Source organism: Brachyhypopomus gauderio, chromosome 20, assembly GCF_052324685.1.
Source record: "Brachyhypopomus gauderio isolate BG-103 chromosome 20, BGAUD_0.2, whole genome shotgun sequence".
Classification (NCBI taxonomy): domain Eukaryota; kingdom Metazoa; phylum Chordata; class Actinopteri; order Gymnotiformes; family Hypopomidae; genus Brachyhypopomus; species Brachyhypopomus gauderio.
In genome coordinates, this window is record NC_135230.1 from 12421751 (window position 1) to 12492687 (window position 70937).

The following is a 70937-nucleotide window of genomic DNA, read 5'->3' on the forward strand; positions in this document are numbered from 1 at the left end:
GGAACTGGCTGTATCTGTATGAATGTACAGAGTTCACTTTCCATTAAAGCAGATCAAACGGTCATTCTGCCTCAAGCCCATACCCAAGCCGCCTGAGAGCATGTTGTTGGAAGTCTAGTTCATTACAAATCACCCAGCCCAAACCTACAACACTACAATGCAAAAAAAAAGGAGAGGGCTTAGAATGGGAGAACAGTGGAAGGTGAGATTTGACCCTCGGTGGCATAAGTGAAGGGGAGAGGGGGAATAATTGGCCCCGTCATCAAAGCAACACACCTCAGTGTGACGTACACTCTCCACAAGAAGAAAACACAAGCCCATTAGAGGAAGGCACACCTGTTGCTAACAAACTCACAGGCTGTCTCCCTCCCCCTCTCTCCCTTTCGCTTTCTCTCTCCTTCCTTTCTCTCTCTTTTCACCCTTTTCTCTCTCCCTCTTTCTTTCTCTCTCTCTCTCTCTCTCCATATATTTCAGTTATTCAGGTTCATGGCACTAAGGAGAGAGGCCACAGGCCGCTCAACTCACGATGCTTCTCTGGATTTCGGCCTGTATAACACTCAGGTAGTGTAACGTCAAATAACCGGGTTGATTGTGAACCAGAGCGACAGAGCAGGACGTGATAGATTTGGACTAGAAGAACTAAATAACAAAGAATCAAAAGGAAACAGAGGACAGAACACATGCCGCTGGGGCCTCAGTTTGGTTTGAGAAGACGAGCTCTTCTCAATAACATTTATGCATCTGTGCTAATTTGCCAACCCAAGTCAGAGCGGTTTTCCCTCAGCGCCCAGCAGACGTCCTGCGTCTGGAGAGCATGGAGCAGGATATGGCGTATCATCTGAATTTCAGAAATACGCGCCAGTGTATTTTTGGAAACAATGATTAATATTTGATCAGGTCAAATATCACAGCCAAGAACACAGAGCAGCACCATGAGACACTGTGTTTGCGTTATGCATAATTTATTTACTTTTTATCATTTTTAGCAGTACTTATTTATGAAGGGGAGAGGAGAAAATGCAAACAGAAGTATGAATTAAAGGACAAATAAAACTGCTGTAAACACATCCTGGGCTATCTCACTGGTCTGTTAAGGTTTTCCTTCTAAACGTGTGGCGTGGTGTTGCTATATGCAGATTACGCAGGTGCCAGTTTAATATTCTGTTGTAATCTCTATTCTAATCATTCTGGTTATTAATAATTTGCCAGACATGGTGTGATTTGCATGTAATTCAGATGTGCCAATGAAGACGTAAAGGGTTAGAAGTCAATCCAATCTAATCATCTTGAGCTCCAATAATGTTCCCCTAATGTTCATTTTGAAAACTGGCTTCTCAGTCGTCTTTCTCGCTCTATCTATGTCTCCCACCCCTCCCCCCACACACACACACACACACTTTCACACACACAAAGCCATTTGAGGGCAGTTGCACAGATAACCCAGGTCGGTTCAGAGCACCTCACTGATTGTATACACCTCTCCGCAGCCCTGAAATGATATTAGAGGGGTGGAAAGAAGACCCACAACATCCTTTTCCAGCACAAGCCAAACACACAGGTGACAGAACCACTAACCCCACCGCACCCTCTGGTCCAGGGGTCAAGGGTCACAAGGGGAGAGGAATAGGCCCTTACTGGAGACAAGCACACAGTGAAGACGAGTGAAAGAAGACTTTCCAAGGCTTTGGCTTCTATGTTACACTGTGTGTGTGTGTGTGTGTGTGTGTGTGTGTGCTGGTTTTTAGAGACAGAGATGGGTTTTCTGAGGCTTAGTGGTACTGGTATATAAAACTGTTCTTCCATGGGCTTCCAAGAACTCATTTCATTTTCACAACCATATCTATCCATGACTCCCATTACACAAAAGCAGTGCCGTGAATGAATAAGAGTGTATGTCTAAATGAGCCACTCTCATGAATACACATGAGTACATACATACATACCGTTCTGATGCACAGTAACAAAAGACATGAATGCAAGACAGTGATTCACATTCTCCTATAGACTCCCTCTGATCATGGGAAAGATCCCGGACAAAAGCTTATATTAATGCCTGACTACCTCATTTATGGCTTACACAACAGGCAAGGTTTTCTTTTTAATTTCAGTGAATTTTCTAATGTGGAAAGTTTTTGTTTCAATCAAACCTAAAAACGTAAAACTCTCCCTCTCTCCCCCTCATTCATCCTCCTCTCATTTTGGGGGCGGAGTCTCCTTTTCCCTCCTTTAATAGCTTGCCCTTGATCTGTTGTGGAGGACACAGAGGCGTGTGACACTTTTTTTCCTTGGAGCACTTCTGTATCTGCCAGAAATTTTTAGCACATTTTATTCATTCCTTTTGTTACACTCTATGTTTGACACATGCGGTGTTCTTGTCTTGTCTGTTTGGAACTTGGGAACTTGTCTGTTTGGTCTTTTTCCAGACCAGCCAATGAGGAAGGAGGGTCATGAGTTCCTTAACGTCATGTCACACAACATCCAAAATACAGAATCGTTTACATATATATACAGTTGTGATCAAATTTATTCAACCCCCAATGCTGCGAAGGGTTTTATGGAATTCAGTGCACATTTGTAATTGTGTTCATAATGAAATCTTACAAGGACTTGTTAAAGAACTAAATGCAACTAAGATAGCATCAATTTTTTTTGTCATAAAGTATTAAATGGCCTTTTTGTGATTTCTTCATTGACACAATTATTCAACCCCTTTACGACTACCACTCCTAAGAACAGAGGTTCATTCCAGTGTTTTCCATCAGGTATTGAAAACATCTGTGGATGTCAACGAGCAGCAATCAAGCATGATAAGCACCAATTAGGCAGATTTAAAAGGACTGTGATACTCAGCTCCTTCTAGACATCTACTGGTGTGTTTCCAAGCATGGTGAAGGCAAGAGAATGGTCCCAGAAGACAAGAGAAGAGGTTATTGCTCTTCACAAGAATGGCAATGGATATAAAAAGATTGCGAAGTTGTTAAATATTCCAAGAGACACTATCGGAAGTATCATTCGCAAGTTCAAGTTAAAGGGCACAGTGGAAACGTTACCTGGTCGTGGCAGAAAGAAGATCCTGACCGCGAATTCTGTGCGCTACCTGAAGCGTAATGTGGAGAAAAATCCCCGCGTGACTGCTAAGGAACTGAAAAAAGACCTGTCAGATGTGGGCACTGAAGTTTCAGCTCAGACAATAAGGCGCGCACTGCATAACGAAGACCTCCATGCCAGAACGCCCAGACGCACCCCCTTGCTGACTCCAAAGAACAAGAAAAGTCGACTGCAGTATGCCAAAAGTCATGTGGACAAGCCACAAAGGTTTTGGAACAGTGTACTGTGGTCAGATGAAACTAAATTAGAACTGTTTGGGACAATGGACCAGCGCTATGTTTGGAGAAGGAAGAACCAGGCTTATGAACAAAAGAACACCTTGCCTACTGTGAAGCATGGCGGGGGGTCAATTATGCTTTGGGGCTGTTTTGCTTCTAATGGTACAGGAAAGCTTCAACGTGTGCAGGGTACCATGAATTCCCTTCAGTACCAGGAGATCTTGGAGGAAAATGTGATGGAGTCAGTCACAAACCTGCGGCTTGGGAGACGTTGGACCTTCCAACAGGACAATGATCCGAAGCACACATCCAAGTCCACTAGAGCATGGTTGAACATGAAAGGCTGGAACATTCTAGAGTGGCCATCGCAATCACCAGACTTAAATCCAATTGAGAACCTCTGGTGGGACCTAAAGAAGGCAGTTGCAGTGCGCAAGCCTAAGAATGTGACTGAACTGGAGGCTTTTGCCCATGAAGAATGGGCTAAGATACCCATAGGTCGCTGCAAGATACTTGTGTCAAGCTATGCTTCACGCTTGAAAGCTGTCATAACTGGAAAAGGATGTTGTACTAAGTACTAAAAAATAATGTCACTAGGGGGTTGAATAAAACTGATAATGATGTGAGCACAGTAAAGACATTTGTGGTTATTCCATCATAAATATTATGTTATGTTTGTCTAATTTATAAGTGCCTCTTTGATATAATTGTAAATAAGATGACTGAAATGATCAAAATCAATGTCAAACTGGCCAAAACACTTTATTTCAGTGGGGGTTGAATAAATTTGATCACAACTGTATATATATATATATATATATATATAGATCAACCAATATATTACTAGTGGTCTATATGACTCCAATTTTGCATCATTAGTTGCATCTTTACATGTAAATCTCATTTTTAAATGACCAGATATGAACACAAAAGCTCTTTTGTAAAAAATAAAAAAACAAAAAACATGACAAAATTGCAAATTCTCATGTTCACACCAGAAAACAGGAGAAAGAGAATTTTATATATTTTGTACACAGCCTTTCCTGCTCTTGAAGGTGTATGGATCCCCACCAACGGTACAGACCTCTTCACATATATTTGAGTCTGAAACATGTTACCCATTCTCCCTCTCATCTAGCCCTGCTCACACCATTACCCCCTCAAGACAGACTCTCTCTTTCAAATACTCTCTCTCTCTCACACACACACACACACACACACACACACACACACACACACACACACACACACACACACACACACACACACCCATCTCTTTGATTTTGCCCCCTTTCATTCCCTTTGGTGTGCACCGTGTTATGCCACTCCTTCTAAGACACTTATTTGATCTTTGGCGTCCATTTGCAGCATCTTGAGAAGGTCACCTTGCCCTGCCTTGCCCCGGGAACACCGCGCATGTAGACACAAGCACCCACGAACTTTCTCCATCTCTTAACTGCACTGAGCATGAATTAATCCTGCTAGGTGCCAGCTCTGATGAAGCTTAATTAGCTGTGATTAAGCGTAGCACAGAGCACGCAGAAGTATCTATTCACTCTGCGGGAAGGCACAGGCAGAAATGTCACCAATTCCCTCCGACTGTATTGCTCTGAGAGGCATTGCTGGTTTTCCCTATGCCTTTGTCCATATGGACTCATTACATTATCATGAAATCTTGACTTTATTATAACATCGTCCTGCAGCAAAGTCCAAACATAAAACCGAATCACATCGGAAGCACTAGAGGGAAAAAAATGCTATTTGATGTTGGTCAAATCTACATGCTGGCCTACCTGCACAGAACTCTTGAGTATTACATCTGCTATTTATGTATACATATACATATACATACAGAAAAATGGCAGATAAAGCTTACTCTTTTACCATATCTTAACAGTACCATAACATGTATGCATTTATCCTTCACGCATGTCTAGGTTTACGAAAAGAGTACAAAATAACCATCCATCCAAAATGTGTGTCACCAAATGATGACAGAATCCGTCAGGTCCGTTTTTATTAAGTACGCCTAGTGCTTTAGTACAGAAGTGTGGTTGTCAACATGTTTTTATCTGCCTTAAATTCAAAGCACATAAACAGCTATTTCTCAACAGGGACTGTGAAGTTATAGTCAAAGGAAAGCTTTAAAGCACGCCTGAAATCTTGTCAGTCAGTATTCCATCTCCTGACGCCTGAACCCAACTTCCACGGCAAAAGGAAAGAAACATACCACAATACAAGACTGTTATTAACCACACGTCCACTCTCCATCAACCTAAACCTATTCTTTCATCTCCATTATTTAAATAACCACAGTGAGAGAGAGAAAGACGTTTGTATTTTCCTCTTAAAGCCATTAACTGCTCAGCCACATCCCACATAACTACGAGAGCGGGCGCAGAAGCGGCTAATCTGTGGTGACACTCCAGGGACTGGAAGAGGAGCATGGTGGGAAAATACAGGCGCCGACTGCGCCGCTAGATGTTGTGGAAGGAGGGTTGGTGTGTGAAGCCAGTCTGAAGGTAAGGTCGTCAAGCAAAGACAAAATGACAATGTAAGATGTTTGCTGTGCAGGGGTTTATCCGGGGAAACATTGCAGCAATGTTTGAACCCTGAGGGTAAACAGAGCTGCAACGAGTCAATTAATTGTGGTGTATTAATTAAGATTTAGAGCCAGATGTACCAACACACGATACATGATGCATGAAAAATCTCTGACAATCATTCTGCTTCGTGACTTTAATAATTAGCTTTTATCAGTCCTGTTTGGAAGATGTAGATGTTCAGAGTGTCTTGCTAACAGTCTGGGATGTGTAACCTAATTCAGTGTTGTCTAGCACATGGAGGGTGCTTGGTCTCACTTACTAGATGAATCACACCAGACATATTAGGGCAGGACAAACATCAGGGCTGTACCACAGGCCACAGTGGTTCTCCTTGACTGTGAGTAAAGTCGGCTGATCACAGGCATACACAAACATTAATCTAGCTCACCACGTTCTCCAGGGTCTTGCCTTATACATTGCTGAGATATGAAGCATCAGTGAAAGTAAGAACAATTAGGGCCAAACCACAGAGGACCGATGGATCTTTACCTGACCTACGCCGCCGAACAAGGGCTGTTCCGTGGATGTCTGAGGGGGTTTCCAGAGCATCACAGTAATATGGCTGTTTATTTTTTAGACAAGAGGAGTAAAGGGATTTTTTTAGAGATGTTCAGACAAATTTTGAGGTAAGACTATTCCGTTTAGATGGAAATCTCCCAAGACTGAAATTTAGGCACACTTTTCTTATATGGATCCTATTTAAACCGACCACACACAGAGTCAGATCTGGTGTTGGCATTCGCATGTCTTCACATGCCTTTTTATATTTTGCAGCACCTCGAATGCCAATCATGAGAGAAAGTATTAAATGTGGTGCTTCAAGTCTTGGCCATGTAACTATTGTGACACACCCTAAGCCGAATTGCACACATTTCGAATGAGACTACTTTTATTTTGAAATATGTTCATACCCGGAAGTATGTTAATGTTACCGTGTTTAAATTTCTGGTCCTTAAAATGCTTATTGCTGGATGGAGGGTTAACTAGTTGTGTAACCTACCTTAGTTGATTTTGTGACGGTGAGTCATTATTATCCATATTATCTGTATTGTTTGAATTGCATTAAGTTAGTAAGTAAGTAAACTTTATTTATATAGCACCTTTCACAGACAGAATCACAAAGTGCTGAACAAACATAACTAAGAACAAATCCCGGATAATACAATAACTAATTACTCTGTCTTGACAATTAGGTATAGGTAGTTAATTTAGGTGGGCGACAACAAAGTGTTAAAAGTTGCTGGGAAAGGTCCATCTAGTCTAACTGCTTCTTTAAGTGGGATAGTTTAAATAACCATTCTGCTCTTTTGCCCGATCACATAGCAGTGTCACATTTACAGAAAATCATTCAGATCTTCGAAAGACCAAACTTATCCGATAAAACAGTGGGTTTGTGGTTTTACGGAATTCCTGCTATCATCACTCATTCCCCAGACGTACACTGACGATATACTTTAATCTGTCATCGCACAGCACGGCCGTGGGAGCTGCGGTGATGACCCGGGTGAACTTGTCGTTCGCGGCCTGTGGTTTTCTGGGTGTCTATCAGCTTGGCGTCGTGAGCGCGCTGCTCAGACACGGAGACAGCTTGATGGCCTCCCTACGCGCATGCGCGGGGGCGTCGGCCGGAGCTTTGGTCGCCGCCGTGGTCGTCACAGCCCCTGACAAGCTGGAGGTAAAGTTTGCTGAGTTTGTCAAAGGCCACGATTGGGAGGGATGAATGACAAGTGGAAGTATAGTGTGTGACATTTGTATGTGTGTGGTATAAATTATGGTAATGTCAGAACTGGCACAAGTAAACAGTGCTTAACATCTGTTGCCAAGGATGGATATTAGAAATATCTCTACAGTGTCATACTCTGAAGGGAATACTGTTAGCCAAAATATGGTGCTGTTATCTGACAAGATGGAGGAGCTGGTGTGTGCAGGGACTCTGCAATCTCTGTCTGTCACAGGTCTGTCCACGGGTTATACCGAAAAATGAAGGGCACCCCCACCCCCCACCAATCCTTCTCATGCTCTTCTGCATTGAAGATCTCTTCACACACAAACACACACCCCCACACTGGCAAAATGGAGCAATGTATGTTCAGGTAGCACCGCTGATAACTGCGGCAGACGTAAAACTGATAGACAGTCCTGATGGAGATAGTAGAATCGTAGATTGCACTGACAGCTGTTTTGAAATCAAACCGAGGACCAGCATACCGATAAGTCCCCCATTCCTGTTTTAATCAGTTGTAGAAGAACGCAGGGTTTTCAAAACATGGACCATGTGTAACTCTACCGTTCCAGTGTTTGAGTGTGATGAATACTGATAAAATAAATCCCCTAATCTGTTCTGTCCAAGTAAACATTCTTGGAGCCAAGTGTGCAGATTAAATGAGCTGTCCTCAATACCAGATGTCTTACTAAAGGTCAGCCTTAAATAATTATTTAATTGCATATACTTGAGTCTACTCTTTTGAATCCTGACTAAATGAATGTAGCAGTGCAACAGTGTTAATCCAGTCAGCTCCACCAAACTTTAAACTTTAAAATCCTCACAAATGAGTGGGAGAATTGGCCACACAGTGGGGGCATTTCAGGATTCTCTCCAGTGTTTGTAGGTAACCTAAAGAATTAAACTCCTCTGTAAGGGACACCGCAAACTATCATATCAATTTTATTGATGATTTTACACATTTGCTGTCTTATCTCCACTGATTTTCATTGCGTTGACATTGTTAGTGACTTCAGTGTACACACCGACAACCCCAAAGAACTGCCATGTTGGACTATCTCGGTCTTTGGGTCAAGCTTCAGTTTAAGTCCAGAGGAAAGAACGTAGGAAATGAGTGTGGATTAAAACCAGAGGAAATAACGCAGGAAATGAATGGGGATTAAAACCCAAAGGAAAGAAAATAGAAAATGAATGTGGATTAAAACCATTTGGATTCTCTGAAGTTCATCTGCTTTGTTTACAGTTCAATAATATGCAAAGCGGGACAATCATGCTTAACATCAACCAGATTGTTTGCCACTTTGAAGTCTGAAATCTAAATAATCCCCCACACACAAATGAGTTTTCTTTTCAACACTAAAATCCATATCAGACATAAGTAATTCTGTGTCCTGCAGTTTAGTATCACCCAGTAGATATAATATGGTCAAAATGTCCCAGTTCAGTGATATGAATTAAACTGTAAAAACATCGACACACTTCAAATCATCTTCCTGCAGTCTTGACATGCTGCCAGTTCCACCCATTTGAAATGAAACATTTAACTATCTAGTAACAGAGATATTGCACACAATAAATGTTTCCTCATGTCAGGCTTCTTTCCAAGTGCTTTAAAAACTGCATCCTGAAACCCCTCCTAAAAACAAAAAAAAAACTGAAGAAAAAAACTTGTGATCCGACTGTCGTAAATAAATACTCATTTATATATATATATATATATATATATTGTCGTAAAGTGTAAATCAGAACATACGTACAAACTACATAAATAACATACTGTAAGCACTTAACACCTATCTTAGCACAGTAATTATCAAAAAACACATAAAATACATTTAATAATTAAATGAAACAGGAGTAATAAACAGTAATAAAATGTTTGCTTTACGACACAAAACCACTCTCAAAAAGTCTTTATACAGTAAATTGGAGATGTGTCGTAACTGCGAAACATCATAACTCGGGACTGGCAATCCACAACACTGCAGACAAATCCTATAAAGGCTTTTAATTATATCTGTTTAAATTCAGATTCTGCAATAAACAAATGTGAAACAGACCAATATGTGTCCAAGCAGATGCCAATAACCTGTGACGTCCCCCAGGGTTCTATTCACAGGCCACTTTTATTCAGTTTATTTGTGCTTCTCCTTGGCTAAATCCTCCAAGATTATGGACTGGTTGTCTTACCTCAGTTATACAGACGATACTCTCTCACGAAACAACTAAAGTCCCAACAACACACCACATCAGCTCATTGAAGACAATACAAACTGAATGTGCAAAAATGTTGCGCAGCTGAACAAAGGTCAAGTTTATTTAAGTTACTGTCATGTAATAGTTGCCATTATAAGAGTTATCATGTCGCAACCTAGACATTTGGATGGACTCTCTTTTAGCAATCGTGTTAAAGCAATTACTTAATCAGCATTCTGTCATCTTTAAATATTAACTAAATTTAAGATTTCTTGGCTAAACAAGATCCTGAGACTCAGTCGTGTTTGTTTTTCCAGCAGGGTCGATTATTCTAAAGATCTTGGTGCTTTTCTTGCAAAAAAAAAAAAAACTAAAAAAAAAATAAAAAAAAAAAAACATAAAATAATAAATCAAATCAAAAATGCCTGGATGAGCCAAAAGCAGAGAACACTTTACCTGTGCTCTTCTTTAAATGATGCTTCTGTTTCAGTTTTAATTATTATTAATAATTTTTATGTATTTTTCCTCTTTTAATGAATTTTTAATGTTTCATTATTTAATTTCTATTTAAAGCAACTGTATTTAAATAAATTTTATGTAGATTTTTTTTGCCTCTTTTTGGCATAAATTGTCTTGAGATGATACATCTCAGGATGTAATTTTTATTGCTGAAATGAAATTCTAAGTCTGTGTAAAGTTGCCACAGTGTATGAAACTTGCAGCACAAATGAACTCTTGCCTCATCAGTAGAGACACTGTTGTGACACATTGCCTGTGTGTTTTATCTGTTCTTTCCTATTTTCTACTCTTGCCAAGCGCTGTAAAGAATTCACCTACAGGTTTGCCAGCAACGTCAGGAAACAGAAACTCGGTGCGCTGACACCAGGATATGACTTCATGCTCGAACTGAGGTAAGGTTGGGGTCATTTGGCCACAGAGGACATAAGCGATGGCATTGCCTTGTAACATGAAATGTAACCTTGATGCACCAAAACAAAATGTGCAGTGTGGAGCAGGGATGGCTTTTCAAATAGAAGGAGTCTACCCTGTAGTATAGAAAAGAGGAAAAAGGCTCAGAAAAGCAGAAAGCACATTGAAACCCACTCAGATATGGCAGTGAATGATTGCTGAAAAGATCGATTTGATCAATGTACCTGCTTTACATTACGCACACGTCACCTTTGCCCTAGCATTGATCAGTTCTTCCCAACGTCGTGCATTCAGAGCATTCTTGTTCTGATCTACCGTCTGAGGCTACACATCACCCAGGAGGATGCTACAAGAGCTCGTGCCGTCTTTCGGTGGCCGTCCCGTGTGAACTCCGCGACGCTCTGTGCACACCTGAGTTCGTGGTCGACCCACGACGAGCACTGTGCACCTGGCCGCCCTCCGCACTTGCGGCTCCTCCGGGTTTAATAGCTAAAGAGGCAGTCGGCTTCCATTTACTGCACTGCCATTATTATGCTCCATTTCCTCCTGCAGGCAAAGCCCGGCTCATAAAAATAGATGACCGCCCCAGCGAAACTCATATTCGGACTTCCAGGAGTTCCAAATCCCACCCCCACTCCACCCAACCACCCCCACACCTTCCTTTTTTTGTTTGGCGTCTCTTTACCCAACATTTGGCACACGACTTTTCCTAGAACTGTAGAGCAGCAGGGTGGATAAATGTCGAGCAGGTGTGGGAGGCCGTGCTTTGCTGAAGAGCGAACGGTGTTATTACAGTGGGAGCAAATGTATGTGGGACAGCGGGTCCTGCTGTCTGAGTTACTGGATAATGGTGAGTTTGTTTCAGGTGCTGGGGCCACGCCTCCTTGGCCACGCCTCCATGGCTACGATTGTGAAGAAAAAGCTCTGCCCCAGTGGACCCTGAGTGTGTTGAGGATGCTCGAATGTGTCATAGCCAGAGCAGTAATAGGCGGTCGGATGAAAACGCAGATAGCACGGGCTTGATATTAAACACCTGCCACTTGTCCAGGAGGAAACATCATACATGGGCTGATGCAGAGGCATCATGGGGGACCTCGGATCCTCTTAAAGCCACACTTGCAAGGGCCTGGACCCTGCAGCCATCTGGCCAAGCACTGCCTCGTGCGTTTGTACCCAAGCAGCTTGGCCAAAACAGATTGTGCAATTACAAGAGAGCATTTGAGAGAATTCACGTCTGCCGAGCTTGTTAATTATGCAGATATGACAAATGAGCATCTGTCTCGTGGTTGGACCCCAGGGAGGGAATAGAAGAGATCCTACCTCCCCATGCACACCTGTTAGCCAGCCAGCGGCTTCACATCTCCATAACCAACTCCAGGACGGGCAAGAACAGCATGGTGTCCAGTTTCCCCTCAAGAGAAGACCTCATTAAGGTATTCAGTCTTATACTGTAATACATAATAATAATATCCCATTAATAATTATTAGTTAGTTAATAGTTGATTTTGTGGGGTCATCCCCCCCCCCCCCCCCCCCCCCGTTTCTTTTCCTGTTTGTTCCCCTGCTCACTTTGATTATTCTCTCTTTTCATTCTTTCCCATGTTTCTTGACCTGTTCATTGTCCTCCTGTCTCACACTCTCCCTCCTAAAGCCCTCTCTACTCCTGTCTCACACTCTCCCTCCTAAAGCCCTCTCTCCTCCTGTCTCACACTCTCCCTCCTAAAGCCCTCTCTCCTCCTGTCTCACACTCTCCCTCCTAAATCCCCCTCTCCTCCTGTCTCACACTCTCCCTCCTAAAGCCCTCTCTCCTCCTGTCTCACACTCTCCCTCCTAAATCCCTCTCTCCTCCTGTCTCACACTCACCCTCCTAAATCCCTCTCCTCCTGTCTCACACTCACCCTCCTAAATCCCTCTCCTCCTGTCTCACACTCTCCCTCCTAAATCCCTCTCTCCTCCTGTCTCACACTCTCCCTCCTAAATCCCCCTCTCCTCCTGTCTCACACTCTCCCTCCTAAAGCCCTCTCTCCTCCTGTCTCACACTCTCCCTCCTAAAGCCCTCTCTCCTCCTGTCTCACACTCTCCCTCCTAAATCCCCCTCTCCTCCTGTCTCACTCTCCCTCCTAAATCCCTCTCTCCTCCTGTCTCACACTCTCCCTCCTAAATCCCTCTCTCCTCCTGTCTCACACTCACCCTCCTAAATCCCTCTCTCCTCCTGTCTCTCACACTCCCTCCTAAAGCCCTCTCTTCTCCTGTCTCACACTCTCCCTCCTAAATCCCTCTCTCCTCCTGTCTCACACTCTCCCTCCTAAATCCCTCTCTCCTCCTGTCTCACACTCTCCCTCCTAAATCCCTCTACTCCTGTCTCACACTCTCCCTCCTAAATCCCTCTACTCCTGTCTCACACTCTCCCTCCTAAAGCCCCCTCTCCTCCTGTCTCACACTCTCCCTCCTAAATCCCTCTCTCCTCCTGTCTCACACTCACCCTCCTAAATCCCTCTCTCCTCCTGTCTCACACTCTCCCTCCTAAATCCCTATCCTCCTGTCTCACACTCACCCTCCTAAATCCCTCTCTACTCCTATCTCACACACTCCCTCCTAAATCCCTCTCTCCTCCTGTCTCACACTCTCCCTCCTAAATCCCTCTCTCCTCCTGTCTCACACTCACCCTCCTAAATCCCTCTCTCCTCCTGTCTCACACTCTCCCTCCTAAATCCCTCTCTTCTCCTGTCTCACACTCTCCCTCCTAAATCCCTCTCTCCTCCTGTCTCACTCTCCCTCCTAAATCCCTCTCTCCTCCTGTCTCACTCTCCCTCCTAAATCCCTCTCTTCTCCTGTCTCACACTCTCCCTCCTAAATCCCTCTCTCCTCCTGTCTCACACTCTCCCTCCTAAATCCCTCTCTTCTCCTGTCTCACACTCTCCCTCCTAAATCCCTCTCTTCTCCTGTCTCACACTCTCCCTCCTAAATCCCTCTCTTCTCCTGTCTCACACTCTCCCTCCTAAATCCCCCTCTCCTCCTGTCTCACACTCACCCTCCTAAATCCCTCTCCTCCTGTCTCACACTCCCCTCCTAAATCCCCCTCTCCTCCTGTCTCACACTCACCCTCCTAAATCCCTCTCCTCCTGTCTCACTCTCCCTCCTAAATCCCTCTCTCCTCCTGTCTCACACTCTCCCTCCTAAATCCCCCTCTCCTCCTGTCTCACTCTCCCTCCTAAATCCCCCTCTCCTCCTGTCTCACACTCTCCCTCCTAAATCCCCCTCTCCTCCTGTCTCTCACTCTCCCTCCTAAATCCCTCTCTCCTCCTGTCTCACTCTCCCTCCTAAATCCCTCTCTCCTCCTGTCTCTCACTCTCCCTCCTAAATCCCCCTCTCCCTGTCGTCTGCTGTTTACTCCACCTGTCCTCTGGCTGCATTGCCTGATGCATGTTTCATATTGGTATTGCTCCTCCAGGTCCTATTGGCCAGCAGCTTTGTGCCTGTCTATGCTGGTGTGAAGCCAGTGGAATTCCAAGGCCAGGTAATGGACTCTGGTGTGCCAGAGTCTCTCAGCTCTAAATATTGGTGTGTGTGTGTGTGTGTGTGTGTGTGTGTGTGTGTGTGTGTGTGTGTGTGTGTGTGTGTGTGTGTGTGTGTGTGTGTGTGTGTGTGTGTGTGTGTGTGTGTGTGTGTGTGATTCATAGCATATGGCTCTGAAACAGCCTATTCCAGGTCATTTTTCAGATGTATGGGCAGTGAATATGGGCAGTGCACTTGAGGAGTTCAACTCGTTCCTTTGTGTGACAGAGTACGGCTATTAAAATGACACCAGGAGAGCCGTGGGAGATCTCCGGTATAACTGATGCTGGGTGCTGTTTAAGTATTGAGTCAGTATGGGGCCCATTGGCTTAAGAAACCAGTGGCACATTCTTTCAAACCAAAGGATTCTTTTCAAGGAGAAAACCAATATAAATCTCCACCCACACAAATATTGTTGTGGCATGTGCCGCGGTGGCCTTAAAACATGCTTCCGTCTTCGAACTCCAGTAGAAATGGATAGATGGCGGGTTCACAGATGGGCTTCCTGTTCTTTCTGAAGGACGTACCGTCACCGTGTCGCCATTCAGCGGCCCACAAGACATCTGCCCACGTGACCGTACAGGCAATGCACGACCACATGTCAGGCTGGCTAACATGACGCTTACAGTAAGTCCGCCCATTCTTCCGCAGCCGGTCCTCCGTTCACGACTGCTGAACACGAGCGCAACGATCGTTAAGATCGGAAAGCGTATACGTTTGGCGCACATTACAGTTGTGAAATTATTGGTCAATTTGTTTTTTGTCACCCCAGTTGTCTTGGGATAACCTCAAACGCCTGAATCACGCCCTGTTCCCTCCGCCCCTGCCAAGAATGCAAGTGCTACACAAGGAAGGTGCTGAGGACGCCGTGTGCTTTCTGAGGGCAGGGGGCTGGATGCAGTAGACTTGGGCCCTGGTTTTAAATTTGACATGTTTAACCACAGACACAATGTCATCATTTGGTTAACATGAACCTTTTGCACAAATATTTGCTGAAGCACGTTTTTACTCTTCACTTACTGTAACACAAGATATAATTTAACATTGTCATCGTTATAAAATTAGATTGCTGCTGTAAACTGTCTATTTTTCTAAATGTTGTTTTTGAAATAAAGCATGTCTCCCCAAAGACAATATATTACAAGAAAGCATTACAAAGTTTACTCATCTTCCCCATAAATATGAAGCGCAGCAAAATCTATTTGTTGGAACAGTGCCTTTATAACATTCCCATCCCTCATATTTCTCTATATGTGCCGTAGCTAAAGCTCACAGTAGGATACCAAGCATACATTTCAGAGCAGCGTACGCGACTCCTCTAGGGCGACTTTGGAGAACAGGCGTTTTGAACTATAACCACGAGAGATGTGTGAACTTGAAAGTTGCCCAACCTCTCAGAACAACCGTTTTGCTCCTTCTTGATTCAGTGAGAGCCGTGCGCCGTGTTATGAAGGTGTTATGAAGGTGAAAACGGCTTTCCCCGGGGGCAGGGTGAAAGATTACGGGCCGTGTGTATGTGTGATCCTGCCGCGGAGAAAGAGATGAGGAGACGAAAATCTTCTTTCGGTTCGGTTTCAATCAGCCTGCTGTAAAACGCTGTATTCCGTAGAAATCAATTGCGCACATCGAAAAAAATGAGTCTTTTGTGTTTGTCTAGTAAATATACAGTGTATCCTGAGATCAATATTTTAACACTCAACATGCAAAGGCCTAGCCTTTACAACCCAAGTTTCATCAATTCATGCTGCTCGGATGCCTGTCTGGTTCGTCAAAGGCCAAATCACAAGATGATGATGAAACACGATGGCACTGACACGGCATCAACTCAAATTAGTCTTCATTAGACGTGCGCGCCATGTTATTTACTGAGCACCATTAACCTAATGTTGACTGATGGATTCGTCCTGCGGATCACTCACATGATATAATCATTCGTCTTAAAACGTACATAGTCAAGTCAAGTCTAAGCGTTAGCTGGGCTCTTTGGAGCATGTGCTGTGGGTAATTGTGAAACACGGACCATATTTGGCCACATTCATCATTTGATGATGAGGTTGTTCCAGTTATTTTGTTCGCCTTATCTCGTAAAGAACCGCAGTGGTAAAATAAGTTGGAAACAGCTTCCACGACCGAGTTTCCTGCGAGGTGTTACCCTCGCAGAATTGAATGTACACTCACACGACAGAAACTTTGACGTTTTCGTTTCTGTATTCTTAACGAGGGCTCCAGCGGTTTTCTTTTTACCACAGGCAGTTTAGCCAGCTCGTAATCTAGGCCTGCACACCAGGAGCCACAGATTCCCTGGCTGACTCCTTCGGTATCCGTGTTTTCTTTTTCACGCAAGGGAAAGCGTCTTAACTGATACAACACACCAGTGTTCGTCCTGTTCTGCAGTCTCCTCAACACGTGTCCAGTCTCCACGCTATAACTCCACGGAACCGCAGGATATCTCACGTGAGGGCACGCGCGCATGGACCTAAACTGACCCTTGGACACAGATTATACATTTCCACACCACCTTCTGTAGCCTGAAGCCAAAATACTCTCGACACTTAACCACGCATTCAGGGTTGTTGGAGAACATACATTTAGTATAATTGCACTTCATATTAAAAACTATATTAATATTGGGGGGCAAATTATTTTACGTTTAGTTAATGAATCGAATTCGTGCACAGACACCGCCAATAAGCCACCTTTAAAAAAAAATAAAAAGTGGATGTGTATTTACATTTAAACAGCATCAAGATGAGCGAGTGAGGGGACTGCATATCTGCACACACAGCCGATAACAAGGCGACGTTGATGCGGGCCAGATAGTCCCGGGTTACTAACAGATACTAACAGCGGGTGTTGACGCCTTCCAAACTTGTACATAAGGGACCGTCAACTAACGCAAGTGTTGCATAATTAACAACGATTCAGAGTGACTTCTTCAAAATTAAATATAAATGCGATATTTGATGTTAGATGCTTTATATATATTATATATCACTAGTATAAAGCAAGCTGTAAGCTTTTGCCAGTAGACCTGCTGGCGATTAACGAAGACAACGTAAACAAAAGACATCTCTCACTGCACAACAAAAAGTGAACGAGGCTCGTGATTGTCGTAACCATTTCTACCCGCCAAATTTACTCAGGTTAATCACTTTGACATCGGCTTCCGGCTGCAGGTACTACAAATTGAGTCAATCAAACAGACAGGACCACAACCAACACCCAATTGTTAATTAATAAAGCGACCCGTTTACAAAAACAAGAGTTTAATTCAATTACATGGTGACTGGCAAATTGAGCCATTTAGAGAAAAACAAATCTTAAAACAGGTGAATAACAAAAACAAAACCTACATCATTCTCTTCAGCTGTCGTCCAAAAGCATGTTTGTGTTTGTTTGGTTTTTAATTAGCTGCTACCAGAAAAAAAAAAAAAACTCAAGGCAGTAGAACAGCTTAAAGACAAGGACATGGGAATACAACACAAACAGCAGTCAGCCTGGGCCCCGAGTCAGAGTGAGAGAAAGCGTGATGCCTGTGGAGTGGTTGTGACGCCAGTGACTTCTCCTTTAACAAACCTCCTGTTCCACTAGCCGGGGGTTCTCTGGCTCCCCGTCCACTCCCTTATTACCTCTTTGCTAAGCACACGTCCGTGCTGAGACCTGCCGTCCCAGCCAGTTCATTACTGCTCATTCACAAGATTTCACAATGAGTGTGCACACCCAGGCCAGAGGTTCACACCAATGCCCTGACTACAACCCCTGAGGCTTCGAGCTCTCCAGGTGCCCTTGAACAGAAATAATCAGGTGCTCCTGCCACACCTGAGAGTTTTATAACCCTTTACGAGTGCCAGCCAGAGTGACTAAAGTCTCTCTTTATGGCTCACATCAAGCGTGGCCCCTGTCGCACTGCTCTAGCGACAAAGAGCACTGGTCTTCCTCTGACTCGGCCATGCGTATCCCTCCATAAATACACGAGAGCGGCCGGAGCAGACACCAAACACGGATGCTCAAAGGGCCCTTCGCCCCACGTACAAACAAGTACAGACGCGCCACCGAGCCCAGCACAGCTGCGTTAATGGCTCAGCAAGAATGAGGCGGAGGAGTACCTCAGGGAGGAATGTGGGAGGGAGGCCTGGGTATTGTGGGGAATTGTGGGGCTGACACACCTCAACGAGGTCCCCGAAGGGAGCGGGGAGTGGGTACAAGTTCATGAAAGCCTTTCAGAAATCAGATCAACGCGAAAGAGAGGCGGCGAACACCGAGAGTCCCGCCCACTCTTCTTTCTGTGCCCGAGACGGAAGGCACCAGTTCGGTGGTAAAAGTAGGGCGACGTTTGAGGGCTTGTGAGAGCGCTGATGAATATGTTAGTGTGATCAAAATCCAGCTTCAAGAGTTCGCAAGTTTCACCAACCAGAACTGGCCGTCAGGACATTTATAACTGCTCTTCAAACTCGTGATCGCGTATCACACGGACATATTGCAGGAGAGAATTTTTAAGTTAATCGATTATTTCCAAGTTTTTATAATCAAGGCAGGATTTACTAGCTTTTTTTCGATTGCAGTGCACATAACAGATTCAGTGTACGTTACTCCGTGGTGAATTCCAAATCCGTGCAGGCTGGGCCAATGGGGTGCCTTTACCCCTCCACCTCAGCCCCCACAAGCCCTTGCCGGTGATCACGCTTGCACCTACACATCTGGCCGAGGGTGGAGCAGCAGGGCTGCAGCCAGGGCTTCCACAGCTGGTTCATCAGCGTCAGCTGGTCTGGGACGGGCTCCACACCCTGGGAATGGGCCCTCGCCGCATCCACCATCACCTCCACGATGGAGTGGAAGTCCGGCTCGGTGGTGGGGCTCAGCGGCCTGCTCTCGGTCGGGTCCGTGGAGAGGTCAAAGAGCAGGGGAGGGTCGTGGTAGGTGATGTAGGGGTCAGTGCAGAAGCAGATATGGGTGTGAAAGCAGGCGGTGGCGTTTTCAGGGTAAAAGTCAGGGGTGAAGAAAAGCGCCTTCCACACGGAGGTACCTGGTGCAAACGGGAGCATGGCTGATCTGAGAACAGGTAACAAATTTACCAACAATACTACAAGTATACTACTAAAATAAAAATACCATACTCTTATTGACTCTTATTTCAGTCGTGTCAGGATGTCAACTATAATTCCTTAATGAAGCTTCTGTCTTATAATTTATAACAGCTTTCAGAAAGGCCATGTTGCATAGATGGTACAGACCAGATCTGCAAGGAGTAAACAGAGTGTCTAACACACAGATTGTTTTTCATGAGATACACTCGGCTGGGGCACAGATCATGAGAGGGGGCGTGACGCTTTAGCAACTGCCCGATCCACCCCCCATTATGACCTCGATGGCTTTGATTGGCTCAGTCTGCATCACCTGCAGAGTGATGTCCAGGCACATTGGAGCGCAGTCCAGTGCAGAGCGGTTCCCCTTAGACTCACCTCTACAAGCTACAAACACTGCTCATTACAAGTACAGACGCAGTGAACAAACACCTGCATTTAGTTCTTTGCTTGGGATGATATAGGAAGGTTCTGTTCTTGGGGGTTAAACAGAAAGATTCTGATGCTGGGAGCCATTCTTCATCACACCACAGCACCACAGCATGCGTCTGTGTGTACGCACGGGGAGACTCACCATTAGCAGGCCGCCACCTCACGCCGTTCAGATTGGCATTGCAGTAATGGAACATAAACTCGTGGTCAGAGCGCTCCACTCGACCCTGTAGCAAGGGCATGAGGTCACGGCCGTCTATCTTCCTGAAACACACACACACACAATGCTTGTTTTTTCCCCATGTATCCATGGAAAAGTGGCTGTAATTCCTAAACATTCATACAACATACATTTTAGCAGTTGCTTATCTACTAATTCAATCAATGTACCTGTGCAGGGAATTGGATACAACACAGAGTCCCAGATTTGTCATGACTGACAGAAGACAGCTCTGTCGCTAGGTGACCAAGACTCACCGGTCACTGGGTATGCTAGCTCCCGCTAAATTCACCACACTGGGGAAGATGTCCATGTTACTGGTGGGCTCGTCGATAACCTTTCCTGCAGGTAGTTCACCGGGCCAATGAAGGATCCCTGGCACCCGAATTCCCCCCTCCCAATTGGTCGATTTTCCTGCTGCTCAAGAAGAGGTGGGACTTATTGAAGGGAATCATTTGTGAAAAGGGCATTTCACAGAAAACTTTGATATTTATTAAAGTGTTCATTTCGAAAATGCGCACTCAGTGAACACTTGGCATTTCAAATGACGTGCTTAATTACAATGTGGTGCATCTCTCTCTTCCGCTTAGTGATTGCAAAAATGAGGGCCTATTATCGCAGAGACATCTATATATAACTATACTTTACTGGTCACCTCCCTCTGATTTGTAAGCATACACTTGGAGCATGGCTGTTCTCAACACCCCCTGATGAATATACTCTACCCTTGTAGATGCCACTGTAGCCACGGTGCACCTCCCCATTGATGGAGATCTCCTCTAAGTGGGGACCCTGATCTGAGGTCAGGTAAACCAGTGTCTTCTCCTTTAGCTTAAGGCGCTCCAGAGTCTTCATTATCTGACCTGGGAACAGTAATAAGGCACAATAAATCACACTTTTCCAGGATGAAAGCATGGAAAGGTACGCTGACTGAAATGGGGGCAAAAAAAAAAAAAGAATGAAAAATTTACATATTTAAATCAGATATTAACAATCATTTTTGTGTGTGAGAAAAGATCCTGCTGCTTTTTCAGAGGTTTACTTTCTATGTTTCAATGAGACCTTAATGACCGACTACTTTATTTCTCTCCTTTAGTCTTCCATGACAAGGCGTGTACAAGAAAACGTTCGCTTTCTTCAATGGAAGCGTGTTGATGTCATCGTCATGGTGACCGCAGTCGCAAACACCGTTTCTCTGATGGCTCTTTCATATCACACAAAGAACAGACAGAGTTCCTCCGGTTCACCGAGTTAGACTACAGCTCTCAGAATGTATTTCAAAAGGCCGAATTTCAAAAGGGACGCACTGTGATTGGAACCGTTCTGATTCTCCATCTAAAGCCGAACCACATGGGCTAAAACCGCAGCCAGACGACCGACTAATCTTCATCAGTAACGAATACAACAGGTGCTCAAAGGACGTGATGGGTAAAGGGGGAGTGGCATCGGCGCTGCTCAACGTTCCAAAGCCCCACAATCCCCCTCTGGCGTGGTATCAGTACCTACACTCCAGTCCACCTCCATGACAACGTCGCCGTAGAGACCATGGCTGCTCTTGCCCCGAAAGCGCGGGGAGGTGAAGAGAGCCGTGTGGACCTGGAGGAAGGAGAAGAACAGCAGGAACGGACCGTCCGAGTTCCTGGCGAGAGAGGACAAAACGGTCAGATCTGCGCCCGAACTGGTCATGTGATCAGGTGCAAAGCACTTTGTAAGTCGCTCTGGATAAGAGCGTCTGCTAAATGCCGTAAATGTAAATGTCATGAGAGGAATGTTGTGGTGTGAGTGAGAAAGATTACAGCAAGTAAAGTGAAAACATATGAGACTATGTGCCCCCCCACCCCCCCCAAAAAAAAAAAAAGACACTGACAGAATTTCCCCTAAATTATTCAGAGGCCTCTTGGGATTCAACAACGCACACATTTAAAGTCACTGGTCTCCAACATTCATCGTACGCCTGAGACTCCGCCCACCCGGCTGTGCCCCATTTTCAATCAAGCCCGATGGAGCGTTCACAGACCTCTCCAGGAACTCCACGGCTTCGCCGGTCATCCTCTGGGTCAGGTTCTCGGCCATGTACGGCTGTTCCACCACCTCCTCCCCCCTCATGAGGAAGCAGTTGAGGTCGGCGTACGTCAGGAGTAACAGGCCGAAGAGCGCGGCCGCGGTCAGCAGCAAAGCGCCCAAGCCGAGGGCCAATCGCCGAGCGGCGACCCGCGCCCCAGTGACGTACAGGGAGACCAGGCCGCCGAGGACGGCGACCACCACACCGTACGGCACGTGGATCAGCGCCACACTGAACACGGAGCCGTGGCCCGACTGACAGTCCCGCAGGTTTGTCAAGGGGATCCCGTAGAAGTGGTCAAAGCCATGGGCGCTCGGGTGGTGGCAGTGGTCACTGCTGTGCTCACAATTGAGGCCCAGGTGCCATTTGCCTGCAGGGAAAACGGATGATCATTAAAGTAAAGTAAAAAAAAAATTTTATGCTGTAGGCACGTGCACATATTGGTATGATGGCAATTGCTTCACCCTGGCTCGTTTCTGTTTTGTATTAACGAGGCAATCAACACCCCACAGCCTTGCTCCTTAACGGCCTCAGCTGAGATAAGAACCTGCCTGTCTGCCAACCCGCTCACTGCAGTTTCCACACGCACAGGAGGCCAGCTCTCCCTCACCACGCCCTACCCCCAGGACCGTAATTAACCTGAGAGAAAGTAACAACAGCTGCTTTCAGTCAGAGGCGTCCGCCATAGCGCGACGCTGCTTCTTCTTCTCTGTTATTATAGGTGTCTGCCTTGGAGCCAAACACGAACATTAAAACGTACTGCAGCTGAACACCTTCTCTCAAGCCAAACTGAAAAACATTGATTTTTAATGTTCCATACCAAATGAATATTGAGTGTTTAAATGTCTTTTTCAAATGAGAGTTTTTGTATGCCTTCTGTGTTGTGTCACATGTGGCCACGTACCAATCACAGCAGTCTTGTAGCCCTGTTCTTTAAGGAGCCTCGCGAACGTTCTCTCCTCACGGGGCAGGCCTCCAGATGATGCGGAGATGATAAACACTCCCACACGCCCATGACTGGCCATTCCTGCACCAAGGTCACACACACACACACACACAATTTTAACAATTCCACATTTTCACAGAGAAGTGGGTATATCAATAGCTCAACCCAGACGTCCTGCACTTGGAATGACATTCAAGACAGGCAACAGGAGGTAAATAGTATAGGGGCCTGATATATCTGCAGGCAATGCAGTATTTAACAATAAATTACAAATTACACCATCTTAAATCTGCACCAGTTCAAGGTAAAAATAAAAATAAAATCACACCTAATGTTTGAGAATTATTAGAAAATTTAACCTAATGAAACTATCCTGTGTTATGAGTCACATGTTAACAATAATTGTGATTTAACTGTAATATGGCTATGTAAAATTAATTAACCATCCATTTTTAGAGTTTAGTATGTCTTACACTCACGATACTTCATTCAGAGATTTTAACTTGAACTAACATTTGCATTACGATAAAATCATAGGCTATTAATAGAAGCATTGGCCATTGAAATGGCTCAAGAAAAGCAATATAGGTTCCTCCCTAGGAAACAGTAATCAAAAAGAACAAATACTGTAAATAAGTTCACAAATGCGAGCAATGTTGTTTTTATATCGGCAGGCAAGGGTTTTACACTAGTGTCAAACCACAGTATTTATAGTTAGATCAGCAAAATTAATATGAAGAAGAAAGTTTTTTTTACTACATAGCACCTGAATCTCTCTTCTAACAGGTGAACTACCATAGTGGAGAGACACCTCCCACATTCTGACATCTTCAGCGCTGTCGTGCTCTCTGAAACTCCAGCGCTAAGAAGCAAAGGTCCCCAAAACTATACTGCTGGAGATTCAGAGGAACGACCCTCCACGTCTTTAATGGCGTTAAGAGTCTCGGGGCCTAACCTGATCGTATGGGGTATCTGCCCGTGAGGAAGGCAGCTCTGCTCGGTGTGCAGAGGGGCGACGCGGCCAGGTGCTGGGTCAGCTTCACCCCGTCCTGGGCCAGCCGGTCGATGTTGGGCGTCCTGTCACAACAACCACAACATTTTGTCCATGCAAGAGCAGTAGTCTGGTGGCTCAAATGATTTCCTTATCTGTATTAAACATGAAGTGCTTTGAGATTAAAGGTTCTATTTCTTAAGGCAGATTCTGATTTTAAAAACCAAGCACCTAGACATCTCGATATGGAATCATGCGCCTCGTTCAGTCATAATCACCTTACCATATAAAATGTTATTCATCAGTGTATAAATTACTACATAATATCAAATTCATCTAATGCACACAGAACATTCTATTATGTTTAATCATAATCTCCTAATTCATATGCAACAACAAATGCATGCTTCATTGATCTTTATTGGAAGGCTTATGTAACTGCAACCTTTTCTCCTCCCCTTTTCTCTCTCTCTCTCTCTCTCTCTCGTGAAGGAACCTTCACCACAGACCCTGTATGAGAATCCTGTAAAGTCTTTCATATCCACATGACTACTCTTGTGTTTGTAAAAACACAACAACACTCAGTCAAGGTCTGAAATGAAAGCCAAGCTCGCCAACACAGCCTACTTCAGAGTGGTGTTCCCATAGCATCCGAGGTCTCCAATTCCCAAATCATCCACCATCATCAGCACGAAATTAGGCTTTGAAGCACCCTGAGACGAAGCCTCGACCAGCAGCCAGCCAAGCACGACCAGGATCCGCGGATTCCCCATTCCAGACTGCATGAGGCGAAAAGAATGGACACAGCCATTAAAACAGTCTTCTTTGAACCGTAAAGTCATAGCCAGTGTGTCTCTATGGCTGCCTTAAAACAACGTGAGTACGCTGACAAATATGTGCCGTCTGTTATAGGTGCACGAATAAGAGCACATTCGTAACTCTCAAACAGGCGAGTCGCCTTTAAAGACAACTCATCTTTTCGACGTGGTGTAGACCGTGAACATTAACTCACGCCAGTAGAGCCCAGCCGGTGAACTCTTAGTCGGGTCGCTGGCCACAACTCTCCGGGTTACACTGCCTAGACCTGTTAAGGACGATAACTGTCACGTGATCTGCGCCTAAAGCTTTGATTGGCCGTTGAGGCGCTGTCCGAGATCACCTGTCAAAATAAAATAATATATTTTTTATTACAAGTGCCTTGATATGGAGTGATTTTCTAAAGTTACATAACACACGGTCACTTGATGGCGACCAAAGAAAAAATAATCAACTGACTCTGGTTTCTACTGGTCCCCCCCCCCCAAAGGCCAACCCAAAATGAGGTGTGGTGGCGTGTGAACAAAGCTGCACCAGTATTGACATTATCGCTATATTTAGTTTGTATTCATACTCCTCTTGCTACTTTTTTAGAGGGTTACGCCATTAGCGACTTTAAGATACTTTTAGGACAGTCAGTAGCTACTTTCCTTAGTGAGGAGTTGGCACCGCGTAATGATCTGGACTAGTGACGTTGAGAATCAATCAATCAATCAAAGTTTATTTGTATAGCGCTTTTCACAACACATGTTGTCACAAAGCGCTTTACAGGATTTAAAAGGTTAACAATACTATGGGTCCAGAACCCTAATGAGCAAGCCAAAGGCGACAGTGCATGGCGAGGAAAAACTCCCTATGATGGTGGGGAATAGGAAGAAACCTCGGGAGAACCAAGACTCAAAAGGGAACCCATCCTCCATTGGGCGGCCCGTTAACACACAAATTACACAAAATACAGACAAATACACAAATCACACAATCAGACCAAGTAAAGGTAAAAATGAAAGTTCTGGGTTTTGATATTGTCACTGTAAATGTCTGTTGATGAACGCCAGGCTTTCATTCCGTGTCGGAGCAGCGATGCTGGTATTGTAGGCTCCGACTGCAATGTTAATCTCCAGGTGAACCTCGGAGAAAAGATACGAGATGTAGTAAATATGTAACAGATTAATCAAAGGCCAAACTAAACAGATGAGTCTTTAATCGAGTTTTAAACATTGAGACTGTGTCTGAGTCCCGAATAGAGGCAGGAAGATTATTCCACAATTGTGGAGCTTTAAAAGAAAAGGCTCTTCCACCTGCTGTGATCTTTTTGATCCTAGGAACAGTTAATAACCCTGCGTCCTGCGAGCGAAGTGAACGCGCTGGGTTATATTGTTCAATTAAGTTCACTAAGATAGTCTGGAGCTAAGCCATGCAGCGTTTTATATGTTAATAAAAGTATTTTATAATCAATACGGAATCTAATTGGCAGCCAGTGTAATGACGATAGTACGGGACTAATGTGATCAAACTTTTTAGTTTTTGTTAAAACTCGTGCTGCTGCGTTCTGAACCAGCTGGAGTTTGTTGTTGGTTCTCCGCCAGTTGAGTATGATGAGGCTCAACTGGTGAGGCTCAGGGATTCCGTGTCATACAGCGCCGTGCTCAGGGTCCTAGTGCCTGTAGAATTAATGGCCCGATTAACGTAATTTAAAAACCAGGACATTTCCACAGTTTTAAAAAATATCCCGGGACGCCCGGGACAGGACGTGAAATACGGACATGTCCCGGGAAATACGGACGTTTGGTCACCCTAGTCTATCCAGCAAAATGTTGTGGTCGCATGTGAATATGCTGCATATGAAGCACTTTACAGCGAGCTGCGTGTAACTAGCTATACGTCTGACACAGAAATCCCATCGAAGTGTGACACTTTTTTTTTTTTGCTCTATAGTTCTTTACAAAAATGAAGAGAAAAGGTGGCGTAACGTGGGGAAAATGGTTAGTTGGAGATACTGACTCACAGGAGGGTGAACGTCTCCAGCGTGAGACTTAAGGCTCAGAGAAAAGAGCCATGTGCATCCACAAACAGCCATCGAGTTTGTGGAGTTGAAGAGCTCTCTGTTAGTCTATTTGTTAGGTATCTATCTATTTATAGGCGTGTGGTTGCTTGAGAGAAAAAACAAGGAGGTGGAGTTATGGCGGACTGGTACAATATCCACCCCTGGATATAATTTAAAAAATGCAGACTCTACGTATTGCTATGCATGTAGACACTTAAGTTCATAATTCATGCACGGCCTGAGTGACATAAACAAGCAAGAAGACTATTTGCAAGAATAATTATATTGATAATTGATTCATTATAGTAATTGATAGTTGATAATAGAAATTAGAAAGCAAGTAACACTAAAGTAAAAGCACTGAATGATGAACATTTATTGATCTGCTTATAACAGAAAACAAAACTACTGGTCCCAGTCGGCCAGTTGGAAAACAAAACACGTAACTGAGTATTTCTCTCATCAGTGCCTCTCTCGTATTTATCGCGTATAATCTCAACGGCCTTTTCCTTATTTTCTCTATAGGCTATTGTAGAGTATTGACTAAGGTCTTCTTTCAAAATTCTTACATTTTCCATTAAACTGGGTAAAAACGCGAGCCAGCCTATTCTATGTACAAACAGCGCCACCCGATGCTAAAAACAAATACAGCTTATGTGCTAAAGAAAATGGGATCACTTTCCTTTTAGAACTGTGATCCTCTACACCTTCTGTAAACTACTTTTCTAAGAACCACATCAAGTATTGTCAACATCAGTGATTTATATTCCGATCCAGCTGCCCTAGTTTGGTATTAGGCCTACATTCAATGTGAGTATGTCTATTATCTGCCTGGGTGATGTAATTGGGCGTAGTATTAAATCTGGGCACGAAACCGATATAGGGTACCCACGAAGATGTGGGTCAGCCCACGAAGATGTGGTTTAGAGCCCAACGGGGGTCTCTGGTGCCCGGCATCATCAAAGGCAGAGTGAATCTCCAGCACGCGCCTGACCCGGTTCGGGGGGGGGGGCTGCTTTCTGTGAAACCTGCCCGTCTTTTTAGAATCAATCTTAATTACTCCTTTCCTCTCGCGGTCTGTCTCCCTTGCCACTCCGCGAAAAGCTCCTTCAGCACCACTCTCTCACTGAAATCGTTTAGCGCCCACACACACACACACACACACACACACACACACACACACGCACACACACACACACACACACACACACACACACACTAATGTTGTTCTGCCACTCTGCACCATGCTGCGCTTCCCTGCATGCACTGATTGGGTTGCGTCCACTCACGCGCATTAACCGCTCTGCTACTGTCAAGGTGAAGGGATGCAGTTACAGTATTGAGTGCTGGTTTAATGTACCAGTTTTCATCGCCCACCCCACACCCCGCTCTCTCTACAACGCACCTACTTCTCCTGCCCTACCCATTAGCACTAAGTCATCATACGACCTTGTTTGTATGCAAATATATTGGGACCACAGCCGCAATCATAAACGCCTGCCAAGCAGCCAGCTGATGCCCCTCTTTAATGACATAATTCGTTGATTAATTATGTGTTTATAAAATTCCCATTGGCCAACTTGCTGTCAAACGCGTGCACACGTGGAAACGTCACTGTCACTGACCCAAATAAGCACTGACGTTGTATGACACGTTCACCCCCTGGAGCCGGAGAGACAAACTATTCGTCGTTTATACATTACCTTACTCATCACGAGTAAACAAGATGGTGAAACGTAATGGAAATATTAAACTGCAGACATTACTAGCGAGCAATCCGTTTATGGATTTTGCGTTTGGCTTGGCAGGAAGCCCTTCGGGGAGCTACTGCCTGGTATTAGCCTCCACACACGCGCCTGTGTCGCATTGATCACAAACTAGGTAATAACTGTGCTGAGAAAAGAATAGATTGACCTTTAAACTGATCGATGATGGAGAATTTGCCGTGTTTCATTAAACTGCATGTAATCAAGGAACTTGTATTCATTAAAAAACCCATCCGCCTCTGCGCAGACCAAAAGGGCACGTCATTAGTGTAACATCGCAGCTGATGTTTGGCCTCACGTCATGAGAACACGTCCAGAATAACATCAGCATTCACCCCATAGTCTATTACAGAGGTCGTGGAACCAGCGCATAAAACATGCCGTTTCGTTCGTGCGTTGTCACAGTGAAACATCTCACCACTAGATGGCAGTGTTAGCTTTCGGACATGTTTTGGTCAAGGGCGCCGTGTAAGATTATTATTCTTACACCTTTAAAAATGATCTGCTGTTCTTTTGATATGAGATTTTTGCTCATGCTAGTTTGAATATATAATTATTTAAACACACAAATATTAACTTTCTCAAAGTGAATATGCTATTAGTTATGAGGCTGAGTATAGATTTAGGCATGGTTCAAGAATTGCTAAGAATTGAGGTTTGAGTGAACACTTTCCTCTGGTCATTTATATCTAATACATATCCACTACACTGCATCTCACACATGTAATGAACGTTTTATTCTCTCTCTGATTCCCATGTTACCGCACCTTGCAGCCATCTTGAGACACTGATCTTCTCTCTTATTGCTTCAAAGGCCACACCACCACCTTTCAGCAAAAGGAGTCCTCTGTACGCCCCAGCCTTGGGCTTCAGTCCCATCCAACAACAGGCATCAGGCACCCCCTGCAGGCCTAGCTTGGTGCATTCCAGAACAGGCTGCCCACCCAGGTGGTAGAGACCACTATGTATCAGATTAGGGTCCCACGGCCGTCTCTGGTGCTCTGTGCCAGATCTTATCAACGACAGGGCACTGATGGACAGCACACCTGGGCTTCAGGCCCTGGAATGAGAGGGGTGTGTCTGCGGTAGCACACAGGGGCGTTTTTCACAGTGCCACATCCAAACATCTTTTAATGATCTCAGTGTTTTTTCAGTGGCCACTACGCATGTACCAAATATGCAATGTGTTTAAAGTTGCTATGGGGTATAATAAGATGTGTACCGGCTGACCTTCCGATCTCAATCTTGCTTTTGCTCTCTCTCTCCTTTGGAGGTCATGTCTAAACACACATCAGTGGAGGCTCACTGCGTGTGTTTGCTGAGAGAGTAATGGCAATTTGTCAAACATGAGGGAATGCCTTTGGGCCAGAGAGCGGAGCTGCAGAGGAGAGGGCACTCACTGTGCGCCTGTTCAGCTGTCATCACAGTCTCCCCTCAACACTGCGCTCCACTGATCCAAGAACAGTTACAGAATGGTGATACAATGGCCTCCAATGAGGGACCGGAGCTACCATCGTGCTTTGCTTGGTTTTATATCTTTTGGGTCTTATTTGCATTAACACCAGTTGAAATGCACTGGACCTAGAGAAAGAATCTGTACATTCCTTGTTCCACACAATAGAAGGCACAATAAAAGTGACTTGAGAGTGACTAGATCTTCACCGTACCCGAGTGCCTTGTGTCGTCTAAATGTCTTATTGATTCAAGCACTTCTTACTTACATTTCTGCTCCTGCATTTTGGCGCAGTATAGCATACTAAACCCAAATTGTGTAACACTGAGACTCTTACATGAGAACCAATTATCAGATGTAAACAGTGGGATTATGATGTTATTTATTTATTTAGTTTAGTATTCCCTCTCTCATGGTTTGCACCAGGAGCTGCTGCGTTAACTCTGGATTTATCTGGATCTTATCAGCTGGGAGATTTATTGGAAAATCACTCCAGACCTCCACCTTCCTTTCATTTTCTATCTCCCTGTGTTTTGGTAAGGGAACCATAATCAGCAACGATAAAGTCAAATTTGTACAAGACGGATGCTTCTCACCAACTTCAAAAACAAGAGTCCAATTGTTCTTGGCAGCCGCTGCTGGGCTTAGTTTCTTTAATACTCCATTACTGGACATAGTTGTGTGGCGTGTTCATTTTGTTGTATTAAATTAAATTGGACTCAAAGTGTTTCTCTGGCTTTGGAGGAGTCTCGTGAGTCTCGTGGGGAAACCGGGTCATTTGTTGTGTCAAAGAGTTTGTTTTTCAAGCTATGGACACAATGCTGGCACATGTCCACCGATGCGGTCCCCTCTAAACGGCCTCTTCCTGTTTACATATGTGCTCTTGGGCGGTGAGTCGAACCAGGGGGCACGTGCCTCAAAATGGCTTTAAGCACCTTCAAAGCACCATTCTCAACAATGGCTATCATGTCAATAAAACAACAGTTGATTCGCTTTATCTGCCGCCAATTTGAAGGATTTGCCTACCTCGGCTTACACATCGCCTGCTACCCTGCAGGGATGCCCAGACCATAATAGAGAGCTAGCACCTCAGTGGGACTTTTTCACACAAGGCTTGAAGAGAGCAACTTCTTTTTCCATTACTGAGAAAGCAGGCAACGGTTGTTCAGTGGGCCTGAACACATGAGTCAGGCCTCTCGTTAGGGGTGCTTGATCGACACTCCACACACAGAAGACTTGGGTCAACTTGGGCCAGAGTCACTGTTGTGTGAGACAGGGGTTTATACTGCCCAAAGCCTGCTACTGAAACACATTATTGTCTGTAACTGTACATTGCCTAGGGGGAAATGATAAAAGCTCCAATATGTTCACTTTTCACTCCCTCCTAAAGGTAAAACAATAAAAAAAATTAATCGATACAATATTCTGCCTTACTTTAAAGCAAAAAAACCTTGCAGTTTTAAGGCACTGCAGTGGTGAATGTAATGTCAGACAGTGTGAAATATAGTGGGCTGGACCTATAGTTTGACTGGACCTGGATCTTAACTGGATCTAAACTGGATCTAGTTGTGAATTTAAGGGCAGATGATTGTTCATTCGGTTAGTGAAGATCAGAATCAGGTGTGATTTTAAAGCAATACTGCACCCAAAGGTGCTGCCATTGCTAAAACTGAATGTAATCAAATAGGGTTGGTTGGTTCTCATTTACTCTCGTTCTTAGACGCTTTAGCAGTGCATATGGCATGGCCTAAACCAGAGACATTCAATCACACTTCTCAAGGTCTGGCTCCTTCTGACTTTCCAGCCTTCCCCTTTTCTAGGAATCAGTTCTGATAACAAAGTGGCAAAATAGTTACATAAACTATTCAATTAAGTAACAGTGATCACAAACTCCAGCAAGGTTTCATTTCGATGTCCAGATTCCAGTCCCTATGTTCAAGTGCTATTCGTAAGCGCACCATCTGAGTTTGGTTTAGACACAGCCGCCTGTGTAACGCAGCGAAACAAACCGCAGGTTCATGCACAAAGCGTTCCGATCGAAGCTTCTGCCGTCGCGTCGGCCCCGGTCTGCACGAGAGCGTTACCGCCGAGAGGTCGAGCGAACGGGCCTGCAGATCAATGCGGCCCGACGTACCACACACGTCCGCCGCGAGCCAAAGCAAACCACTTATCGCACGCGGTCGTTCCCCAAGACTTCCCTCTAAAAACAAATGGTTCGATTCCCCGCATCTTCCCCGTCGGCACAGCCGGGCACCGGTCCCAGCATTGTAATTTGGAGCAAATGGAGGCCGTTAGCACCGCAGGCGGTGACATATTGTGTCACTCTTCTCTCGGTACAATGGGGACGAGGCAGAGACGGACACCGTCCAGCAGTGGTGGCTGTCTGCTGGCATCGGGTTTCTGTGCGTCTGAATTCCGTGAACGCTAGTGTTCATCCACAGCTGTAGGTCTGACGTTCGCTATAGTTTTACTTTTCACAGTTGTAAATTCTCTATTTTGTGAACTGAACAAACTATAAAGTGTTGTGACTTTCTCAGGAACACCTAATATTATAACTTATTATAACATTATTCCAAAAATTTAGTTTGACACAAAACTTTCTGCAGTCACCTGGCAAACCAGCTGTTTCACTGTATGTGGTCTTTCATTCTTTATCTTGATCCTTAATTTATTCACTCATAAATTTCTTGATTCATTATTATACAGTCTCTAGAGTATCTTTATAGGTCTACCTACCTTATACATATCGTCTCTAGTGTATCTTATAGGGCTACCTACCTTATACATATAGTCTCTAGTGTATCTTATAGGTCTACCTACCTTATACATATAGTCTCTGGAGTATCTTATACGTCTACCTACCTTATACATATAGTCTCTAGTGTATCTTATAGGTCTACCTACCTTATACATATAGTCTCTGGAGTATCTTATAGGTCTACCTACCTTATACATATAGTCTCTGGAGTATCTTATAGGGCTACCTACCTTATACATATAGTCTCTAGTGTATCTTATAGGGCTACCTACCTTATACATATAGTCTCTAGTGTATCTTATAGGGCTACCTACCTTATACATATCGTCTCTGGAGTATCTCTAGAGCTTAGAATATCTCATCATTCTGCAGCTCATTATGACAACTGTTTCATAAGGAAGAGTGTGAATTGATCCAGTGAAAATTGCCAAGAAGATCTAAGCAAGGCTCAATGGTTGCTTTGTTAGTTTTACATAATCGCACTAATTGTAAGCGTGTTTTCCTTTAGGTGTGAAATTTGCCAGGTTCTCATTTCCACACTTTTTTTTTAAACAAGGAAACTCAGTATTCCTTTTGCAGTGACGACACCTTGCCCCGAAGGACTACTGGCGCGCAAACGATTCCACCCAGAACTGTCACTACGTCAGCACTTTGAAGTCCCTAGTTTATGTAATGGCTAATTACTCATTTCGCTTCATCCTGTGCCAAGATGTTGACATTACATCGCCCATTAAGTCGTCCTGCTCCCACTCTCCCCCCCCTCCCACCACCACCACCACCACCACCGTATGTGAGTGGCTAAAAGCCGCACCGAGATGCGTTCCCTGGAGGAAGCTCGTCTAATCTCCTGTCGTATGCTCCTTTTACGCAGGCACGACGGCGGAGCGCAGAAGATGCTCTGAAGGACAAACGACGGAGGTGTTGACGTTCTGTCAGGAAGCTTCGACTTATCTGTCTTCTCCAAATCTCGCTGGTTTTGGTATTGTGTAAACAAACCCTCAGGTGTCTGGGTAGAGTGCGTCTCTGTCAACACCACAGGCGGCACAACCCATTACAGTCCAGCTGCCACAAAAACAGAACCATTTTTTAATGTATATATACAGTATATTGTTTTTGTATCTTTTGGTATAGCCACTAAGCCTAAAAAATAATTCTTAAACCTAGTAGGACTTAATGAAACATCTAGAGGATAAGGCCAATGCTAATGAACGCTCCACCTCTCTTTATTCAGTTATACTGTCAATAATCTGAGAGGATCTCCTCGTCGCTTATGTGCTTCAGAACCGAAGTGAAAGCCTGAAAGGTCATGACTGTAAGGTTCCGTTCATGGTTCTGCAGTCTTTCCTGATGCATGACCCGCAGGCTGGAGCAGCGAGACTAGTGAGACCAGAACTCTCCAGCCTCAGTGTCTTGGCAGCGGTAACACTTCAGACACACTTAGCGATGAAAGAAACAAGGTCAGTTTGTCTGGCCATCAAAAGCAAAGGCCTTTGCACGAAACCACACCATTATCATACAGGAAAGAGCATTTTTAAAAAGCAGAATCATTCAGCAATTAATCACAACTCGGATGACAGCGACAGCGGTTACCCTGAAAGATGTGGCGCCAGAAATAACGCGATCTCGTGCTCTCATTACCGTGGCCGTGTCGCGCTCGCGCGCTAAACGCCGTTTGGCTGCGGTGCGCGTGTCAATATTGTGACAAGCGTTCATTGGTTTCAGCGCGCGAGCAGCGCTGGAGATGGCAGGATAATCATATCAAGTCAAAGGACAGTGAACTTCAAGAAGAGACAATTTGGACCAAATTGTAAACGTCTCGCGCTATAACTCTGATTCTTGTCACAGTTTGACTGTATTGCATCAAGTGCTCGGAACATTCTGGAAAGGATACGTGCAAATACAATCTGATCCAAATGTGTGATTGAAATTTACCTGTCAGATAAGGTTTCGTGCGTTTGTCAGCGATTATTAGACGCAGTAAATGACGCTGTTCAGTTCATGTAATTCATTGGACTTCCATGCTGGACGACCATGGTCTGGAGATGCTTAACTGCCCAAGTGTCAAACATCATTTGCTGTGGTGAAAACAAGATTGCTGGGCTCAAATAGCTGCTGGGGGGGGGGCTGCTGCTTCCTCCTTCCCCACGTCCTCGCGCGCTCTGAAGTTCAAAGATCCCCCACAGCTTTCAGTGTGGGTGGCAAACGAGACGAGTGGCCGACACTTAAAAAAAAAAGAGGGCAGTTCTGTCGCGCGTGCGTGCGCGCGAGTGCATGCCTTTCGTGCCTGTTTCTCGCGCTTTTCATTCTGCTCTTCTTCACGACCCATCTGCGAGTGTTCTTGATAAAACCCAGAGCATGATGGGAATGATGGATTGAGTGTCAGATGGCTCGTCCGTGCACGTGAGTACGACAGGCTCTCGTGCCATGTGTAACCGTATGTTAAATAAGACATAACGATGGGCACATATCGCTGACGCGAGACCATGAGAAATTTCTGCAACATTTTCAAATGACTGGAAATTCTCTACCTTCTCTGAACAGCAGTAACCATTTAAACTTTAATGTTTTGCAGTTAGAAAGTTCAGGCATACGTAAGTCAGTGTAGATCGTATAAATCACACAGACTACAGAGAGATATGAATTTGGCAGAGGTTATTATGATCTGTTTATTTAGCGGTTGTCCTGGATACAATCATTCGCTTTAGTACACAGGCCAACAAACCCATCAAATCACATCCATACACAAACAAACACACACACATACACACAAACACACACACACACACGGCCTCATGTGTGCCAACACACCAACCAATCGATACCAATCTTCAGATCATTGGTTTGAAAATTGATTTGCCATGTTGTAAAATGAATGGATCCAACGGTCAATGCTTTCAGGGCTGGCTCTAGCTCCCACTTCATGCACACTCTTTATAATTCCTGATTTATTACACACTCTTTCATCCTTTCAAGCTTTCATATTTCATTCTTTATGCATGTGAAACAAAACGCTGTCAGATTACATGAGCTATTTATGCACTGCCTCTCTACACATGCTGAAAACCTTCTTTTACATTTTTTTTTTGTTTGACGATGTTTTACATTTGCAGGTGAGGTATGTAATATTTATCTGAAAATGTGGCACAATATACAAAAAGCTACATTTCTTTTTCATTCCATTCCATCTTGGCTGTGAACAGAATTCACACATGATTGTGATTATATTAAACTATGCATATCATAATGAAGCCTTATTTCTACAGAAAGCTTACTCGTTACAGAGTACATGATGACTGAACAAAACCCCTGTTGTAACACAAAATTTTTTTTGTTTACCATTTAAAAAAAAACATTATTCATGCATTAAACATGCATTCCTTTCATTTAGCTCTTAAAATATAAAAAGGTCATAGTGTTCTAGCTATTCTGATTGATAACATGGGCTAAGGGTTGTATTCTTAGCTTATGAATCAAAGGCTGAGATGCAGGAAGAGGCCAGAGGGCTTTAGACACAGTGGTGATTGATTGATGGAGTTTGCCAGGCACACACATCAGAAATGCTTGGCAAGGTAGTACGCATGATTAAATATTGATCTTTGCAGCCATTGTACCAGCATTCTAATTAGAGCTCATCTGCATGTGAGCTGTTGGAGTTTCCAAGGTACCAGAATGACCTAATTTGTCCCCGATGGTGATTATTGACACAACTGAACTCAATTTGTTAGCGATGATTACAAGAAACACCCCGTTTAACAAACAAACGTGCCATCAAAGGTTTAAGAGTCTTGTCATCTTCAGACGCCTTTAAACATTTACACAAGAACACATGGTGCTTTCATTGTTGTTTTAATACCATCATCATTGCTCTCTGTTAATAATACGCCAATCATATTTGCACAGCACATATCACCCCAAAACGGTCTGTAACAGTGATTTATCTGTCACACATATTTTTATTATTTTCTTGTTTATGTTTTTTTTTCCTTACTTGTGTCAGTGACAGCCATGAGGGGTTGCAAAACAATATAATTATTACAGTCTGTAGTGTAGTAGCACTTGATCATGGCAATGTTGTTATGGGTGAGTGTGCACTTAAGTGTGCACTAGAAATGTGCACTAACAGGGCCTGTCAGGTTCTTTAGGGTGCTGTAAAGTGGATTTGGGCACTGACATACTCTCCAGGCCCCCTTGCGGCTAATTGATGGCTGGGATCTCATCTACAATGTGGGACTGCAGGTCCTCTGCTCTTGATTAAGTGTCAGTGTGTGCCATCATCAGCACTATCAGGACCAGCCATCTATCTCGATGTCAGCAGAATGCATTCACACACGCACACATCCACATCACACACATTCCCACACACACACACACACAGACATGTGTGGCACTGCCTCAGGACTGGGGGAGGTAACTACTGCCCCTAGTGGCAGCCCAGCTCACGGCAGCAACAAAACCACTACTGCTCCATGACCCTCTGTGGACCTCAGTCAGATCATATTCCTTTTCAAGTAGATGAAATGCAGATACCGTTCCAGGGTAACAGAAATGTTCTTGTTTGATGAAAATATTACTCTATGATTACAAAAATGCATTCATGTTAAATATAACCTATTGGGAAAATTGCCTTGACTATGGTTGTAGGATGCTTTAAGAGAAACAGTTCTTCAAGCATGTCAGTCCTGCGACTGTAGAAATATGAAGCCTGTTTTCTTCTTATAGAGTCATGCTATAGTATATGGTTCAAAAGCTGCTACGGTTAAAAAGAAACGTCGTTCCTTTTCTGTTGTCGTAAAGTGTACACAGATAAAAATAAGTATTTTTACAAGAAAGATTTTAAATGTTTGAGGCTTAGCTTAGCTACATGAACAAAACGAAAGAAAAAAAACATCCAATTTTAGACAATGCTTTATTCTCCGGTAATCCTAGAGCTCTCCATCTGTATTAAAAAACATGATTTAGGGAAAAAATGAATGAAAAACATAAATATTAAAAAAGAACATCTCAAAGGTGAAGTGTACAGTGCACCACAACAGGGGGAAGTACAATCCATTAATCCTTAAGACCCCACAAAGCATCAGAGAGATAATCCATGCGAAAGAAGGAATAAAGGGCTCCAGATGTCCATGCGGGATTATGACGTGCAGTGACACGCGGGGACTTTCTCGTGCTGCGGTTTCAACATGTCTCCGTTTTCACAGTGCCGATCATGCTATTTTTAACGGTGATTGTGAGATTGATGGTGCAGGAGGCATGCCGAGGTGTAACGACGCTAAACAGCCCAATGTGGGATCGATCTTTGAATTTTGTATGCTGTCTTGTATAGACGGCAGCGACTACTATTTTTATTATCAGATGTGACTGAAATTTCAAATGTAAAGTGTATTTTAACTGTTTGATTTCTTTAAAATAATGGGAAAGGGAAGAAAAAGAAACAGAAAAAAGATAGACGGACAGACAGACGGACAGAGACAGACAGACAGACAGACAGAATCCTTGAAAAGCCGTAACCCTTTAATATAAAATAGGAAAGTACATCAACTGCTATTACGCGAACATGCGCACACATACTCACGCCCGTCTACCGCACACATCGACACGTTACTCGCATCTCATCTCTCTACCTCACACACATGTGCATGTGCGTCAGCTGTTTTCTTTGAACACACACTCTCTCTCTCTCTCTCTCTCTCTCTCTCCCGACGCCTTAGTGGCAGTGCCGAGCCCTCCTAAGTGAGATAACTGCTTACGATTCAGAACAACTCCACTGAGAACTTGCCGGGTCCGCAGTAATGGTTTCCCGTCCTCTCTCCCCAGAGAATCTGAAGACCCACTTTGCCATCAGGGCCGCATCCTATTAGATTACGCTGAGGAAAAAAATTACATTCCATCTGAGAGAGACTGAATTCATCGTGTCGTTCATTGAATCTCCGTCCATTCAGATTGCACCTTCAGTGTGGAAGAAGGACTCGCAAGGCGGTTTAGCCCATAAACAGTAAGAGCAACTGGCAGGTATAGTTGTCAGTAACTGAATACTAACTCGAATCGCCACAAAACTCGGGAACGGTGGGCTGTGAATTAATTCATTTATTACGCTTTTGGTGCTAATCAGAACAGGTTGGCGCTAATCATGATAATAGGAGCAGAAATGAGGGAATTAAATGACTCGTTTCCCAACACGTTCCTCTTATAGTTTAGTTATAGGCGGTGAGGTTTGTTGCGGGCCCGAGGTAACTCAAGTCGGGCTCGCCAAACTCAACTATCGCTGAGAAGTTGCCGTTCTTCTCCGGCGATGTTGTATTTGAATGATGTGTGAATAATGTGGATGGCAAGTGAGGCAAGAGACAAATCCTCAAATGGTTTGCGTTTTAAGACTGTCCAAATGGTTTATGCCACAGAAATCAATAAAAGAAATATGCTCCGCAGGTTTAATGGCAGTTCCAAATCTGTTCAAACCCGCTAACTCAACTATTTCATAATTAGAGCAGTCTAAGATGAAAGGAGTCATTTAACGGTGCAGTTAGGTTGTCGCTCACTCAATATTTTAAACGTTTAAGCGGGAAACAATCTGTTAATACAAGGGTTGGGTGACTCTTGGGTCCAAATTATTCTCGACAATACATCATAACTTTATTCAAACATGCAGCATATGTTAGGGTTATACAAACAGCTGCTGAGAAGAGCTTCGCTCACACACACACACACACACACACACACACACACACACACACACACAGTCCTCTGGTGTTCAGCGCAGATGTTAGATTATAAAGCAGTAATATTGAGTAATCCAAACTCTTTGAAGCTTTCCTAGCGAAGCTGGTTCGAGTGAAAACTTCTAAACCGCACCAGTTGTCACGTCTTAATATAAACAGCATTAAGGCGTGTTGTTAGCCACATATTTCTGAGACTTCTGATAACCAAAAGTTTGACACTTTAGCCCAGGCGAGCTGCAGCGAAACCTTTGACAGAAATATTTTTTAACACGGTACCGTATCGATCAACCCAAAACTGACTTTCGTTTAGTTTAGTTGTCACAAATTTGATAGCTAGACTGCTATGCGTGATAAATAAGCGATCAACGTGGATGTAAGTCACAATAATGTTAGGCAGGCAAAAGTAATTTTCGAAAATGCCTCTGGCGGGACTGGCCGGTCATGAAGCACCTTGTCAAAGAGGCACACGGGGAGTCTGGGACAAGGAAATATCGTTTCCTTTTCTGGCCGAAAGAGTGTTAACTATTTTGATGTATATTTCATCTGCTTCTACCTTTTCCCGCCCTCATCACATCTATTCACACTATTTCTCCCTTTCTGTCAATCGGTCCCTCTCTCTCTCTACCACTCTCTCTGGAGCATCATAAACGTGCTCCAACCAGTCGTCTCACCCGCCTCCTCTCCCCCGCCGCACGTGTGTATGTGTGTGTGTGTGTGTGTGTGCTCATAAATACTGGCGCATGGTTTGACACTTCAGCAGGAACACAGGAGTGGTGTACACTCCCTGCTCGACCATTCCTCCCCATAATGCACTCTCAACACACTCCATCTCCACACGTAGCAGCAAGAGTGCCTCGGCTTTGTCTATTTAAAATAATGTGACATTTGCCCAATTCAGTCATGTTCACACTTAGATGTGCAATCTGTCAGCACTGACACTAATACAGGTTGGAGGTTAAATGAAGGTTATTACAGATGTGCACCACTTCACTACCAGTTATAACAAGAAAAGTATCTCGCATTTAGACACCTGTCACAATACGAGGTTTTTCTTAGAAATATAAAAGTTGTTTTGTTGAGCAGTGTTGACACACCCTTAAAGATCCAAGTCAGGTAGGTGAGGGATAAACACACACACACACACACACACACACACACACACACACACACACACACACACACACACACACACACACACACACACACAACCCCTCATACCCCAGACAATATGCATGGAAGCCACATGATTCTCTTAAGACATGTGTAATGTCCATCCTACGACATGAGCCCGGCTACATGTGAAACGCATTACACTGTGTCTGTACCGTTATGTGATTAGTATACAGTGAAACAGAGTGTTGTAAATGATTCATTGTAGTGCATAGAGCTTCTTTATTGTTTTCCGTCTCGGTTCTTAAGAGATACTTCGTGGTGTGGAAACAATAGCAGTACAGTGATTTCAGATGATGTGCAGTCACACGCGCACACAAAGGCAATACACACACATGCAAATCCCATGTGCGTTGTTAAAACTTAGAACTAAGAGACACACAGATCAATGGTTACACACACGTGTGTATACACACCCACATACGCAGAAAGATGGAGCTGAATTATAACATAAGCCTCCGCTCCGTGGTCTAGCTACTCTTGGCTTGTCTAATGAAGCCTGGTGTGTTTGTGTAACACACACACACACACACACACACACACACATCCCAGGAGCTTTTTCACCGCTTTGTTTGCACACACACACCAAACATCCCCACAAATAGAAACCAGGAGAAACGGGAGGTCTGCTCCAACAGAGCAGAACTCCCCCAGGGTGCAGACTGAGATCATTATATAGAGAATAGATAGCTCAGCGTATTAGCCCTGATGTGATTTTTGTTTGGCTAGAAAAAGATGCCTTGCCTTTGTCAGAAAGAATGCAATATCTTTGTATGTCAATTTAGAACCCAGTCGTAGTGCATTATGGATTCCAGGTGTATGGAAGTATTATTAATGTTAAATGTTGCCAGTCAGGCCATTAGAATTGTTTTTGCTATGGTGAACATATGCAGTATCATAAACAGTGACAAAAGGTAGTGTGTGAGCCTTTTTTAATAATAAAAATATGTACATTACACTTCTTTTAAATTGGGAATTTACAAATCTATTTTATACAAAATGTCCTTATGAGGGTGGGCAGTTTATGAGGGGTTCTAGGAGAATACACAATGCTTACACACACATGCTCACACATACACCAGCACACACACACACACACTCAACACCAACATTACACAGTTGTAGTGCATACACAAATAAATAAAAACAATGAGTATATACAGGAAATACGTGACGGCATAGCAACAAGCAATTCTACAGCATACGAAGTGCACAGGAAACAAAAACCTTAAAACAAAGCGTCACTTGTACTTGACCGCTGATATAGCAAATGCCACTCGTGGTTTGTTGCAGAGCAGGAGGGGGAGGAGGAGGAGGAGGATGAAGATGAGTGGGGCGGAGCTAAAAAGAGAAATGCAGCTGTGCTGCATGCATGACAATCAAGGTGAGATGCACTCAGAATCACACGCGGCCCCATGGTATAACGTGTCCACTTCCGGGTCAAAGCAAAATGTCTTACCACATGCGACACACAAAACTTAAGAGTCTGTTTTTCTTTATATATATATATATATATATATATATATATATATATATATATATATATATATATATATATATATATATATATATATATTTTTTTTTTTTTCCCCCTCCCTAAAACAGGTTATACTGGGGTGGAGGATAACAGTCATTTTCCTTTGTTGGTTAAGTGCCATTCAAATACAGGGGATATTGAGGCTCTTCCCCCCCCCCCCCAAAAGACAATGAAAAACTCACTCAGGTTATTGTATCTTTCCCATTTTATATGATTACATTTCTTTAGTTTTTTTGTTTGTTTGTTTGTTTTTGCTACCAATGTCCAAGTTCTTCTTGCCTGACTCTCTAGTGGATAAAGATCCTTCACTGGGAACCGGTGGGACTACATTTCTCTCAGTAATCACTTTCACAGTTCCCTACTTCACTCTTCCAGAGCCAAATATTTCTGAGAGTTCTGATCCACACCAGGAAAGGTTGGTCCTCTCTTCTTTGGTTATCTTGGTTCTTCGTGTTTCTGAGGAGTTCACTTTGGGTTCTATATGGGTTCTAGATGGGGTATTTTGGTGCAATTGTCAGTGCCGTTCTATGACTGACCTCAAATGGTGTTTTTTCACCTTGGGTTCTATAAATAAGATTCAAAAAAGATTTTTTATTTACACTGTGACAATGCAAATAGTTTTAAAAAGTTATGGCCAAACTTCTACCGACATTCAAATTAATGATATGACAAGAACACTGTAAAGTTCAGTCTCATAGACAGACAGACAGACTTAAGTTGTGGATACTTACTGTATTGTAGGACTGGCCTTGCATGGCCTGGGGTCTGGAAGGTTCTGGAAGTCATTGGTCCCTGGCCTTCAGCAGTGATCACTCCCACCTCCAGCCTGTAGAGTGATGCTAGTTGCAAGCCAGAGACTACAAGAACATTTCGCTCCTAGAGAGAAGGTCACAGAGCGAGACAGACAGAGAGAGAGGGTGTATTGGCCCCAAATGTGGAAAGACAGCCGTGAGCTTATGGACCAAGATGAAAATTCTCCAAATATCAAGACCTGGCTGTTGTGCATAGCTTCAGTGCCTGATTTGGAAAAGAATCCAGTACTGGGTTTGTAAACGCTTCATTAAAAAGATGATTATGTTATGAAACCACAATCGAGACTTGCAGAGACTTGAAGTGAATGTGCAGTTGAGGTGGTTAACTACTCAGCAGCTGTATAGAAGCCCCAGCAGAATATTGAGCATCGTGGGTGTCTGGAGCACTGGGGCAGCAGCAAACTCACAGGAGGCAAGATCTGAGACTGGGAGATGAGGCAGTTGGGCAAGTTGTTTCTGCAGCTCTCCGCGGCGACCTCTGCCCAGGTCACCTGGAAGCCCGTGACCTGCTGAGAGGGTTGGGTTGTGGCCACTACCCAGGAGAACAGGCCAGTCACGTTGGCCTTCTGCACGGAGAAGGCAGCAGTGAGGTTCTCCACCCTGGAATGGACTTTCGGTGGAGCAGCTGCCGAAAGTAAAGGATAGAAATAAGAAGGAACCAAAGCGTTGGATATTTTTATATGTTCAGCTTTTGGCAGATGCCAACGCATACATTTATCACTAGACAGCATGCGTACTCCCTGGGAATCGAACCCACGACCTTGGTGGTGTTAGCACCTTTTTGGATTAAGTTAGGCAAAACTGTCCACAGCTTGTTTTATTCATTGGAAGCCGAGATATTGTATGATCTAACACTGATCTGCCAAACTGGAACATATGCCAGTCTACTAACTCCAAGGTCCAACCAGATGTGTTTACACCAGAATCACCCCCTGCCACCCATAGCAAAATCCACAAACGGACCAGAAACCCTCAAGTATTGCTGGAATGAATAAGGAAAATACAGGCATGGACAGCTCTGTAGGGTGTCTTGGAGCAGAGGCTAACCTGGCTGGCCAGGACAGCGGATCGGTTTGGGGCTCTTGCCCTGGATGGCAGAGCAGGCCGGGGTGTAGAAGAAGGTGCTGACTGCCTGCGTCTGGCCCTTGGACCCAGCCGGCTGGAGTGTGACTTTGTACTTGCACGAGAACTGGAGACCAGGCAGGCTGGCATAATTCTCCTACGTAAATAAAACAAAACGAATGCAGAGTCTCAGCTATTTTATATACACAGGGTTCATACACTTTTTTGACAACTAATTTCCATGACTTTTCCATGACTTTTCCATGACTTTCAGACAAATTTCAATGACTGTACATTCTCTAAACATATCATCAATTAATGAAAAGACACATGGTTTATTTGAAAAAATAAACATTTACCGTATTTTCAATATCAATATAAGCCGCATCTAAGTTTTTTTTAATGGAAAATGTTGTTATAGCTACATTTCGGGCTAAAAGCCCGGGCTAAAAGCCGGTGAGTTCCCTTTTACCGACGGGTCTGGTTAACGACGGACGGAGTTACGACCGACTTTTCTTAATTTCGCGCGGTGCGTGGAGGTGTAGTGGCAGCACTGTGGAGTGTTGTGGAGTGTAGTGGAGTGTTGTGTTGTGTAGTGTTGTGTACGATAAGCTGAAGCAGCACAGCCTCCACCGCAGCCCATCTCGGCAACGCGGTCGCTCTTTCTCACGCTGTACGCACGAGAACATTGTTAGTTTTTTTCTATTCTGTGTTTACGATCAAGACGTGTCTAAATCTAGGTTCGCGCTTAACGACGAAAACTGCTTTGCGTCGGACTTTTCAGTCTCTAACCCCAACGTTAACCAGTTGGTTAACCACACAGTGCACATTTTGCATGCCCCGTGTCCTTGTCTTTCTCAAGCCATAGCTTGTATTTGTCCAACTGAAGCAGCCATAGTTGAATCGACATTTACCAGCATTACGCTGATTTACACGTCATCAAAGTACAATCTAGAGCTCCGCTTGGAGTCCAACGCTAACGCAGCGAACTAACCTGTGAAGTTACGTTAGTGGTCCGCACAAAGAAAAAACATGGCTATATTATTTATGTTTATTTTTTCTTCCGGTTATCGGAACGACATATATTTATTGTGTCAAGCAAATTTCCATGACTTTTCCAAAACATTTGAGTATTTTTAGTTTTTCCAAAACTTATCCAGGCCTGGAAATTGCTATTTTCAAATTCCATAACTTTTCCAGGTTTTTCATGACCGTACGAACCCTGTATACAGTATTAATATATATATATTAAGCACGTGAAACTTCCACTCTCTTTTTCAACGCAGTCGATCAGTTGGTTTTCTGGGTAAAACATTATGTTTGAATTTCTGGTCATGGTATAGGCCCCTATAGCTGTATGATGATGAGTTGAGGGCTACCTGGGTGATGAGTTTCTCCTGGGTTCTGGTTCCATTAAGAGAGCAGAATTCTGGCAACCACTGCACACGGAAACCATTCACATTCGGTTCTAAACAAGGAAAGAGGCCACGGGTTTAGCCTTGAGAACTGGTGAACTCGGACTCAACTGATCTAAACACAGAACACATGTGTGATCCACTCTGAACGTAGTCTTTAGCTGCAGATGTAGATTCACCAGAGCCGGAGTGGCTAATCGGGAGATTCGGGAGGATTCCCGATGGACCGGCTCATGTCCATCTCTAGTTTGTGCCGATTGGGAGGGGAAAAATAATTTTGGTCCGGATTTGCTAGGCCGTTTTTAGGGTTTCCACTGTATTTCGGCTGTAGCAATTTGTAGTTTTTCTTATTGCAACTCAGCCTCCAAACCCAAGAAATCTTGATAATTTTTCAAAGAAATAAGATTAACAAGTATTCTGAAATCCCTTTCCTATCTTTTAGAAGGATTCTGAAAAGATCTGAAGTGATTTTAGATTTTTTTCAATATTAAAATAATTCATGGGTCCCATGAATTTAGGCCCGTCCTCTTTTTAATATTTGGCCAGGTCCAATCTATGATCACTGGCCAAACAGAACATGTTTTCTCCCACAACCATGATGGAACCTCCATCAACACCATCATCTCCACCCTTACCCCGTTTCTTCCAGTAGACTCGGACCTGGAGCTGCCCGTCTTGATAGAACGGTGTGCCCACATCCAGGATGTCCGACTGGGGCTTCTCAGGCATCGAACTGCCTTTGGGATCAGACTCTGAGAAGAAGCCAGTAGTGAAAATGGGGAATAACTGGCATGAAACTGGATATAAAACCAAGCCACCAACTATGTGGGGGAAATCAAAAATAATAAGAATCAAAACAGAGCTACAGGAGAAAAGCAGAAACACTGTGGAAAGTTTATAGCCTTCATCCCTTTTCATACCACATCCCTAAGAAGTGTAAACATTATAAAATAAACTACCATTAGCATAAACCATTTACAAGAGGAATATTTTAGCGTGGCAGTTAGCATGCTATGATGATATCGGCCAACTCTGGCTTTAGAGCACGGTCGGCCCTGTTAATGCAGTGTGGTTGTCCGTGTGGCCGGTGTGGGAGTACGCGCGGCCCGTACGGGGTTCTGGGCGGTGCGTGGAGAAGGATGCGGAGGTCTTGACGCTCTTCAGAGGAAGCTGCCCCCAGTACGACACGGCCTGCACCTCCACGGTGTAGCTCCTGTTCTCCCTCAGACCGTCCAGCTCGGCTGACACAGAGTCCTGCACAAACGCACAAACGCACGCGTTACATCCGCCACACCGACTACAGCAACACTGACTGACCTGGTCGCCAGAGTAAGCTCTAGGCAGCTAGTCATGGCCTGGTGGTTAGGGAACTGGTCTTGTGACCGGAGGGTCGTGGGTTTGATTCCCAGACCTGAGGCCATGACTGAGGTGCCCCTGAGCAAGGCTCTTAACCCTCAAATGCTCACTTGTATAAAAATGAGATAAAAATGTAAGTCGCTCTGGATAAGGGTGTCTGCCAAATGCCATAAATGTAAATGTAATGCTCTAGACAAGACTGACCGCTACGTACACCAAACATGCAGCAGGAGCGTGCCGTGTATCGTCAGAATAAGTTACGGGCTGATTTGTATGCATGTTCTGATTGTTCAGAGTTAAACGAAATAATAGTTGTCTTGAGTAGAAGTACAACATGTTATGTAATTCCATATTTTGTCTGTGGTATGCTGGGATGGTCTGAATAAGCAAATGATTTTCATAATTTTCCTTTTTGTAATAGAAGCTTCAAACAACAGAAGCGTTTTTGTAAGAGAAGCTTCAAGCTGAGGTTTTGATGTGTCCGAATTCATTCAGCGGTTATTTAAAATACGTGGTTTTACGAGAACCCGCCCACCCAACCCTCCTCCTGCTTTTAGAAATATACAGCACGTACATAAAAACACAAGCAGTGTCGCTGCCATCCCCAAAAATGCTCGGAGGAGGAAAAATAATAAACTCCCCCAAAATGATCTCACTCAAAGAAAAACAACGCTGTTGTTATTAAGAGGTTTCCTTCCCGTGAGCGGAATGAGAACTGATATGTTGTTTTTGGCCGTGTGTTGGCCGCCGTCGTCGAGCACTATGCTGCACCAGCGCCGGTGATGCAATGCTAACGCACGCTGCCTCGCCCCAACTGAATCCCCCACGCCATCAAAGGCACGTTCAGGAGGTAGCGCCGCTTGCGTGGGGACTCTTAATTTGTCGTGTTTTCCCGGCAAGAAGGGGACAGGTTGTGGTGGGGGGGGGGGGGGGGGGGTGTCCTGTGGAGTGTCTGCCTTTTTTACTGTCTTTTTTCTTTTGTTGTTTTTTAAATTAGACCGGCCTGTGGGGAATTGAGTGAGACAGACAGAAACAGAAATAACTGAAATATGAGAGGACAAAAAAGAATAAAGCGGCGAAGTAGAAATAAAGAAAAACAGACGAACACAGAGTGAAAGAAAGGGACGAAGCTGAAGCGTTACCCCACTGACGGTCTTCCTGCTCTTCAGTTTGGGAGGTACGGTCAGCTCGCCCTTGTTAAGCGTCCCGCTCCAGGACAGTCTGTAGTGTTGCACCGGGACATCTGGGTCAGCTGGAGCCACCCAGCTCACACGCACAGACCCTGACCGGTCTGGCCCAAAGGTCACGTCACTGACCCGCAGGTCAGAGGGGGCTGGGGGTGGGGACGGATCTGAGCAGGGGACATGACGACATGATTAGTTATGAAAGTAATGCACCCACATATATAACACACGAGTGATTACCTGCGTGTCTGTCCATATAAACGGGGCCCAGAATACTGATTCATATTAATCATCTCATAAATCATACATTAACAATTTGGCTTGTTTGCTGGCTCAATGTTGCCAATTCCTCTTCCTCCCTCATCTATCTCTCTCCCTGCCTCCCTGTCTCCTTCCCCATGTCTGTCCGTCTGTCTGTCTGTCTGTCTGTCCGTCTCTCCCACCCTCCCTCCCTTCCTGTCTGTCCGTCTGTCTGTCTGTCTGTCTCACACACCTTTTGAGGATCTGAAGTGTCTACTAGGGGTGGTGTATCCCCTTGTGCCGTGCACGTTGACTGCAGCCACTCGGAACTGGTACCAGCGGCCAGGTCGAATGTCAGACAGCCACACACGCTCCTCTGACGTCTTCCCATCCGAGCAGGGAGAGAAGAAACCCACCACAAAACCCCACATGACTACGGATGGACCATGAACCAGGCACAAAATGAGAGCGAGTGAGAATATGTCCAGGCTATGTATCCGGAGAAGAAAAATAAAACCTAACACGCATCAACATATCTGATCAGGAGTGATACAGGTGCACAGGAAAACACCTCCATCCCCAACCCACCTGCACCACCACTCTCCATGCAGTCGCATCGTCCTCGCTGGGATGGATGCCGTGGTTCCACCTACTCTGGAGCACGTGCACCACGGGCTCGGCCGACACGTTGAACCGGGAGGACCAGCGCACCTCCAAGGCTCCCGACGGCAGCTCCTCAAAGACCAGCTCCTTCCTGGGCTTCAGAGGAGCACCTGCAGGGCGGGACACAGGGCGGGACCATCAGGGGGAGACGGCGAGATGAGCAGGGAGGCATCCCGACTCTCTCCCGCAACATCTCGGTGTTGGCAGGGTTAGACGAAGTTCAGTTTGGCTACGTCGTGCCGTGAAGTTGTTGTGATGCAGTGCGCTTTGCTGGGATGCCATCTGTTGTGGTGTGTGATATCTGGTTGGCTTTGCTTTCCTTCTATATAAACGTGTGTATAAAATGTGTTAATCCGGACATTCTTCATAGTTGTTTTGAATGAGACAGAGACGTGATGCAGATATCACATATATAGCAGATATCACACATATATCACAGGAGGTTTTTGTGTCTGACCTACACTTGTGAAATATACATTACACATAGCTGAGACGTATCTGAGGTGATACGAGACCACCACTAAACAGAGGAGGAGAAGGAGGTTCAACAGTGAACCTGCATTTTCACCACGGTCGCACCTCGGTACAGGTTCCTGGGCGTCTGGCAGGTGTGCCCACAGCCGTTGGAGCAGCACTTCTTGTGGGCGGGGCAGTCGGCGTCCTGGGCACACCCCTCCACGCAGGCGGCGGCGAATCCCGTTGCGCGCTCCGCTGACGGACACTCGCCCTGCTTCACGGACGCCACCGAGCGCAGGAACTCGCAGCTCGTCACGCACTCGCCGTGCCGTTTGGGGAAGGCAAGCTGCAAGGTGGAGGGACAGGGGACGGACACGGGGGACAGAGACGAGGGGGACAGACGTAGGGTGTAAACACCCTAGCAAACTCCCTAGCAGACTCCCTAGCAGACTCCTTCAGCTACATAGACAGGTTTTTGGAACGTTTTTGGAGATTTTTGAGCAAGTCTTAGTCCAACATTGCTTAGGACTCTGGACAGCTTTTGGAATAGCCAGTGTAATCCCCATGTGTGAATAGAAATGAAGAAAACGCTCCCAGCTGGGCTTTGATTACTGTACGCTGGCAGTGGCAAGAAAGAGTGACATCTTGCCATCATTACACGATGGTGAAAAGCGCCTGACACCGCTCAGAAGACTTTGCACAAATTGAGACTGTCTGCATTTGTGTGTTGCAACAGGCTTGCATTTCTAAGCAAACCCAGTTTTCTATTAAGATAATGCCAGTTGTTTGCTACAAACAGCCTTGTACCTCATTGGGAGTGAAGTCTAAAGCTAGGGAGAAGACGGCAGTGCACGTGTTATTAATAACACGCCAACTCCAACAAGATATTACAATGGAAGGAGGAAGAGAAGGTTCTAGAGAGATGTAGCACACACATATTTGGAGACGCTGAAACAATCTCACTCTTCTAGGGGTTTATGAATCATGCATCAGGAAAGGAGAAACATTTACGTGCCAAAAATAATTTTCCCTAATAAAAATCCCACATACGTACGACAAATAATGGGATTTGTAACAAAGGGATCAACTGAAATTCATTTTGAAATTTCTGACTTTTGGGCAATGGAAGACGTTTGATGGAAGACGATGTGTCCACTGGATGTCCTGCCTGACAAAGAGCAGTCGGCCGTCCTGACTGAGAAAGCCCAGTCACTCGGAATCAAGGGGCCTCTCAGAAAACCTCCACAACTTTTGAAGGACGCTGTAGTCTGTACCTCACATGACTCTCGGCAAGGGCCATCCTTCACTTCCCAGGACTCTTTGCATGGCTCCAGGCACTGGGAACAGAAAGGAGAAGTTAGATTAGTCTGCTTTAAAGACTAGCAAGCCTAGCCACACGACCAATGGTGGTTGTTATGGAATGGGGAATTGCTGTTAAAAACATCTCAAGAAACAGCCATGACAGCTTCTGTTGCTGGTTCAGGTAACGGTGGGCCACATCCAAACAGTACATGCCTGTTTGCTGCTGATATGGCTGTAGATGCGTGTGCAGGATTCTCTTTCTCCTGTGGCTCCAGAAGCATATCTGCCATTTGCACTTTGCAATGCAAAAATGCTTCCCATCAAATGTGCTCCCACACAAGCTCTACCTCCCTCTCACTGAAGGACTGAATCTCTACCTCAGTGGCTCTCAGAGTCTCTCTCCATGTCTCCCTAAATCACCCTCTTTGGCGCTGCCTCAGAACCTCTCCCTTGAGTCAGTCTCTCTCTCTCTCTCTCTCTCTCTCTCTCTCTCACACACACACACACGTGCGCACACGCACACAGTCTCCTTATCTCCCTGACTCTCCCTCTTTCTCCCAATTTCTCTCTTCCCAAATCTCCTAAAACGTGTGTGTGTGTGTGAGAGAGAGAGAGAGAGAGAGAGAGAGAGAGAGAGAGAGAGAGAGAGAGAGAGAGACACATTTCTCTCATGTGTTAGCTCTGGTGTCCTCTAGCCTGTTTTCCCTACACTGTCCAACACTCCTGTCTGAGTAAGCAGGACCTGTGTGCCTCAGGGAAACTCACATTTCCAATTTCATGCTGTATTAATGAGACACAGCGGTCACTGCACCACAGCACCATGGTGGGAGGGCAAAACACGAAAAGTACACTGATCTGGGAACAGCTCCTGGTACCAGGGTTCCAACTGTGACCATTAGGCATGACCGTGCTGCAGTGATCTCAGATCTGAGCAACCAGGGCCATCTTCACTAAGAACTTTCTACTGGGGATACGCAAGCAGCCTTGTTACATTTCACAGTCAGTCAATAGGCAAGTAGCACTTAGGTCCTGTAATCCGCTTTTCAGGACATCCTGGATTAAAATATTTGGTGGGAGGAGGTTCTGCTGGTGACTGCTGAATAAGTTGTCAGAGATGTCTGTGTTGGGCCCCGGCAGCATAAATACACCCGCACATATGTTTCAGCGGGTGGGGGCGCGTATGAGGTGAAGGCGAGTGTAGCCACCATGCCTTAGGGTATACTCGGGCAAACTTTCTGAACTAGAATGGGAAAAGTCATTTATCTTGGGAGGGCAGCGGTAAAAGAGCACACCGTTTAAAGAGCAGGGGAGGGGGGCTTGAGAGGGCTGGGGGGGGAGGGGGGGGGTGGGGGCTGGTGAGGGGCAACAGAGCTGTCGGAAACTATGAATAATGGTGAGAAGGCAGGCGCTGGGGCGTGTGGAGGGAGCGAGGCCAGTCAGGCCCCTGCTGAAACAAGTGCAGAGGCCCTGAGCGTGCTAACCATACTAAAGGCACAGGCCCACCAGCCAATGAGGACCTGGGGGCGTGGCCTGGGGACGTGGCCTGGGGATGTGGCCTGGGGACGTGGCCTGCTCCCTGCCTGCAGGTTCCACCCACACCTCGTAAACAGGGTGGGGGAGTGTGGGGGGGACGTGGGAGGTTCTCTTAGGCATGGACATGGGTTTAAATCCATCATATCCATCACTGCCTGCAACGGGCACTTAAGCATCTAATGTTCTCACCCACTCCCTAGCTGCTACTCCAGAACAGGCTTTTAGGATACTGGTATATTGTTACTACACACTGAGGGCTATAATTAGTTCGGGGCTAATGCAGCTTTAGATATGGAGAAGCAGGAGAAGACTGTGGTTGAGCCAGAATCGGTCACTACAAATCACACCTCAACGGATCAATTCTCCTCTGCCGCCATGCACAACGGATGCTCACGGTCATGGACCTCCTGGGCCACCCCCCCCCCCCCACCACCACCACCACCACCACCACCACCACCATTAGCACCACAAACACCCCGCATTTATTACCCTAAGTATACTGCATAATCTGGGAATTCAGCTCGTGCACCGCATCGTAGATTTTATGGCCTGCTCCACAATCAGCTCTCTACGCCTTCAAACACTATCCACAAACCTCTCGCACCACAAAGACTGCTCGCTTCACTGCGTTTCACATTTGGGCCTACGAACTAATCTATCAGAACGTGAGCAGTGCTCGCCTAATATAAACGTCTCCCCCTACTTGTGTATAACAGCTGTGCGACTGATGCATTGCATGATCAGGGACACAGCACTTAGCAGTTAATCACCAAACGCTGCTCCAAGTCCAGGCCCCTGGAGGGCTAAAACCAATGGCCTGAAACCACAGACGTGCGGTGATCACCTTTCAAAAACCACCCATCAACTTGCGTCGGACCAAATCTCTCGCGTTTCATGCTATGCACTGCTAATCCGTCCAAGAGCTCCCGAAAGCCCAGTGTCACAATTACACCCCAGCACCGGTTAGTTTTCCACCCCATTGCAGGCGCAAATCAAGCATTCCTTTCCACCCGGCAAAATAAAGGCCCTTTACGAGCAGCAGACTGGGAGTAGGCTTTGGGAAAGAGGTTGCCTTTGGGCCATCTCCAGCTAAGCTCTGAAGAACCACTTGCTTTGCATTTATGCAGAACAGACTGCAGCAATTTCCCCAGTCTCGGTCCTGGAGCGTCTCTGCACTAAACAGTTTAGGGTGTTCTTGGACCTAGACCATGTGCTTGAAGTCTTCCGCTAAACTTCAACCTCTTCACGCATGGCCTTCGTGAGCTTAACTAATGCAGGGAAAACCCTGCGAAGCCCAGGTCAGTTCTATGTGCTCTACAACTTCAGACAAACCGTATTCTGTGAGGCAAAAGTGGAGAGGTTTTGGGTCGGGGATGTTTAAGTGGACCGTGTCCAAGCGCGAGAGCCCCTTCCCTCCAGCGGAGAACCACTTCAGCGGTGACCATGCATAAGCATGTACTCCAGTATTTGATTCGATGCCCAGCTGAGAGACAGACAGAAACAAGGGGGGGCGGCGGAACGACCCGGCTTTTGTCTGTGGTTTGTATTTGAACAAATTGCACTTGCTTTAAGCGGCTTCCAGGCCGACTGTTGCCTACCAACACCGGAGAGCTGGAGGTTGAGCTTTCCCAGGCCTCTCTTATTCATGTTGAGTGGCCATAACTGAAAGTGCAGGCATGGCCATCACAACAACGCTCCCTTATGTCTGTGCTCTTACAAGTATAAAAACAGGGCTCGATGTTCCCTAGAAATGCTTCAAATCACGATTAAACCCAGCCAAGAGCACGTGGTGTACTAATTATTCCCAGGGCATTTAAACACGGCATGCTGAGAGGATACTGTTGTAGAAATGGAATGACATTCACGTACCCAGGCAAGGCCAAACCACAGAGCATCTCCTGCACCATCAGTGACTCTGCAGACCTTCTAAATGGTCTAGTAACTATACATGCCACCTGCTGGTTGATTTCTCTGGTGTGTTCTTCAAGGGTTAGCCAAGTACCATCTGAATATGTCTGTTGTCCCAAGGTGCTTTGAAATGGTTTTTGTGAGAGTCTAAGGGCATATGGGTTAACAGCCAGACTGGGAAAGAAAAGCCATTAATGGGTAATGCTGTGTGAAGTGCCCTCTCCTCAAACAAAAGTGAGTTTCGAGCATACAAAACAGTCAAGCAACATCTAGAGAAGTTTTGATGTGAACGATGTGACAGGATTCTTTGGCTCGCTCGTAAACACCCAAGGGGCAGCTGCCAGCATCAGTCATTTGAGCAGACGCACAAAATACAAACAGCCGTTCAGAGACGTTTCGGTAAGCAGAGCAGCGAGAAGAAAGAACGCAGAGCGGCTCTGCGCAGACGCAGAACGGCCGTCGACATCACCGGGTGGAGTCTTCAATCAAGCCTCCAGATGCAGCTGCTTTCTTGTGGGATTCGTCCCCGAGCAAAATGATGGACATCCACAAGCCTTGTGCACCTGAGCGCAGGGAGTGACTACTGTCAGCACAAGGCCCGCGCATTATACGAGGACGTTAGCGTTAACCGCTAAACTACCAGACATGGAGTCATAAAGACGGCTAGCTGCAGCCCATGAATCTCACTGGCTCGCATTCTTACTTATTAATTACTCGCTAACTGCACTCGCTAAGAACAAAATGGTCCCTAATTTCCTAACTGAGGAAACCACTTGAAGTAGTAACACAATTAAACAGTCAAATAGGTGCAACCTGGTTTTCTGACAAAGCCTAACACCATTACTACCGACACCGGGACTTTTAAAAGCCCAGTGGTCTGCGGCTAGAGGATCTGTAAACCAATAACAGCCTGATGAAATGAATAGAGTGTGTGCTAAAGGGATTGGCCGTGTTTAAGGGGATGGTGGGTGGAGGTGGGGGGGGGGGGGGGGGATGACTCTCTAGAGGTCGTTCTGAAAATCTGTAGAACAGTTGGCCAAATGTTTTTATGGATGGAGAGAGAGGGGTCGAAGGTCCTGGCTGTTCCTGTGAGCCTGCCCCTGGGGTGATATGGAAACATGGAGCCGAGCTGCTCTGCGCCATACGCAAAGAAAAACACCAAAGCTCGAAAAGACTTCAGACCCTTGTAGATGTCTTGTTGCACCAGACTGTCTGTTTAGGCAGTTAAGCAAAAAATAAATTTAAAAGCCTGCTGATCTACGGTCGGTTTCCTCTTCCTGTTTGATGGTGATCTTGGTTACTGCAACTGATCATAGGACAGCCAGCTGAACAGGGGGTTTGACATGTTCAAGAGTGCATGTTTAGTAACTCGGCACTCGGGTATTAATTTTAGTTCGAAGATATGCAAATATATGCATGAAAAGGAAAAAAACTCACCTTGTACCAGAGAGAGAGAGAGAGAGAGAGAGAAATATCCACATTTCAAATAAAGCAGCGTGAGGAGTGTGGGATTAAACAGCAGTTTTACAGGCGGCCCGACAGCTGTGTGCCACTCTGCTACAGGCACTAAACTGTTAGCAAATTATAGGCCTGCTGCAGCATGATAATCTGTTAATCTCCTCATTACAGAAAGTGGGTTGAGCCCTATGCTGAAATTAGCATTTATGCCTCACCATAAAAAATAAAAAAAAAACATTAAAAAACCATAAAACAGACCTGAATAATGTGTGGCAGAACGTGGGGAGGTTCAGCTTCATTCGTTTCAGTCTCGTTACGGATTTGACCACGAGCCACTCTATCATACGCTCGTTTCTGTATGAAAAGGGCCCGTCATAGGAAAACTAGGGGGTTCTGGGGCAAAAACTGACACACTGTTCCCGGCATGATGTATGATGTCATTATCAGAGGCACGCGAGCATACCAGTGTTTTAAAATGACAGATCTTCCCAGCCTGTGCGTAGAGCAGATGTGTAGTGCCATGTAACTTTGATAGAAATTACCTTTGCGCATTGCTTATGGTCTTGACACCAACCCAGGGCTCCGTTGCTCTGGAGACAGAAAGAGGAAAGAGAGAGGATGAGGGAAAGGGGGAGGAGGAGAGAGGGAGTGAGACGGAAAGAGAGAGAGATGGAAATGAGCAGCATGTGGTGACCTGTTGTAATGGGAAGTCCATCAAACATGGAACTGTAAATTACAGCTAGCGTACAAACACAAGCACTTCACTAGAAAGTAATGGGAAAATCAAAGAAGATCCAGGGGGACTTTGAATCGTTTTAATTAATCTAATTAATTTAGCGGTTTGATTCTATTCCAGTGTAGAGTAAAGAGTCGAATAAAGACACTGAATTAAACATGTGCAGTGAAATGTGCCAACATAAGTCAAAGCCAGCCGCATGACACCTTCCACAGCCTGGCCCCTCCCACAGCCTGGCCCCTCCCCCACCCCCACAGCCCATTCGCTGGTACATAAATACCAAACTACTCCTACTGCTTTAAAACGCAGCAAATGCCAACCTACATCAGAGTTCCCAAAACATAATGCTCACCCGGGAGCCATCCATTTCAAACCTCACATGCTCAACAAGCTAGCAAAGGTTCCCGTGTTCAGTCATGGGGTGGTGTACTACGCAAACCTCACACCAGCTCTTGCAGTCAAAAAGTCTGTTTACATAGCAAATCCTGGAATGTTCCTTGGCATGTCAGAAACCATCATGGAGGTTTGTTCCTTTGGCAAATACAGGCTGCCGTTGGAGGGAGTTTCTACAGTACAGAGTACAGCACCAAGCAGGAGATTCTGGCTATCCCTGTGAAGACACGGCTGATGGGGTTCCCACTAGCTCAAAGGAAAAACTGAATTCACCACTTTTCATGCTGAATTTTCAAGGTGACTTCTAAGAGATTATACATGCGTACATACATACATACACACAAACATATAAACACACACACACACACACACACACACACACACACACATATCCCAGGGCTGTTGTAAAGCAACACCACCACAGTGAAGCAGTCCAGGTTTCAGGCAATGAAAGTGATGACGTGGGCCTGTGGCATTAAAGGCATCCAGTTCTAGCTGTGCTTATGTGTACAACAAAATGTGTGAATTCTGGTGAAGCACATCACCTTTTCAAGACTTGGGGTAATTCCAGGTCTCATAGTTTAAAGAAAATGCAAAAAAAATGCTGAACAAAAAAAAGAAATGGACCTCAAACTATTAAATGATTAAAATGTCTGGTTATTTGGTAACAAGTATCAATGGCTCCTTCAAGGCAGTGGAAACAATGAGGAGATTTCTTGATAGATAGTCACTGAGTTGGCTAAGCACAGACCATAAACAGACCACCTCAAAGCCTGACTAATTTCCCTAATCACTGACCAGAACGGCCATTGAGACCTTTGTGACCTGTGACGACTCAATGCCTCATTCAGCCAGCGCAATTCAAATAAACTCACAGCTCCATATCTAGCATCTCGTATCTGAGGAAGGAGAGAACTGACTGAAGAACATACCCCCCCCCCCCAAAAGCCCTCAGGGTAGCATTAGAAGTGGATGTTGAAGACCAACCACATGGACCAGTGATTGGTGTGTATTACAGTCACTAATTCTGTGTGATCCAACCACTTCAGCAAACAGTCTGGAACATGGATGAGGGTGCTCTGAAATGTGGGCGGGGTCTGCTCTGAAATGTGGGCAGGGTCTGCTCTGAAATGTGGGCAGGGTCTGCTCTGAAACGTGGGCGGGGTCTGCTCTGAAACGTGGGCGGGGTCTGCTCGGAAGACATTGGATTGAGTGCTAGAACAGTACCGATCCTTCACATGTGCATTGGGTTTGTGCTACTGTCTACCAGGACATGGTTGACTGGCTGAGCTGAGGAGAGATACCATAACATTAATGAGGAACGGTCTGATGTCTGCCTCGGGTCACAGCGACAGGCATTACACTGCTCTGGCCAGCCGATCCGATTGGCTGCTGGGTTAGAAATGGACGTCTTTTGAAGCCTTAAGCTTTCTCCTCTGAAAAATACATTTTCATTAAGGAACTAGAATTGGTAGCAAAAAATTCATGTATCCAGTCACATGACACAGAATAGCTTCTGTTGGCTCCATGCCAACAGCTTAATAAAAAGATTAAATGACAGAATGAGAACTCCTATGGCCTTTAGATGGACCCCATAGTATAGTTTTGCAGATTAATTGGAGAATTACACCCAAAAGGGCACTTGAATAATAATGATACGGTCATGCTCTATGTGAAGCGCATCATATTACATATGTGTGTTTTTATCTTCCAGTACTTAATCATGCCAGCCTGAGGTTATGGAGACACTCTAGTACTGCACATCTCAAAGACGCATTTTAAATTAATCCAGACATTCATTACTGTGTCAGCTGCCTGTCACTGGAAATCGCATAATTCAGGATAATGACCCTGAAAGAGGGATGAATGGGGATAATGAGGGATGAGTACTGATGTAATCACAGCAACAAGAATACTACTCTAAGCACAGACACAAAACCCACAGGCATGTATACTTATACACACACATAACAAGCAATAGGTAGAGATAGAGAGAGAGAGAGAGAGAGAGAGAGAGAGAGAGAGAGAGAGAGAGAGAGAGAGAGAGAGAGAGAGAGATGCAGCACAGTATATAGTGTATATGGACCCTCAAAGACTTTTGTGCACTAAGATTCTCTGATTCACTACAAAGCACTTGCCCCATACACAAAAATAACGTAAAGAGTAGATTAAATAATTTAACTTCTTGTAAACTTCTATGAGCTCCTATGAGTATACTATGAGATATTTGCTTCGTTAATTATATGATTCACATAATTTACTATACTTAACTATAAAGATGTCACAATTTAAAGCATCACAGATACCAAAACAGGCATCTCATGAACATGACACTCAAAAGACTCAAAACCACATTTTGTAGGTATTGATCAACATGCCGCGATTAACAGATTAAATGCGGTGTCATTTTCACCACACACTGGCTCAACGTTTAGTAGTAACGCGCTACTTTTATCAAACTTTAAAACAACGTTAACAGTCCGTGTTGACGTGCGCGAGGCAGCCGGTGCTTGAAAGAGTTCACGAGAAGAAAGACGCGTTCGCAGATCTACCTGGAGACGCCTCGGAGCGCGCGCGATGCGCGTGCTGTGAAGGCTGAGGCACCTGGCGGCGCACCTTGTTCGGAAAACACTGCCGAGAGCAGACGACGACTCCTGTTTTCTCCCGAACACAATTCCGCAGCTCAGTAGAAGAGTAATCCCAACGCAGACGGCGGGGTGCGTGTTGCACATCTTGGAGGCAAACCGGTTTTTTCTCTCTCTCTCTCTCTCTCTTGAAGATCGTCTGCAGACTATGAAAGTAAAAGTGGATGTGAGGGCGATGAATAAAAGTAATGAAACTTCAATCAGTGTCAGGGGCGGAGTCTGCGGACGAACGCGAGACGCTATTGGAGGACATCGGCGCAGGGAGACTCGCGCAGTCTCAGGTGCACTATGCTGCTATTTTAACAAGCACATAACCCGACGAGAATTATATGCACAGGGTGTGCGGTGGTTTGAAGCTTTTTACAATTCGTAAGAGTTGGTTGCCTGTAACAAGTGTTTTCTTGTACGTGCTTTCTTGCGTGAATATAGAAAATAAAAAGATAAATAAAGGAGGCAGACGGTTTGGATCACGTTTGTTGCTAAAGACAGTAACATTTACATAGATACTGGAATAGACTATGTTATATAAATATTTGGTTATTTAGCATTGCAATTTGTTCATGTCAAAAATTCGGTTTTCCCATTTTATGCCATAACAGAACTTGTTTGACTCTTGGCCGGGATCAAACGTACAGCAGTACGACTGGCGCCCTCTATTGGTGGCACAGATTATTACCATTACATGCAGAAGGTCAGAACAGCGCATCCACAAGCACGGCGGATGAAGCTGTTAGACGGTTAAAAAAAGCATTTAGCCTACATAATCTTTTGTAAGCAGCTTACATAAATTATTCTGAAATGTAAGAACTGAAATCTGCAGTTCATGCCAAATGTGTATGTTATAGGTATCGGGTAGCTATTGTTTATTTGAACTGGTGAAGGGCTAAGTGCTTGTGGCAAGCATTACCACCAACCAATGCACACATTTTCCATTCAGTGTCTGCTGTGGTGTTGAAGTGTGTGTGTGTGTGTGTGTGTGTGTGTGTGTGTGTATGACAGAACCCCCAGCTGGCTCAGTCCCAAACGTAAAGCCAACTAAGAAGGTGGCAGGAAGCATCCAGGGAACCCCCACAAATATTAACTGCCTGATTTCACCGGTAGCTTAAAACCAACTCCGGTTTTTATATACAGGGCAGTTAAAACAACCACTACCATACGGGACACGAGGTATCTCAGTGGGCTGGCGCTGCTCCTCCGCCCGAGGAATGGAGCAAAACATGACGTGTAGGAAACACTGAACGAAATCCTCCACGTTTTTCACCTCGGCATGCGAGTTTGCGTAATGGCATCGTACCCCGGGGTGTTAATGAGACTGCAGTTCTCCAATCTGGGTTTTACGAGGTAGCGAAGAAACCCGGTGCTGCTGCAGCTGGTACATATTCGGCTGAACGCGACGTTTTACAGGTGGAGGATTCAAAAATGGCCTCCTTCTGACAGGCGGTGGTGACATCAAGCCTCTAAATACCAGCACCTCCTACATTAAAACCTCACTTAAGCGTTCAGAGATGGCATTTTGAAATTGGAATACATTCATTTAGTTTTAAGGGACGTGAGTTTGTGAAAGTTGCCCTCATGAATATGCTTGAATAATAAGCATGAATAATAATCATGAATAAGCATGAATATACATGAATAAGTCCAGCTGCACTGCCGTAGATGGGAAGGGGTAGCGTCTCCCCAATAATTACAACTCACAGCTCATATAATGTGTTGGGTTGAGTGGTGTGAGCAGTAACACCCCGAAAAGTTGAAACCTACACCAATGTACACGGCAGCCCTCGCAAGTGGAATACCACCCATAATTCCTTGACCCGGCTGTGATGCTGCCATGGTGCTGTTACAGATGTATGTATGTGTGTGTGTGTGTGTGTGTGTGTGAGGAAACACTATGATGGTGTGGGGTCGTCTTGTCTCCTGTGGATCCTGGATTGCCTTTTTCCCCCCGTTTCCCAGGGAAGTGCCTGTGCCAGGGGGGAACGCCTGTGCTTGTAAAACAGGATCCGGGGGGATCCTCGCTGTTTATTTGAGCTATGGGCTAAAAATGTGAGGTGGATCACCTACATCAGCCCTTACTATGAGAATCTCCATTGGCAACCTGTGTTTACCTGCATAAACAACCATAAATGATGTTATTTTGGGGAAATTAGAAAATGCTTGTGCTATGTTTCAAGATCTTGCTCACAGATGGAACTGTTAAATAATCAGTCTACCAGGGCTCATTCAATTATGTTATATCTGAAACTCCTGAAATGTGTTTATATTTCTCAAAAACATTTCTGTTTTGAGTTCCATGCGTGCTGTCGTGTTAATTAGGTAGAGTGGTGCTATCTGGCAGAATTCAAAGCAATCACAATAGAGAATTTGTCAGTATTTAACTTGATGACCTAAAGAATGTAATCATTTGGACGACTTGATGCCATGAAAAAGTGCCAAAAATAACAAGTGAGACCCTGAAGAATTAGTGCAGTCCTCAACGAAACACAGACCACTGCACTAAAAAAACGGAAAAACATTTCACAACTTATTACTGCCATTTTCCTGACCACATACACTGTACCTTTGCAAACATTCTGACTCCTACATATTACATCTATAATATCTGTTCCGTGGTTGTTGTTTTTTTTAACGTAGAGTTCATTTTTCGTTTCTGTTTTTGCCAGTTTGAGATGAAAGCGAAATGCTTCTCAAGCACACCAGTTTTCCTCGTTCTTTCCCCTATATTCCAGACAGCCCGGGGATTGTGGGTGCAAAGATGCTCGCGCGCGAGTTCTCCCATTCCCCCCACTGTCGTCTGCTCTTTTCCACTATTTCCATCATTTTCCCTCTTTCTCGGGTTTCCCGGGGCTCGGCCGCTGCGTCTTCGCGGGAGTGCCCTTGACGTGCTCGGTCTGGCTGCTTGGGCCCCCGTGCGGGGGTGAGAAGTCTGCTGAGGGTGCTACAGAACATGCAGTCTGGCTTCAGTTCAAGCTTTCTACGCCGGGGAAAGTGAAAACACATTCTGATAAAGCCGCCTTTGGGGTCAGACAGCAGGAACTGTGCGTGGTCTTCTTTATGTTTTGGACGTATGGACCTAAATTACATCTCGCGTTTATACCAGAATCCTGAGGCCCATGATGGCTTACAAACTCAAGACATTTTATGATCGATTGTTTAATTCCACCATTTTCTAACATGTATTTTTTCTCTTCTTTCATGAGCATCTGCCATTTACTTAAATACTGATTCTGACTTTTACCAACCCGAGAAAACAATAAAAAAAAACATTTTCACTGGAAGCCTAGAACATCACAAATATACTGGAGAAATGCTGCCACCTAGTGTATGCTGGGTGAATTTGTTTTCCTTGTACAATGCCCAAAATACTCATGAATGGAGATTCCAGTTTACAGTAATAGGTAATTCAACACTTGTAGATGTTGAACACTGGTAATTGAACACTGGTGGAACAGGATGTTGTTAGATGCTTCATTAAAGACTTTGAAAACTTTCTCCCCTATTTCCAAATATTCAGTCAAGACGATAAACGAGTATTTATCCATAGCCTTTTTAAAAATAATTACCAAATCTAAACAATGACCAATAATTCTGTGTTTGGCATAGATTTGACTCTCATAACCTCTCTTGGCTGGACACTTGCAGTACTGTGTTGCCGGCTGATGAGGGCTGATTAAAATGTGGAGACATTATTTTGCTAATAGTTAGCATGAGCTCACATGAGCTGACAATGAGCTCAAACATACCAAACATAAATGTACAAATGTGAGACCTGTATATCCCATTAGGGCAGTATAATGAATTTACCCATAATCCTCAAACACATTGATGTCTCCAAGAGTTGGTAGGACGTACTCTGTCTCTCTCCTAGACACATGCTTAACATAAAAACTAGAAGAACACAGAACTATGGCACCACAAACAAGCTTTTAACCTGTATACCAGTAGAAGAGTCCTGATAAATTATATAAAAAGAGAATCCGTGCAAACAGCAGTCAGCTGACACTCAACTTGTCTTTGGTGTTTGTGTGGTATTTTTTGAACAGCTGAATCCTGGAACCTGTTTCACTCCCAAGACAGAGTGTACTGTCCTCATTAGTTTATCGATCCTGCTGCCATCGCCTGTGCTAATGCATCTGTTCTGGCACACGACTATGGAGCTATTATAGTGTCACCAGAACCTGAACCTGAAATCATTATTACTTGAAAAAACAGTCTGTAAAATCCTCGCAGGTATGCAAAAATTCGAGTTAAAATTCAGGTTCAGGTCGAAATTCAGGTTCGGGTCGCAATTCAGGTTCGGGTCGCAATTCAGGTTCGGGTCGAAATTCAGGTTCGGGTCGTAATTCAGGTTCGGGTCGAAATTCAGGTTCAGGTCGTAATTCAGGTTCAGGTCGAAATTCAGGTTCGGGTCGAAATTCAGGTTCAGGTTGAAATGCGGTTCATCCGGGATACGTAGGATGAGCAAACAAACTCAGAGCTAATCGAACTGCATCTGGCCAATCACAAAACATATCAGAGGTCAATGGGAGGTGCGTCTTTCTGCCAGTTTTGTAAAAGGACCATTCGGAAGACCATGGCCGAAGATCGCACTGTCGGAGCTTTTCCAGCTGTAAGTAAACCTATTTATTACTTTATCCTCTTTTTCATTAGGACCACACCAGAGTTCATTGTTTATTGCTCGTTTGTAAATGGAAAATCAGATTTTGGATTTCTTTCTTAAGACGAGTATGGCGTGAAGCACATGTTGAGTATGGCGTGAAGCACATGTTGGCAGGCTAGTTTGCTGGGCGTACACTGTGCGATTTTTGGCCCATTTTCAGCCGATTTTTCACTCGTGCGACTATTTTTGCGATCGGGCCGAGTTTCGGCTCAATCGCGTGTCGTGCATCGTGTAGTTTACACAGGTAACCGAGGAGCGATTCACACCTCACGACCAACTCTCGATCAGAAATCGCAGCGTCGCAAGAACATCAAACATGTTTGAAATTCAAATCGCTCCTCGTGAGAGTATCGCACTGTTGAAGCAGTTCTACGAGCCGACTCTCCCTGCGATTTAGTCGTACAGTTTGAGCTGGAGCTGAGTACACGATTTAAAATATCCTACAGTGTACGCCCAGTTAGTATCCGCGTTAGGTTTCTTCAGTATCGAAGATGAACAGCATTTTGTTTTAACGTATGTAAGTACGTGACGGAAGCACTGAAGCTGCAGCTACGTTGTGCATTCCGCAAAGAAGCATTATATATTCTGGTGTAGGTGTATTGACATTAGTCACAAATCACAGTCGGTAAAAATGATTAAGCCGCTGTGCGTGTGTGTGCGCGCATAGAAAAAACAGCGTTTTTATTATCGGAGTTATTAGTAGACACCGCGCATACACATAGTCCTATTCTAACTTAAATCACAGCTATATTCTTCCGGCAAAATTGCTTGGAATATTTTAGTGAAGGTTACGGGAATGTGAGTTGGTGTTTGCAACGAAGCAACATTATTCAACATATATTTATTTTGCAATAAGAACAAAATACGTTCTGTTTTGCACGGGAGTCAATTTAGAGGCTGCATATTCAACCGCCTAACTCGGCGAAGTTGTGGAGGGTGCAGTATTCTAACAAATGTACAGTGAGATTATGCTTAAGCCGACCTGGTCAAGATAACAAGCTCCTCATAACTGGTTAAATATTTTATGAACTGTCAGTGTAAAATGCTGTATGTAAAGGGAAAGTGTGTTTTCAGACTGGTACTAACTTAATGTGAATACATGAAAAGGATCTTCTGTTAACATCCTAAAAGTGATGGTCGAAATTATTAGGGTTCACACACGTAATGTGGGAAACCTATTGTTTTTATTACTTTAATTGTTAAAAAATATACACGTTATGAAAGGTTTTTCATTGGTTATGTGTAGCTCAGTAACTATGATGAGTGCCAGTGTTTCATATTTTATTTAGTGTCATGTTTGATATTGCAGGAAGCTATTAGACAAGATTGCATCTCAAGACTCCAGACAAGGCTTGAACATGCTCTTTCAAGCAATGCTCCTGATTTTGACTATATGCTGTATGTCATCAGTCAAGAAAGAATCTTAATAAGTGCAGCCAGTGTAGGCTTCCTACCAGATGTCGTGAAGGAGGCACTGGATAGGTTTCACTCGGATCTTTGTGCTCTGCTCGCATCACCAGAGTCACCCTCTTCTGTTTTTTGGGAGATGGGACCCCATGGGCGTTCAAGACTTCAAATTACATCTGAGCACTTGAAAGACCTTTTTGAGATTGGACTATCGGCATCATGTGTTGCCAGAATTCTCAGAGTTTCAAAAAGCACAGTACATCGTAGAATGCGCGAGTTCAATATGTCTGTGTCAAATATGTACTCTACTCTTTCTGATGAAGATCTAGACATGATGGTCAGAAACATCAAGTCAAGGCTTCCACATGCAGGCTATCGGACAGTCAAGGGGTGTCTTCAGTCTGAGGGCCACCGCGTGCAGTGGGCAAGAGTGAGGGCTTCAATGCATCGTGTTGACACTGCTGGCATTTTGCTTAGATTGTCAAGTATGGGTTGTGTTATCCGCCGCAAGTACTCTGTTCCTGGACCATTGTGTATGCAACACATTGACACCAATCACAAGCTCATCAGGTAGGTAGCCTGTTGCATGCAGGGAACTGATATACTCGCAGGTCTGTGCTTACAGTGTTCTTATTATTCATTCTTTTTTCACATTTGTTTGCCCACCCATTTTCCCACCTTTTTTGTTTAAATGTCATTATTTTGTTATTGAAATTTACTCGTATATACTTGATGCAGGGCTTAATGATTTGATGTTTAATATCCCATTTTAATTTAGATGTAAAGAGTCATTCCAGTTTGGGTTCATTTTTGAAAAATTGACTATGATTTAGGCTATTCCTAGTGGTGGTGAATAGAACCAGGAGTCACTTTGATCACAAATATTTACCAAACCGCCAGTGAAGTAGACATGTCTTCCAAGTTCTTATACAGTATGTAATGTTGACAAAGGAAAACTTAACACCCTGCATTTAGCTTTTAACCTTGAACAAAAATATTTTAGGTCAATTTTCAAACAAGTTTTTCAAAACAATCATTAATAAATATTTGTGACCATTTTTGAATTCTGTGATGTAGCTTTTAGAGTCTTCAAACCACTTAAGGTTTTTATCACAAATTGGGTAAACAATTCTGACTGTGTCTCTTGAATGGGATATTTCAGATCACTTTTATGATTTATTTATGTAAAGCAGAAAAAGAAATTATGCAATACACCTTTTAAGCTCCAGGCATTTATTTTTCTCGCTAAGAAGTTCAGCATGTCCAATTCTTTGAGGACTGAATACTATATACAGTGTACCTCATTGCCAGGTTATGAGCTCTGCATTATTTATCTTGTTTTTATTACCTTAAAAGACAGATTTTGATAAAACCAATTAATTCTTCAGCCATCACTTATTCTCTAGGCTTAGTAGCCATTCTCTTTATTTTCACAGGTACAATATTGTGGTGTTTGGTGGTATTGATGGCTTCTCAAGGAAGGTAGGGTCTAACTTTGACATCTAAATTCTTGTTTCCATAAAATGTCATGTTTGAAGTATATACCAAATGTATATATATGAACCTTTATGAAAAAAGTATATTTGATTACATTTCATAGAAATTAAAAAAATCATGTATTTCCCCTTTTCACTTGATTACCACTAATATATGGTATTGTCAGTGAACCTGAAAATGTTCTGTTGTAAATGATGGATTAAATGTTTGGCTTAAAAAGTAATAAACTTTGTCTTAGAGAGTGCCTCAACACTATTTTTGAGCATGTATATTGTAGCAATATCACAGTACTGACTTTTGTTTTTACAGATCATGTATCTCAATGCTGCTTCAAACAACAAGGCTTCAACAGCTTATGCATTCTTCTTAGATGGTGTGAGGAGGTTTGGATGGCCTAAGAAGTGAGTAAAGCCTTACTGTCCTTTTCAATAATGTTATTTTAGCCCAGAACTATTTAATATGAAGAATGGTTTGGTTGTAAAAGTTAGCACACCATGCACCTATTCCAGAGTGAGAGCAGATCAAGGTGTGGAGAATGTGGATATTGCTCAGGCAATGTTCACAGTACGAGGAACTGGGTGTGGAAGCTTTATTTCTGGAGAGTGTCCACAATCAGAGGTATGAACTGATTTAACATGACATGGGGTCACCATACTTCATTCACAACTGTTTCACATCCGGTCCCAAAACAGTATAAAGTAATTTAATGCAAGAAAGAAAATCAAGCAGCATTACTCTTCTATTCAGCATAATTATACATGTTCGAAGATGCGCTTGTAATTGGTTAATTTTGTTAGGTTTTTTTATTTTTGCAGAATAGAACGCCTGTGGCGAGATGTGTGGTTAGCAGTCACCCAGGTGTACTACGATGTTCTTCACACCTTGGAAGAGGATGGGCTTCTTGACATTGCTGACAGCTTGCACCTCTACTGTGTTCACTACTCGTTTCTGCCACGGCTGAAAGATGATCTGTCCAGATTTGCACGCGGCTGGGATGATCACCCAGTCCGGACTGAACAAAATATGACACCAAATCAGCTGTGGCACCTCGGCCTCATGCAGAATCCAGTCGGAGAACCAGGAATGTCAGAGGTGATGTAATTAAAACATTTTTAATTATCTTTGTGGTTATTAATGTGTGCAATTGACACTTATTACTGGGCTATGTACATTTAGGGAATTCATATTGATGCCATTGACTGGGAAGATTCTGGATTGGATGTGGAAGAACACCAAGGTGTCATCCTGCCAGGCTTGGAATGTCCACTTAACCCCAGGAGCCTTGAGCTGCTTAGATTAGCTGTACAACCAACTGCATCATCAGATAGTTATGGGCGTGATATCTATCTGAATTGTTTGCATCATGCTTCTTATTTGTTGGATAATCAATAAGGTCTGTATATTAAAAAGCGGTGTATTAGTCCATATAAGCTATTGTTTTTGTCATGACAAGAATATTTATAAAGGCATTTTGAATTATTTGAAAAGGTGTATAATAAAACAGCTGCCTCTGGTTCTGCTCATTATGGTTTGCTATACATTGTGTATATGTACATGCTGCTACTGCTTTCTCTCGTTTTCTTTTTCAGTTGCATACAAACATTGGGGAGGAACGGACTTCTAAGAATGCATCGCTGGATTGTGGCTTCTCCACTAAATTCTATGGACATCAACAACTTACCGGAGACGACGACACCCAAGAGAACTTGGACTCAAATGGTCTTAGTCTAGAACTTGGATAGAGGATGACTTGGCTGATGTGTGGTTGTTACGTGTACTGTGGATTTTGGGGAGGTTTTTTTTTTTTTTTTGGTTAATTTTCAACAGGTGGATCTCATCACGAGTGGATTCTGTCGGCCACGCTGGGAGGCGACACAAGCTTTACTGCCTTTATGGTTGTTGTGGTGATTACCACTATGCAGTAAAGAGTTCTTTTAACGCATCCGACTGGTTTCCGCGTTCTTTCATTTCATCTTGTCCGCAACCGGCATGCTACTGCCCCACACCCCAAACATAGTCCCATGACATCGTGGGGTCGTAACAGTGGTTACATAGCGGTTTGTGTGTTGTAGGTATTAACCCAGTGTTTCCAAACCCTAGGCTAGATAACCACATGATATGCAGATTTATTTAAGCTATATTTACTCAAGGACTGGCTTTGAGAAGAAAAATGCTTCACTCAAACACAAATTAAAGAATGTTTTAATGCTCATTCCACTATAAACAATGTGGGTCATATGTGTGTATACAAAAAAAAAAAAAAACACCATACTGTTCTATATACTATCAGGTTATGGACTCACCTATGAATAAACCAAACATTGTAATATATAAATTTACACTCCCCAGGCTCAACAGTCTATCGTTGCATGCATTTAGATCAGATTTTAATTCAGGTTTATTATAAAACTATTGCTACCTTAAATGGAATCGTGTTACTACCTTAAAACCTGAACTTGAAGTCCATTGACAATTGCAGATTTTGAGAATTGCCATTTGCTAGAGAAAATTAACCAAACTTGCAAAGGCATTTTGCCCTTTCAGCAAAAAGTCTTGAGCTAGAAGGAGCCAAAACTGCAACCTGAAGAATTTGCCAACATGGGGGAAAATATTAAGAACTTGTAACAAACTCTTGAGTAAATGTATTCAGCACTTTTGGTTTAAATTCTGGCTAGTGCCAACTGAACAGCAGTCACTAATATATGGAACAACAGAAAAAAAAGATCCGAATTTAAATGAGCCCAAACCCAGTGTGATGGGTACCAATGCATGACAGCAAATCACTCCTAAAAGCCTCAAAATCTTCATAATGGCCAGGGATCTTGAGCACCTCGAAGCAGGTAGATGCTGTTGGAAGGCTACCTTTAACAATTTCAAAGGTGAGCTCTCTAGGTAGAACCTCCCACCCTGTCCAGAACTTCAGCAGACTTTTGATCTCAGTAGGTGATGCTGTGAATGAAGCAGGTTTGTAAGTCGCTAAAGATAAAATCCTTTAAGACTGACAAATCCTAAAAGAAAGACAAACAAGTGGACATTTTTCCACATTACCAGTTTGAATGAAGTGTCGAAGGAATCCAGAGATGCGGCACTTGGTGGCAAGTGGATATTCTGAATCAGAATCATCCTCCTCTTGTTCAGGCCAGCAAACTGTCTGCAGAACTAACTACACATACAAGGCATAAAACAAAGCTGAGACATTCTTAGCTAGAAGTTGACCAATCATACTTTGATACTTCACAAAACAATTTGCATGTAAAACTAAGCAAATAAATGTAGATTTTAAGATGCATTAATCTATAGGAAGTAATGTATATTTGAATAAGGACATGAAAAACATCAGCAAATATGCTTATTTTATTTACAAAAAGGAAAGCTTTCTACTAACCTCTGGGACGCACTGTAATGATTCTCTTGGGAAAAGCAGAGGCACCGTGTCTGGACGTTGGGACAAAACTGACCACATCGGGGTTTCCTTGAGGCCACGTCTCATTTGTTTGATTTGCCGCATGATTCGTCCAATTACCTGTTAAAATTACACAAAGCATTTTATATAAAATGTCAATTTTATATGACTCAAGCAATAATTCCACAAATCTATTATCTTGATCCACAATAAGGAGTGAAAACCGTACAGCATGGATGAGCATCTTTTCAAAAAGCCACCTCCTGTTATCATTAGTTACACCAGGGAGATCCCAAGCATACGCCAAATCTTGCACTGTGTTCTTTTCTTCATTTGAAAGTTCAGACTTCTCAAGCTTTAAAGATACAAAAAGGTTAGATAATATGATATGTTGATTGACAATAACTGTTAAAGACATTTTAACAGGTATACAATAAAATAAAAACTGCATCATAAAAGGATTAACCTACAAGCTTCACTGTTTC

General features: G+C 44.2%; 4 protein-coding genes and 2 long non-coding RNA genes across 10 annotated transcripts in view; 3 read left to right on the forward strand and 3 right to left on the reverse strand.

The window, feature by feature from the left end:
• Window positions 1-6845: 6845 nt before the first annotated feature.
• On the forward strand, window positions 6846-21576 carry pnpla4 (patatin-like phospholipase domain containing 4). Of its 4 annotated transcripts, none has more exons than XM_076982354.1 (7): window positions 6846-6951; window positions 7406-7607; window positions 10668-10762; window positions 12079-12214; window positions 14233-14298; window positions 14808-14963; window positions 15109-17845. In XM_076982354.1, exons 2-7 carry the CDS (start codon window positions 7428-7430, stop codon window positions 15238-15240), a joined length of 765 nt encoding a protein of 254 aa, XP_076838469.1. In that variant the 5' UTR covers window positions 6846-6951; window positions 7406-7427; the 3' UTR covers window positions 15241-17845. The 4 variants fall into 4 exon arrangements, with proteins under 4 accessions (XP_076838469.1, XP_076838471.1, XP_076838470.1 ...); XM_076982356.1 differs by having other exon boundaries at window positions 14857-14963; window positions 15109-15249; XM_076982355.1 differs by lacking the exons at window positions 14808-14963; window positions 15109-17845 and adding an exon at window positions 21166-21576.
• On the reverse strand, window positions 17610-25205 carry sts (steroid sulfatase (microsomal), isozyme S). The gene is made up of 10 exons (XM_076982353.1): window positions 25081-25205; window positions 24696-24847; window positions 24033-24154; window positions 23036-23158; window positions 22087-22501; window positions 21572-21708; window positions 20795-20932; window positions 20327-20486; window positions 19992-20113; window positions 17610-19359 (listed from the first exon to the last, which is right to left on the reverse strand). The coding sequence occupies exons 2-10, from the start codon at window positions 24839-24841 to the stop codon at window positions 18974-18976; spliced, it is 1749 nt and encodes a 582-aa protein (XP_076838468.1). The 5' UTR covers window positions 24842-24847; window positions 25081-25205; the 3' UTR covers window positions 17610-18973.
• A 17136-nt stretch (window positions 25206-42341) lies between these two features.
• Window positions 42342-59678, reverse strand: anos1a (anosmin 1a). The gene is made up of 14 exons (XM_076983092.1): window positions 59396-59678; window positions 56257-56304; window positions 50788-50850; window positions 49637-49859; window positions 48983-49167; window positions 48648-48777; window positions 48113-48321; window positions 46727-46868; window positions 46250-46366; window positions 45579-45667; window positions 44185-44356; window positions 43545-43762; window positions 43057-43201; window positions 42342-42889 (listed from the first exon to the last, which is right to left on the reverse strand). The coding sequence occupies exons 1-14, from the start codon at window positions 59573-59575 to the stop codon at window positions 42840-42842; spliced, it is 1971 nt and encodes a 656-aa protein (XP_076839207.1). The 5' UTR covers window positions 59576-59678; the 3' UTR covers window positions 42342-42839.
• A 5842-nt stretch (window positions 59679-65520) lies between these two features.
• LOC143484369 (uncharacterized) lies at window positions 65521-67649 on the forward strand. The gene is made up of 4 exons (XR_013122615.1): window positions 65521-66122; window positions 66989-67034; window positions 67359-67450; window positions 67559-67649. It is a non-coding gene; the product is annotated as an uncharacterized LOC143484369 (long non-coding RNA).
• Window positions 67649-68699, forward strand: LOC143484370 (uncharacterized). Of its 2 annotated transcripts, XR_013122617.1 has the most exons (4): window positions 67649-67667; window positions 67865-68141; window positions 68226-68442; window positions 68639-68699. It is a non-coding gene; the product is annotated as an uncharacterized LOC143484370 (long non-coding RNA). The 2 variants fall into 2 exon arrangements; XR_013122616.1 differs by lacking the exon at window positions 68639-68699 and having other exon boundaries at window positions 68226-68485.
• A 535-nt stretch (window positions 68700-69234) lies between these two features.
• The window catches only part of LOC143484556 (uncharacterized), a 6099-nt gene continuing 4396 nt past the window's right edge, over window positions 69235-70937 (reverse strand). Inside the window, exons 11-15 of the mRNA XM_076983340.1 lie at window positions 70923-70937; window positions 70682-70807; window positions 70435-70572; window positions 70098-70212; window positions 69235-69998 (exon numbers count right to left, since the gene is read on the reverse strand). The exon at window positions 70923-70937 is cut by the window's right edge and continues 239 nt beyond it. Of these exons, the coding sequence (XP_076839455.1) occupies window positions 69781-69998; window positions 70098-70212; window positions 70435-70572; window positions 70682-70807; window positions 70923-70937 (612 nt within the window). The 3' untranslated portion in view covers window positions 69235-69780. The remainder of the gene's footprint in view (window positions 69999-70097; window positions 70213-70434; window positions 70573-70681; window positions 70808-70922) is intronic.

Bases quoted from the DNA above. Each gene is read 5' to 3' on its own strand.
- pnpla4 (XM_076982354.1), top strand. From the start codon at position 7,428: ATGACCCGGGTGAACTTGTCGTTCGCGGCCTGTGGTTTTCTGGGTGTC. The intron at 7,608-10,667 runs GTAAAGTTTGCT...ACTCTTGCCAAG, and splicing joins CAGCCCCTGACAAGCTGGAG to CGCTGTAAAGAATTCACCTA. The intron at 10,763-12,078 runs GTAAGGTTGGGG...GTTGGACCCCAG, and splicing joins GACTTCATGCTCGAACTGAG to GGAGGGAATAGAAGAGATCC.
- sts (XM_076982353.1), bottom strand. From the start codon at position 24,841: ATGGGGAATCCGCGGATCCTGGTCGTGCTTGGCTGGCTGCTGGTCGAG. The intron at 22,502-23,035 runs GTACGTGGCCAC...TTTTCCCTGCAG, and splicing joins CTACAAGACTGCTGTGATTG to GCAAATGGCACCTGGGCCTC. The intron at 19,360-19,991 runs GTGAGTCTCCCC...CGTTTGCACCAG, and splicing joins GAGGTGGCGGCCTGCTAATG to GTACCTCCGTGTGGAAGGCG.
- anos1a (XM_076983092.1), bottom strand. From the start codon at position 59,575: ATGTGCAACACGCACCCCGCCGTCTGCGTTGGGATTACTCTTCTACTG. The intron at 50,851-56,256 runs GTAATTTCTATC...TTCTGTTCCCAG, and splicing joins ACCATAAGCAATGCGCAAAG to TGCCTGGAGCCATGCAAAGA. The intron at 45,668-46,249 runs GTAAGGGTGGAG...TTCCTTGTTTAG, and splicing joins AGTCTACTGGAAGAAACGGG to AACCGAATGTGAATGGTTTC.